We start from the raw sequence: 72,089 nt of genomic DNA, 5'->3' as shown, positions 1-72,089 counted from the left end.
CAGCCTGGCTGCCGCGTTCTGGATGGCCTGCATTTTTATTAACACTCTCTCCTGGGCACCTAGGAACAGAGCATTGCAATAATCTAGGGTGGAGAGAACCAGGGCACTAACCAATGTTTTGGCGGCATTTTCGGGCAGGAAGGGCAGGATTTTCTTAATAAGCCGTAGCTTGTAGAAGGCTGAAGAGGAGATCTGGTTGGCATTGGGGAGGAAGTTCAAACGATCGTCGAACAGAACACCCAGGTTCCTCACCTTATTGACCGGTTCTGGGGGCTGGCCCATGGATGAGGGCCACCATAAGGGGGACCACTCCGGGGAAAGATTGCCAAAGATAACGACCTCTGATTTATCAGAGTTTAATTTCAGGCAATTATGGGCCATCCAGCTCCCAATTGCCTGCATACCCTGATTGAATATATCAATTTCATATTTTTTAAAGATATATAAGCAACGACACCAGCTTCTGGTTTTTAGTCTGGTCCCCACTTTTGATCATATACTGTGAATATATATATTATAATTTTCACAGTCATGATCTCAGAGGAGTTTATGACCCGTCACCACGATGATCAAACTTTTTGACCTCCCGGAGAAAACAAGCTCAGAAAATAATTACCGCTCGAAAGTATTTTGTTATGGATGCTCTCTAAATAGATAACTTTATTTTCCCTTTCTTTTTACTGTAACAATGGTATCATTCGTTATATTGTAATAGATTGTCCTATTGTTACAGAAGAAGTAGAGGAGATTTTTCGGCTCCATCTGTAATACAGCTTAGAAAACATTCCAACGTACTTTATCAGATATTTTTTTCAGGGAGCATATTTTACAAAATTGCAGAATAAAAAATATAGCTTGCATACATACTTTGTTACTTTAAATATTTGATAACCCCTACATTTCGGAATGTTATTTTCTAATTTCTATTCTTCTCATTTGCAGTTCCTATTCACCTTCTCCCTAAAGAATATATAGGACCAGTCTGTATATTATAATTGTACCATCCTATATATTCTTAAGTGAGTATGTGATTTGTTAGCGGACAGTATGCAACCTCTAATCACTACGACAGAACGTTTCTGAATTCTACAGAATACAAATTTGAAAAATAATAATGCATGCATTTCTATGTAATATGAAGTCACTTGTATTTAACTATTTTGTACTTGTTCTCCCGACCTCAGATAATGTAGTGCTGGATTGTTTGTTGTAGCACTTCTATTCTACTTTATCTAAAAATAACTGATGCCCTCCTACATTTTCAAAATTATGGGGCAACACTTTTACAAACTATATCAGAAAAAAGGAGGGCATGGCCACGCTTAACTGATATTTTATGAAATTGCATTTTTAATTGTAATCCCTTTGATATATACAGCATCAGTTTCTGAAGAAAGTTTATTTGTATTTGATAAATAAAAACTGTTTCAAACCTAGACTGAAATTTTTGCTGCGCAACCACACCTCCCCATCAGAAAAGTAAACACCACATTAAAAGTAAATAGTGCTCCTGGGAAGTATACCACCCGTAAACTTGATTAAAAAAACACCGCAAGACACAGTCAATTTTCCGCCTTGATTGGTACACCACACGGCAATTATATAAATGGCCCTTAAAACATATAAAAACAATTTTTACCTTCATAATCCCTGTCCACCACCCTGTCATCACTGTACAGAGTTAATACTGTCCCTAACCTCCCCTCTAGTATTTTCTTTTCCCATACTTTGCAAGTGCGTCACTAAATCATTAACAACAGTGAACCGTTCCCACCCATTAAGGAGCAAACTTGTGCTCGAAACATTTTAGCCAATAAAATGTCCATGTTGTTCCGCAGAGGAGGAAGGAATGACTGCTAAAACTTCCACTTTTAATGCTTCATAGCTAATGAACATTAAGCTTCGTAAGGTCCTGCTTGCAACACATTACCCAATGAAATCTCCCCAATACTCCGCGAAGAAGGAAGAAATCACTGACAACACTTCTACTTTCTACAGTTTTCAGCCAATCAACATTAAGCTTGGTAAAGTCCTCCTTGGAGCACGTCAGCAAATCAGATGTCCCTCCTACTCCACAGAGCGGAAGTGAATGGCTGGAAACACTGTTCCTTTCAATAGTTCGCAACCAACCAACATAAAGCTCAGGAAAGTCCTCCTTACAACCTGTAAGACAATTAGATGTCCTTTCTACCCTCCAGAGCAGAAGACAATTGCAGAAAACACTTCTACTTTCAATAGTTCGCACCCAATGAACATTAAGCTTGTTGTTGGAACACGTTATCCAATTAAACGTTATATTTGTTCCACGCACACATACAGAACACGCCGTCCTACATAATAATACATTTCCTGTAACAAAGTGACTCTATCCATAACAAAAAGGAACACTGCCTAATAAATAAACATTATTCCACATTATATTAAAGAAAAACCGCAATAAGCCGCATTATTTTCACAATATATTTTACACAGCCTACTGCACCCCCTTCCCAACATGAGTGAAGCCCCAGGACTGTGGGGGCCCCAGCGAACCACCGCTCTTATTTTTCTTATATTTACCACTAACTGCTTCTACGACTAATGGTTCCTATGGAAAACCTTTAAAACTCCAGAACAGTAACTTTTTTGATTAGGAACAGCGGGCATATTACCAACAACTAGCGATAATTATCGCTATGTTGGCTTAGCGGGAATATTCCCATCGCCGCCCTTCACCTATTTTTATCATTGAGATACCTTGCTATTATCAAGGTTTATCTCAGAAGCGATAAAAAACGGGCGAAATACGTGAATATCGCTGTCAATAGATCGATATTCAGGCATTACCGTGACAATGCTCTTAGCCATGTTATCCACCTCTCATTGGATAACATGGCTAAGAACTGGTCAGGGCAGGTGTTAGCTTTTGGAGATATTCGCGCTTAGCGCGAATATTTCCAAAACTACGCCTGTGTTGATCATAGGCGATTGCGATTGCAGCGACTGTTTTCAGTAGCTGACATTTTGGCACGCCCACTTTGCATGTCATTAGCAATAATTATCGCTGACATGCAAGGCGGGCCCCAAAATGTCCGCTATCGCCTACAAGCTGTCGCTGACTGGTGTTAGCGACAGCTTGGTAATAGGGCGATAACATTATCACCACTTTAGCGGGAAAAAGTCCTGCTAAAGCGGCCATAATGGCCCTTAGTAATATGCCCCATAGTGTGGTGAACTTCTAACCTCTGTGCTCACTTAAGTGTTTCATGAACTGTTACTATGGTAACAGGCAGAAAGCTGTTTGGGAGTAGGGTTGAAAGGTACTGGCTGTACAGAAACCGTTATATTTACACAGGATCCTCTACATGACAGAAAGTAAAAGCAAAGTAAAACAGGACACTGTGTACCAGATTTACAACCCCCTTGCGCCACTTTTGCGGGACTTTTCACGTCTTAAAAGTAATGCAATAGTAACACAATGAACTTGTAAATCTGCCCCATGTACATTACGAGCAGAATAAGTACACAACTCTTTCAATTCTTTATCGATCACAATTAGACAGTGTTGCTTCACGATTCACAATGCACTTCAAATAAATACTTCCTGCCTATTTAAATGGAAGACGAAATTGTCAAAATTACAAAACTTAGTGGCATATTTACAAAGACGGAGTTAAAATTGTCGTCGCTTTAACGTCTGCAAACTACAACAAAAAAAAACAAAAATGGACTTCAAAATCCTTTGTTATCTTACCGGAAGATTTTCTCAACATTGCTGTTTCCTATTCAAGATTGAGAGCCACCCCCGGGGCTATAAAACAAATGGTTGTGGGGGGCTCCAAGGCCCCCCCTGCAATTTAAAAAGTGTGGGGACCTCAATGTCCCCCCTCAAGCCACCGGGAACCACAACCCACAGGTATTTGTGTATTGTTGGAGTGAGGCTGCGTGGTCCTCCGCCTGGAGCCCTCGACGGCCCTGGGGACCGCCACGCCCCAGGCGACTCCTGCAGTGTCAAAGTTGGTTTGCATTTTGAAAGACACAGCAGTGAAATCTGTTCTCACTTTCAAAATCCAAACCAGATTGCTTTTCCACATGAAAGCTAGCATCTCCCCATGTGGAAAAGCAATGCCAGCTCCCGAAGGACGCGGGGAACCGGATGCGACCGTGGGGGCATTTTGGCTCCCCCACGGTACCCCAACATTGTTTATAAGACCCGGAGGATAGGGTCCCCTGGGATATTAGAAATTACTGATAGGGGCTATTTTTTTTTATGGTAAAATTAGAAGTCGCGCACCCAGCGCTCAGTGCGGCCCCCTAGTGTGCACGAGCTAAATGCACAACTCATAATCTGTAGGGTGCGCGACTCCAGCGCCTTTGCCGCCCAACTTCTACGTGTTTGGGAGCCGGCATTGCTTTTCCACACAGGAAGCTACTAACATGCAGCTCTCCATGTGGAAAAGCAATCTGATTTAGATTTTGAAAGAGAGAACACATTTCCTTGCTATAGAAGGGTGGGATGGACACCCCAGAGCACTGCAGGAACTAGCCCTCCCACAATACATAAAGCCCCAGGGAGTGGTGGTCCCTGGGGCTTTGGAGACCTTGCAGCCCCCAGCCATGTTTTTTTTGTAGCCCCGTTACCCTTGAGTGCTCCAGGAAGGGGGCCATTTAGTCCCCCTCCCACAATACATAAAGCCCAGGGGTGGTGGTCCCCGCGGCTTTGAGGACCTTCGACCCCTCCCCCCACCATTTTTTTCTTTTTAGACCCGGAAGGGTGACGAGCCCTGAGGCTAGGGGGCCCCTCTGGGCCACACATAAAATTTAATAATTTTGCCCCCGGTATTTAACCCCCCCAGGGACTACTTATTATAAAAGACTCTGTTTTATTTTATTTATTTTATGGCACAATCCACGCACCCTACACGCACCTGCCGGGTTTTTATAAAAAAATTAATTGTGGACCCCGGAGGTCCGTCTAGAGGGTAAAATTATTACTACCCTGCCTCCTTTCTTCATTTTGCACACATATTCCACTGACTTCCTCATCCTCTTGACAGCCAATTAGCATTCAGTGCGTGAGCGGAAGGGTGTGCTTATGGTACGATTACACTGCTCGCACACTCCGCAGATCCACTGCGCCCATAGATATATAAATGACTTTAACTGTAATTCTCCCAGGAACCACTAAACAGATTGACACCATATAAGTAAAAGGCACAAGTCTGAACTGAGGAATACCTCTTTGCCAAATTTGGTGTAATTTGGCGCATTATCAGATTCCTTTCATTTCATTTCATTCATTTCATTTCATTTCATTTCATAATTCCGTTCAGCCGTTCGGGCTGTAGCTGTGGCTAAAGGTCCTATGGGAAATTGCATGGGGAAAACACTTTTTGGGACCCCCTTTTTTCTCTGCCCCTGCTTGATTAATCACCCCCAAACTTTCAGGGAAGGAGCGGAACTGAGCTGGCCAAAAGTTTGGAAAATCTCGCTACGATTCATCAATCAACACCAAAGTTATTGGGAATAGAATGTTGCGGATTTCCTATGCATAATAGGTCCAAACTATAACTACCTACTGCCGCCCGCCAGAGGGTCAAATTATATATATATATATATATATATATATATATATATATATATATATATATATATATATATATATATATATATATATATATATATATATATATATATATATATATATATATATATATATATATATATATATATATATATATATATATATATATATATATAGATATATATAGATATATATATATATATATATAAAACTGCGTGGTAAAGGCTTTGTGTGGTAAATGCATTGTGTGGATAAGGATAATTGCCATGTTATACATGCTGTTGCTCATGTTTAACATGTCATGTTTTGGCACAGAGGTCACTTTCTGCAAAGTGGAACCTACTTTGCATGTACAGTCAACCCTCTGCATCCTTCAAATTGCTCTCAAATTGATTGCTTGGACCCCTCCAGTAAAGTGCCATTATTAATCACATACTGCCACCCACCTTACAGAGTTCATGAGGACTATTAAAGCACGTTATGTATCTAGAGAACACCTGCTGCTCCTTCCTCACTGTCTCCAATGCCCATTTCTTCATACCAATAGATGCTATACACACAGCCATGGAAACATGACAGCAGACAACTCGCCGCCTTCCTCGAGACGAACGGATCCCTCGACCCCTCGCAGTCCGGGTTTCGGGCCAACCACAGCACCGAGTCCGCCCTGATCGCAGCCACCGACGACATCAGAGCCCTGATCGACAATGGTGAAACAGCGGCCCTCATCCTCCTGGACGGGGAACATCACTTACAACGCATTTTGTACAACGCACTACCATTACATCGCAACCATTACAACGCATACCATTACAACGCATTGCGCTGGGGGGCGCTCTAGGATAGGGAATATATTTAATTTACTATCCAACACCTTCCCTGCTATCCACGGGGACTGGAGTTGGAATAGTAAATTAAATAATTCACTATCCAGCGCCTAAAAGCATTATGCGTTGTAATGGACTGCGTGGTAAAAACCGCGTTGTAAAGGCATGCGATGTAAAAGCATGCGTTGTAGTGACACCAATCCTCCTGGACCTCTCTGCGGCGTTCGACACTGGCAGCAGCGCCTCAGCAACATCGGAATCCAAGAGAAAGCACTGGAGTGGATCATCTCGTTCCTCGCCGGAAGAACCCAGTGAGTCCGCCTCCCCCCGTTCAGATCCGAGGCCATCGAAGTCATCTGCGGCGTACCACAAGGATCTTCACTCAGCCCAACCCTCTTCAACGTCTACATGAGCCCCCTCGCAGCCATCGCACGCCAACACAACCTCAACATCATCTCCTACGCCGACGACACCCAACTGATCCTCTCCCTCACCAACGACCCCGCCACCGCCAGAGCCAGCCTACACGAAGGGATGATAGACGTCGCCAACTGGATGAAGAACAGCCGCCTGAAACTGAACTCAGACAAAACGGAAGTCCTCATCCTGGGATCATTACCCTCCGCCTGGAACGACTCCTGGTGGCCCCCTGCCCTGGGCACCGCTCCCAAGCCAACGGACAATGCACGCAACCTGGGCTTCATCCTGGACTCCTTCCTCTCGATGACTAGACAAGTCAACGCCGTTTCCTCATCATGCTTCTACACCCTGCGCATGCTCCGCAAGATCTTCAGATGGATCCCCACAGAAACCAGGAAGACCGTTACCCAGGCACTCGTCACCAGCCGACTGGACTTTGAGAACACCCTCTACGCCAGAACCACAGCCAAACTTTGAAAAAGACTCCAACGCATCCAGAACGCCTCCGCACGACTCATCCTGGACATCCTCTGACAAAGCCACATCACCGGACACCTGAGAGACCTGCACTGGCTCCCCGTCAGCAAGAGAATCACGTTCAGACTCCTCACCCACACACACAAGGCTCTCCACGACCTGGGCCCCAAGTACCTCAACGACCGCATGACCTTCTACACGCCCACCCGCCAGCTACGATCGACCAGCCACGCCTTCGCCACCGTGCCACTGCCGGAGGAAGATCCTTCTCCTACCTGGCAGCCAAGACTTGGAACTCCCTCCCCACCCACCTTCGGCGAACCCAAGACCAGCTCTCCTTCAGGAAGCAGCTCAAGACCTGGCTGTTCGAGCAGTAGCATACCCCTCTCCCCCAGCGCCTTGAGACCCTCCCGGGTGAGTAGCGCGCTTTACAAATCCCGTGATTGATTGATTGATTGATTGATTGATTGATGTATATACTGGGAATATACTCCAAACATCATCTACATACATCAGCTACCATTATGTTTCATCAGTAACCTATCCCAAGGAGACTATTTCATTGCTAATGTTCTTCCTAGACACTATGATGTTTCTTTGCACAGCACTTCTGGAAGAAGTGCCTCTCAATAAGTATATTCAAACACAAAATGCAAATAATTCTTTCTCTATGGGTAAATTCAGTTTGTGAGGAAGAACTTATGCACTCGCTACTGAATACATTATCTAATATTCAGACAGATACCCCCACACAATAGTGTAGGGGTATCTTAAGAATATTGGATTACATTTATCTCACTTTCATTACCTTAATATTATCACTTCCATATATGTTAGACATGGTGAATAAAATGAGGCAGCAGGGGGCCCATTTTGTGTTCACTGGTCACTCACAGTGCGATTACATTAAAGCAGGGACTGGCCTCTCAACACCAACACCTCTCCTGAACTAGCCTGATTCATTCACATCTCCATCACACTGCTGCTAAGCTGTTGGTGTGGTGCACCTGGTTGTCGCTGCATGGCAGCATGGGTGAGAGGGAAATTAGAGGGGAAGGAAGGGGGCTAAGGGGTGGAAAATGGTACCTGCAGCGAGTAAATAAAAATGATGACAAGCAGTTTAATTAATTCTTTGGAGCCAAGGGAGAGGGACGCTGTTTTCTGCAGGACCACAAAGCAGAAATCTCTGTGCTCCCCTCTTAAGACCTGTGCCTTTGGCCTCGGCCCGGCTAGTCCATACAAAAGCCAGCCTTGGCTTTAAAGCAACTGAAACCTGTTGAATAAAGAGATAGCTACAAAGTGAGGACAGGTTAGATTTGCTTAAAAAATGCTAGAGTCCCCTCCGATGGTATCTACTTTAGCAGACAAGACAAAAATTCAAACAAACACAATTTGAATAACTCTAATAGGTATGAGGTAATTCACGGACATATTCAAAACATGTAAAAATTCCATGAATGCATCCAGGATATTCTCTAGGATGAATACTCCCACGAAATATAGATAAATAGGATCCCCGGCTCTAGAAATAGATCATTCAGCTGAAACCGTTACATTGGTCATTCTCAGTAAAAGGAAAGCCCAAATATGATTCGTGTGCAGTCACGGACAGAGGGACCCTCCACGTAGAAGTTGAGGCATGACAAAAACAGCCAGAAGAAACCGTAATAATAGTATTGTATGCTATATTATACACAAATTCGACTTTGGGCTTGTCGATGTGCTGTATTTTATTTTTGATGGATGATGCATTGGCCTGGAATTTACTCAACATGAAGAAGACAGAGGAGCACTGGGCTGAGCGCCACATGACGTCCCCGGGCACCAGAGCTGGGGAGACCTTTCTCTGGGGTAAATGAAATGGAGACCGACCCAGTGCTGGACTTGGTGACTTGTCTAAAAGAATGAGCATGAATCAAACCAAACCCTAAGGTAAAATCTTAATGCATTTACCGTTTGTTTGTTTGCTTTCTTGGGCAGCATGTATTGTTTTGTGGTTAAAGTAATGTATTGTCAGAAAGGATGGGCACAGACCCCATCTGGGTGGAAAACGATTAACAATAAAATGTCAAAAGAAAAACTGGTAGGTAGAATTGGGAAGAGCCAGTGGCGTAATAAAAGTTTAATGTGCACTGACGGGCCCGGCTCCGGATTTAGGGGCCTATTACGATTGCGGTTTTTCCGCATCCTCCAGACCGGCGGAAGCCACCACCGGCCCGGAGGATGCGGAAAAACCGCAGCGGACCCACCAAAGACCCACCGCCACATTAGGATGGCTGGTGGGTCCTGGTTTCCGTCCGCAGCTTTTGCGCCGCTGTTGGCTTACAACCGCGGTGGAAAAGCTCTAATATGGTGACGGTGTCTCTCAGACACTGTCAGCCATATTAGGATGGGCTGTTTCAAATGCTTTTCCGTGGTGGGTTTACCGCCGTGGAAAAGCATGTGTAACTTCACTGTGGGAGCCCGTTGCGGGCCCCCTGGGTGAAGGGGGGGTGGGGGTGCACATGGGGGGTACCTATGGTACCCCCTGCATTTGTATGCAGAAATCGACAGGCACCGCACGGTGCCTGCCGCTTTCTGCATATAAATGCAATGTATGCATTTTTACCATTGCGGCGGATGCAGCTTGAAGCCGCACCCGCCGCAATGGTAAAAATAGAGGATGTGACCGCCAGGGTGGCGGTCACATCCTAATTGCACAGGAGGGAACTCCGCAGGCCATGCGAAGGTTCCCTCCTACTCTATGGTGGCGGACGGACTCAGGTCCGTCCGCCATCATAATCGGCCCCTTATTCCAGAGGCTCATTCCTGAGTACCGTGCTGTGGGGGCCCCCTACAGCTCTGGCCCTCTGCACCGTGGGGGTGCGGAGGCCTGTGTTATTCCCCTGGGAAGAGCCCAGGGAACAGAAACTGAACATGAGTGTTAACCCATGGTATAGAGCAAGCGGGCTCTAGAAATAGTGTGATAACAGGGAAGCTAAGCAGTTGTGCTATGATACCAAGCATAGATCCTTCAAGAATGAACTTGTAATGTTTAGGGAAAAAACTGTATATATTGCACGGGGTGTTTGAAGAAGTGGTCCTCAATTTGGGGTAAATAGAATACGTATAGGGGGGATATTTGAGTAGCACATGTGATACCATCAGAAGATGAGGCAATTTCCCCGTTATTCCATAACTTCGAACTGTCTTATTCACATATGCCTGGGTACAATATATGTTCTTCATGTGGAAGAAACATCGCAATCCACTATTGAAATGCCAATGTCATGTTATCTATACTACTATAATAAAGGAAGAACTTTCAGCCTTTGAGGCGGGTAAACTCGGGAACCACAGCGCCAATCCACACACCCGATACACCGTTGGAATTGAGAGGGTGTGTAGATGGTTATAGGCTATATAAATTTTTAAAAAAAACGTTATTTCAAAAATTTACAGTAATACAAAAAAGTAGTCCCTCCGAAGTAGCGCCCGCTGCGACTTGCGTGCTCACGACACGAGCGCGGGGAGGAGAGGCGTCCAGGAGCCAGACGAGAAGCGGCGGACATGGCGCGGGGAGGAGCGGTGACGTGAGGAGCAGCGGACATGCCAGCGGCGGTCAGGTGAAGCGGCGGTTAGGTGAAGCGACGAGGAGTGGTAAACTGAGGAACTGAGGTAAGGGGACCCATGTTGTAGCAGGCGGGGGTCGTGGCAGGCGGGGGACGGCCCGGGCAGGGGCCGAGCGGGGCCGGGCGGGGTCCAGGCTGCTGCAGGGGCAGACGGGGGTCGAGGCGGGCAGAGGACGGGCCGGGCGGGGGCCGGGCTAATAGCTGTGGGCCAGGACTCTCCAGGACGTAGGAGACAGGTGTTAAAAGAACATCTATCTGGTTTAAATCCCCTCAACCACCGTATGTTTATGCCTCCCGGAAGTGAAAGGGAAGCTTACAAATACTGACGCCTACGCATTTTTCAATAGCCCCGACTGCTGCTCTCATGGAAGGTGTGGAGACGCACAGAAATCCTGTTTCTGCGAATATGTTTAAATGCATGTTTGTACGTCTCCGAACTTTGTGGTAGTGGAATTTTGCACATGAACATTCTGTTGTAAACTATATTTTCAACGGGGTGGGCGGGCGGGCGGGGGTCGGGGAAGCCTGATTGCTCCCGGACAAGGTCGGGACGGGCTGCTAATTTTTCAATAAAAAGATATCTTTTTTTTAAAAAGGATGAACTTGTAAGTGAAAGGGACTCTCTGCTCTAGCCACCGACTCTATGGGTGTGAGTGCACAATACTTTCTCCCTCCCTATGCAAGATCATTAAAAGAAACATAACTGAAGGGAACACTCCCATTTTCCTCCCCCCCCCTCCTTCCATGAGATGAGCTGCAGCAATAAGGTCTACAGACCTGTCCCTGTTGCCATTATGAGAGAACTGTAAGGAATAGTGTTAGATGCGGGACAATCTAAACATAGTGAGCCCCCACAAAAAAAGGGACTCTAGCTCATACTATGTACCAACAATACGAAAAATGTTTAAACATTTAAGAGCACGGATGCGATTCACTAACGAGGATGGAAAGAAACCCTTACCTGAACATAGTTACTTTGATATAGAAATATTAGCAAATTTACAAAAAAACGGAAGGATCCTAAAAATAAGATCAATGATGAAGAATGGACTCTCATCATACAATGGCATGAGGAGGTATATGAATATAAGCATGAATTCCAAATTTGAAGTATGAGAGATACTCAAGAAAAATTGTAATATAAAATGTGTCACCTTAAGACTGAGTTAGGGCTTGTTCTACAATTACTCCTCCTTGTCGATGTCTATTGCCCCAGATTACTGACCCACAAGAGACAGAGAGTGAGGACCCAAAGAGGAGGCTCTGTTTGAAATGTTCCCCATGCTAACCAATGGAGCTGAAGCTTCAGCTCCTGATGCACCCAGAACAGAGACGCCCCTGCATTGCTGCTGGCAGCTGGAGCTCAAGGAGGTATCACACAAGCGAGCACTGCAATACAATTTTCTGCTAGTAAAGCGATGATATCAGAGGCTGATTCTAAAACTGTGGATCATTCGAGAATGTGTGCATGTTCCATCCCAGGAAGTAGAGAATGATGGTAACAGCCCCATTATTGCCTTAGAAAGCTTGAGACAGACTTCAGAATGGCATCCTAGGAGGTTTCATCCTGTGGCCCTCTCTCAAATTATACATTGAGAGCCCTTCTTCTTCTCTTGAGGGACTACCATGCAGCCTGTGGTATTATTTTGGCCAGATCCCATGGGATTCTCTTATTGAGTATCAAGAATAAATTCCCTAATATTCAGGAAAATACCACACAGTTCCAAGAAGAATTACAAAGCAGGTTTGAGCTATACAGCCCCAATAGGGCAAACATGTGTCGGTGTTTGTGATTGGTTGTACCAAGTGAGGTGAAAGAAAGACTGGTGGAGAAACCATTAGGGCCTAGTTTTGCCCCTGGAATTAATAGAGCACTGAGCACAGCAAAGGATAAATATGTTGAATGCGATTTTGGATGTGTGCCCATGTAAACTGATTGGACTAAGGTCTTGAATTATAAACACAATAAGGGTTAGATACCAGGTGATTATTTGGACATACTTAAGGATATCTGTGTAAGGGGTTCGGCCATAACCTATCTAATGGAAATGGTTCTGGAAGCTGTAAGTGCTGCCTTCATGCCGGGGTTATACTACATGTTATTTATTTATTTTAGGATTGATAGAGCGCATAGCTGCCACAGCGACGAGGCGTCCCAGCGCTGTTAGTAGTCAGTTACCTCACACTGGGCATATAAATGCTCTACAGCCACAAGAGGGGCCCACTGAGCATTGCACCACCCACCTAGCATGGAACAGAATTCAATGATGAAGCACCCTACTTAGATGGGTGTAGTGTGTGAGGGCTCTTGCATCCTGATATATAATATCCCCAGAACCATTAGAACAAATTACAGGATAGCCCTACATCAATGTAAGAATGGAATTTTTCAGAATGTCACACATTTGGTCATAGGATTACGTGTGTGGGAGGACATGTGATGGACAATATTAACCTCCTGTCTCCTCTCTTTGCTAAAGGGTGTCTTACTTTTGGTTTGCTAGAAGGACTCAATCTATCTCTTCATAAAAATGGCTAACAAATGGCACCAGGCTTCAAGAGATAATGTCACTTGTCCTCTGAATGAAGCCATCTATAAGTTGTCTTACTATTGGTATGTAGTTTGCTGGGAAGGGCAGGCTACTGTAGACAGTGGATTCTGGGCTATGCTGAGATGGAGTTACCTGTCCAAGAGTATGTCTGAAAGAGATACCCCTGAACTCTTACAGAAGTCCAGTGGATCTGAAAAGGCATACTGCAGTACCATGGTGGTGAAAGATGAGTGGTAGCCCCTACTCAGTACTGCAGTATCTTAAAGGAGGGTTGTGCTAGGTACCACAATACCTGCAGCATGAAATGTTTATTTTTGTATTTTTGGCCTGTGGTGGGAGTCCCTCTGGGTTCCTCCTTCACCAACCCTTCAGAAGTGCATGGGGGACAAGATGTCCCACCCGCTGCCACCTTATACTATTTTTCAAAACTTTTTGCAGGATACGGGGGCTGAGTCGCCGAATCCTATAAAGACGGCTGCAACATTTTCTTGATAGTTGGGGCCAGCCAATCAGATCGCTTAGTACCGCGGAATCAGCACTGGTTCTGGTGCCGCGGTAACAAAAATGCTGACTGGAAAAAAAGCTCTCCCAGAAAATAATAGAAGATTTTCAAAAAATATTTGATACTTTGGGACTCCCACTCAAACACAACCCGAGCAACTCTTTAAACATACATTTCTCAAAAACAAGTGAACAAATCACAAAAAGCACACTTTCTGAGCAGTTTGAACTTTTTGCTAACTTTGGTATCAATCTGTTTTTTCCCTCTATTTCTTGGCCCTTGTTTGATGAATAGGCAAAATGCTTTCTATGAATTATGTGGTGTTGCCCTCTCTTGGAGTACTTTTAAGATCTCACAGATCCAAGGTCAAGATACTGGTAAACATCCTAAGCTGGCCTTACTCGACAGACCATCAGAGGGCTTCTACACACTTCACTCAACTGCTGGTAGGCGGACCTCTCATCTCTTATTGGCTGCAAAGCAACCATCCTCTCCCTTACGGGGAAACTTATTCAACCACCCTATGATTTTTGTCTACATGAACTTTGCAATCTCTCGGAACATGAGTAACTGGCCTAAGACCTAACTGACAAATCTAAACTGTTAATTAAATTGTAGAACCCTTGTTATCTCTTACATTAAAAAGCATTGTAGGGGCAGGACGTGTCCTAAAATATTGTGTGCCCAGGGGTTGATCGATCTTTCATTGGTCTGTTGATTTTGCTCCTTTGTGACCGTTGAAGACTAATGACTTACAAAAGTTTTCTCATGTACGGGTGTGGCCCGGTGTGGGAGGTGGGAATTGTTTATTGGTGACTGCATCCCAAAAAAGTTGTAAAGGTTTCATTTTCATTTGTTTTGCTCACAGAAAATCAATAAAAACTATTGAAACTAAACTTTCCATGAAGAAGCCAAGGTGCAAAATGAACAACGCTCTTCGTATGGAAACTCAGACCTAATTATAACTAAAGAGTGGCTACCATATACATATATATACCCTGTATGCATCCAACATACAGAGTTTTTTAGGAGAAAAAACCGATGTTTTAATGGAGTTCAATATGGTCATGAAGGGAAGAGGAGCAAACAACGGCCAATCCTTTCAAAGTCGAGGAAGAGGAAACAGAGGAGGCAGAAACAGGAATACCTCAGCTATGGGAGATCTAGGAAGCCCAGTGGGACGAAGAACAAGGGGCCAACTGAAGGCGAAATAATGGAGAGACAGACTGTCGTGAATCTCTCGAAGAGGAATCTCACCAACTATGAGGTAGAACTTTTATCTCTGGGGTTAAGTTTTTGTCCATCTAGAACCTTTAACTTTACGCAAAGCCGCATAGACCTATTTTTCTTCACGAAAAAACTTAGAATAAGAAAGTGGTTTGCCTGCAAGGTTACTGATAAATCTATAGCACCTAGTGAAAAAGCCAGTAGCATAAGTATGGCGGAGGCAGAATTAGAACACTCACTAAGAATTCTAGCGGAGGAAGTGGAGGACACAAGTTGCCCTTACGAAAGATACAGAACTGAAAGTATAGCCTTAGATATGAGTGCTAATAGTGGCTTTAAGCCAAAGTCAACTTTCCTCCCCCAACTGAAAAATGATGCTATAGATGTGTTTGAGCAGGGTATGTGCAAAGAACTACAACATATTTCTAATAAGAAATTAAAATGCTGGAGCAACATAAATAACCAACAACGGAAAGCCTTGCTTAACTTGAAAAATGACCCCAGCATAGTGATAAAAAAATCAGACAAGGGGGGCAACGTAGTAGTGCAGGCTAAAACTGACTACATAAAGGAAGGACTACGACAGCTTTCAGATGAGACTAAATATTGCAGAAGCAACCGCATGGAATATGAGACATCGATTAGGTTATTCCATACTTTACTCCAAGAGTGGAAAGGGAAGGGACTGATAGAGACAGAAGAGTTCAAATTTCTTGAGTGCAAGTCCCCTAGACTACCAGCCTTATATCTTCTACCGAAGATTCATAAGGACAGAAATAATCCACCAGGGAGGCCAATAGTTTCGTCAATAGGAAGCTGCCTAGAACATGCCTCACAATACGTAGATTTTTTTCTACAGAGTTGGGTACAGAGTTTGCCATCCTTTGTAAAGGATTCAGGAGCTTTTCTAAAGCTCATGGAGACACTGAAATGGGAAGAGAACTACACATTGTTATCACTTGATGTAGTGGGGCTATACACTTGTATCCCACACACACTGGGGCTTTCGGCGTGCAAACATTTCTTATCCAGAAGATCAATTTCTTACCTCTGCCACACACAAATGCTTCTAAAGATAATGGAACTGTGTCTGACCCAAAACTACTTCCTCTTCGATTCTAAAATCTATAGACAGATCCTCGGTACTTCCATGGGGACTTGTTTTGCGCCGAGCTTTGCGGGTCTCTTCATGGGGTACTGGGAAGAGGAAGTGGTATACAGGTCATCGGTGTATAAGAAGAGTGTCATCAAATGGGTCAGATACATCGATGACATTTTTGTGGTTTGGTCAGGCTCAGAGATAGAAGCTAAAAACTTTGTGGAGGAGCTTAACTCCAATGATTTCAATTTAAAATTCACCAGCCAATAGGCAGAGAAAAGTCTAGATTTCCTTGATTTAAGACTAAAGGTGGAAAACAACAGACTAGAAAACACCTTATACAGAAAAACAACAGCAGGAAATAGTCTGCTACACGCACGCAGTTGCCATCAGAGCTCATTAATACAGAGCATTCCAATAGGAGAACTATTAAGAGCGAAAAGGAACTGCAGCACACTTGCAAGCTTTAAGGAAGAAAAAAATATAATGATTGAAAGATTTAGAGCGAGAGGATACACTGAAAAAATAATCAACAGGGCCAAAAGGATCGTGGATGAAAGGAGCAGGGAAAGTCTGCTAAGGGAAAAGGACAAAACATTGGAAGATAATGAAAATCTAAAAACGCGCTTCATCACGACATACAGCAGCCAAGCGTTTATGATTAAACGAGGTTTAAAGAAATGTTGGCCTGTATTGCAAACAGATCCTGAGATTGCAGGATATGTAGAATCATATCCACAGATAACTTTCAAAAAATCGAAGTCCTTAAAGGATGAACTATGTAGTGCTATAATTCCAGTAAAAGAAAAACCAATGGGGATACAAGGATTTTTTCCTTGCAGAAACTGTAAAGCGTGCAAGCATAGCAGAAATTGTATGGAAGTTAAACTCTCACCACGCACAGAACCCTTTGTGATACAAGATCATACATCATGCAATACGGAGTTTGCAGTTTATGCTTTGTTCTGTCCTTGTGACAAGGCCTATATCGGCAGCACGATACACAAAGCAAAAATCAGGATTTTGGAGCATCTAAGGGCCATTAAGAACTGTGATAAGGCTTACCCTATTGCAAGGCATTTTCAAACAGAACATAACCAGAATACAAACTTACTGAGATTCTGTGTGTTAGACATGGTTAAACATGATGATAGAGGGGGAAATAAGATCCAAAAACTACGGAGACTAGAATCCAGGCTGATTATTAAATATCAAACAACAGTACCGATTGGACATAATTGCGATGAGGAATTGGAAACTCATCTAGGCTAAGAACTGATGAATACAGATATAGGAATTTGAGTCCAGGACTGTTAACTGTGAACTTTATGTTTAATAACATGAAACATTGGAGATGTGAGAAGTTGATTTGTAACGAACACAGAGATGACATTTCTGTAGTTATGAGTAATGGCGATATGACCTAACGTAGCATTAAGTAACATTATGTTATGTCACTTTGAATATGCAATCCCAGTGTTTGACCCACTACAGTCTATAGGACAGAAAAATGAGTTTGTTTGTCTCAGACCAGTATAATAACCATAATTGGTTTTTTAATTCATAGGGTGAAGCTGGAATATATGTGGTTAATATAATTTTTGTCTATGTATTTTCATAGATACTAATGAAGAATGGAAGAGGAATGAATTGGAATACATGTCAGCCGAGTATTAAGAGGACGAAAGGAGTGAAAATGGGGACTTGAAACTGACCGCGTGGAAATGATAATTTGTTGCCCAGAAGAACAAAATGTATGCCCACTGGGGCAAAATGATTCTCTATGGTTCAAAAAAACTGAAACCAATCAAAGAGTTGGCAGAATTATACACTATAAAAAATATAGAATATTATTGCAATTATGAGTTTGGTTACAAGAGTATAGAAAAGCAACTGTTATAAAATGAAGGAATCATACATCTGAAGAGGGTATGGATATAAGCCCACTAGGGCAAAATATCTCTATGGCACTTAATGAAAATCTGCCACGAGGGCAAGTAAAGTAGCAAATATACAAAATATGATTTATGCTAAACATTTCATCCTAGTGGAGAATGAAGCATAGAATATGTATATGCAAATGTTATTATTTAGGTCAAGAAGCCCCAAAGATAAATATATAAACTTAAAAGCACTGTCAGGTCTTTACTCGGCATTACCATTAGTATCTTCACATTTTTATTTAATTTTGCAGCGTTAGTCTGCTTTTTATGTTCATGCACTGTAATGTCACATGTCTGTTTAAAACCCTATCGTAAACACAATACTGTCACTCGTGAGCAAGGGAGTTGAGCTCCTGAAACGCGTAGAGTTTATTGCCAGAAACCTGCATTAAAGCGTTTCTTCAAAAGAAAAAGGTGTTCGTGTGTTTTTTGACGGAAAGGAAGTGTCAAAAAGTTTGACTTTATATATATATATGTATATATATATATATATATATATATATATATATATATATATATATTGTCAAAGCAAATGTCCCTTTCTGAAGGAGGAGCGACCATTCAGCTGGTGCCGGTGCCGAGTCAAGGACAAGACTCGTAGTAACCTTTTCAAAGCAATTGAAATAATCACCGCACTCTTCTCGGATTTGGTTAAGCTTATTTAATCCATCACGGAAAAAAAAACTTCCTCACCTACGCGTTTCAAACAGATTACTGTTCTTGCTCACGGTAGTTACAAGTCCGTTTTTATTTTTCACTATATATACCCTCCTACCCATTTGGCAGTTAGGATGCATTATGGGAGGGGTAGTTTTTGGTTGAAACAACCATGTCAGGTTCCTTTTCCAAGTTGACAAGTCATTTTTGGATGACGTTATTGAGGTGTTACTATTGACGGCTAAGTGCCTGATGGCTTGGAGGAATAGGTCACTCCAAGGCAAGCTGAGTGATTAACTCTCTTGCAGCAAAATGTACCAGTGTTGTACATATTGGTGGATAATAGCTAAGTGCTATATCCCAAGGTCATTGGCTTGTGTCTTGTTCCAGGAGCCTGACATTAATTAAAATAAACGCTGTAAATAACAAACTTAAATTTCTCCATATATTCTTAGTTAACCTCTTACATTTCAAAAATCTAAACACTATGTACTCAAAGGAACCAATACGTCTAGTTTCAGTTTCAAATTTACATTTCATATGGCTATTGTTCTTTTACTCAAAACACTTTTCTTTTGAGATAGATATCATAGTCAGTGAAGACTTTCATTGTTACTGTTGGGTGACACCTCAATAACGTCATCCAAAACCGAAGCGCCATCTTGGTCACAGTTATGAACACAAGGAAAATGAAAAGCAAAAAAGGACTTGAGAAAATCAACAAGATCCTAATGTTAAATGAGCGCCATCTTAGAGTGTCAAATCAACCTCTAAAACAATGACTGAACCTAATTAAGCCCTTAGATGGGCACATCTATATGTAATCCATACAGTATATACAATATAAACATATATATTGAGCCAGACCCATTATTATTGGATGAATGGGCAGAACACACCGTTGCCTCCTGTCAGGGGAGCTTGCGGTTTCTGGTGAAATTCGCGTGGAGTGACCGCGACAAAGCGGTTAAGGATATTGAAAAATTGGAAGAAGAATTGAAAGAGGAGTAGGACCAAGTAAGGATTGAAGAGTATCGAGAGCAAATGAAAAAACGCTTGAAACTTTATAAAGATAAGATCAAAGTACGCAAACAAAGTAAATTCGATAGAGACGCAGCCGACTACGCCCAAGGAAGGGTTCTGACATTTGCAAAGAAATTTGAAGCCCCACGCACAAAAAGCCACAGGAACTACGGAGGCACCAGTAACTTCAGAATCGGAGGTGACGAGAACGAACCCTCGGAGGAGGAAGGTGGAGGAGCACTGAGGTCAGGACACCCTTTTCGCGAGGAATTCAAACTGATTCGCCAATCTTGGCGACAAGGGGGGGCGGGCAAGCCCCCGGAAAAATCCGGAAAAGGAAAACAAGGAGGGGGCAGGGGGGCAGGAGAAGGCAACTTCTTACCGCCTGCAACAAGAAGCAGGAAGATTTACAATCAGAAACTGCAATAATGGATGATAATCTCACCATCATCAATTTGACAGAGAAATCGTTTACGAGTACGGAAGAGTCGGTACTCAAGTTGGGGTTGACATTCTGCCCCCAAAGAACTGTGGAATTTACTCAAACACGAATTGACTTATATAAATTCACGCGTAAATTGAAACTTCATAAGTTTTTCAAGACCAAACCACAAACTGGGAGGTTGACAAAACGAGGCAACACGGAAACAGAAACGGATACATTGGCTGTGAAAGATCTCGGGGCAATAATGACCCTCGAGGAGTTAAGAACGGAGAAACAATTGACAACGTTGAGTAGGACACAACAACTTACTGTATCTGGAATAGGACAAGTCGGAGGGTCAACATCTTTCAAACCTGCCTCCAAGTTTCATCCTCAGATGGCTGTGGATGCTATTGATGTATTTGCTGATGCAGTAGTTAAGGATTTAACGAAATTCAGACGCAAACAAAAATACTCGAATCCATCGAACAATAATTTCACTGAGACACAAAAACGAGCGCTGATGACATTATGTGATGACAAAAGTGTTGTCTACAAACCGCCAGATAAAGGCGGCAATATCGTTATCCAGACCAAGTCCAACTATGAGGGAGAAGCTCTCCGCCAACTCAATGACAAGGAAACATATTCTCCGATCTCAGCCAAGGAATATCAACAGAGCATGGTAGAATACCAGGCGTTAACATCGAAATGGCACAACAAAGGGCTACTAGACATGGATGAATACTTATTTTTGAGACGTTTGAACCCCACCATCCCTACATTCTATCACCTACCCAAGGTCCACAAGAATAAGACCATGCCCCCGGGTAGACTGATTGTAGCGTCACAAGGAAGTTTGACAGAGAATTTGTCTATCTACATCGATTTCTTCCTGATACAACATGTGAAGACTCTAAATTCGTATATACGGGACACTATGGACCTATTGGACAAATTGTCTGTATTGAAATGGGAGGAGGGATATTGCATGCTGGTTTTGGATATAACCAGCCTGTACATCGATCGCACATAGGGATGGTCTCTTATCCACAAAGTATTTCCTTGAAAAAAGGCCATTGAAATATACACAGCATAGTGCAATGGTCCTGGAATTTGTAGAATTCTGCTTGTCCAATAACATTTTTCTTTTTGAGAAACAGCTGTATAGACAACTGGCTGGGACAGCGATGGGCACATGCTTCGCCCCCAGCTACGCAAATTTATCCGTTGGCTGGTGGGAGGAGCAGGTGGCCTGGGGGGCCCCCAACAAAGAATGGACAGATCACATTGTAGGATGGTATCATTTCATAGACGATCTTTTGATCATATGGAATGGTCCTCCTGACAGAGCTAGGGAATACATTAAAGTCCTGAACAGGAATGAAATCAATCTGGAATTCTCGGGTGAAGTGAGTACTACATCTGTGAATTATTTAGACATCAATATCTATATAGATGCAGGAGAACTGAATACCCGTCTGTATCGTAAACCTACGGCAGGAAATTCAATGTTGGAGGCCACCAGCTGCCATCCCCCTAATCTTATTAGAAGTATCCCCTATGGGGAACTTCTTAGAATCAACCGTAATTGTTCGGATGAGAGTGAATTCCAGAGTGCTGCCAGAAAGAGCATGCAACGTTTCAGAAACCGTGGTTACAGTGAGGAAATCCTAAATAGTGCTTTTGAAAGAGCCAACAAACTTAAAAGGATAAATCTCCTCAAGACTAAGGATAGAGAAGAACAGGACTCCAAACATGAAGGCAAATTTCGCCTCATAACAACTTATTCTAAGAATGCCATGCACCTAAAAAAGATTCTGAGAAGGAGCTGGCATATACTGCAGACCAATGAGGTTTTAAATACAGATCTACCATTTAATCCGCTGATTACCTTTAGAAAGGCGAGATCTTTAAAAAACGATCTGGTACAGAGTCACTTCGCTATCAAATCTAAATCAGCTTTTGGACCTATGCAAGGTTTTTTCCCTTGTGGAAAATGCAAAGCTTGTAAGATCAGTAAAAGAGTCTTGAGCTATGAAATCCCCATCGCAGGAGTGCGCAGAAAGATCAGAAGTTTCCTAACTTGTACTACTCCCTACAGTGTTTATTGTTTAACCTGCCCGTGTGGGCTGCGTTACGTGGGGAGTACAATTAAGCCCATGAAAATGAGAATACTGGAACACATGCGGGCCATAGCCAAGGGTGATGAGGCATACCCTGTTGCACGTCATTTTGACAAAGTTCATCAACGCAACAGGGATTTATTGAGTTATTTTGGCCTGGATCATGTTCCCAGTAACCCTAGAGGGGGAGATAGATTGCTTAGACTTCGCAGGCTGGAGTGGAGGTATATCATCGATATGCATACGAAACATCCTCTAGGACTGAACAGCAGTGAAGAACTGGCTATACATTTGGGGGAATAAGTATGGACCTTCGGGATGGTTTAGCCATGAGGTCTACATGAGTTTGTTGGGTTCTTAAGGTCTACTGGGTTTAGAACTAGGGGATGGCAACACCCCTGACCATAAGCTATTGTACATACTGTAATTTATGTCTTGACTTATTGTACAAAATGTAAATAGAATTTTTCTTGAATTGTTCTTGCTCTTCTCTAACCTCTTGTTCCTTTCCCCTTATTCTTCTCTTCTTCTCTGTCCTCCCTCTCTCTCCTTTAGTATTAGGATACTTTATTGGTCACTGGTGTACGCAGGGGGAGCAATAGGATATGAGCGTACGCCCATCCAGGGCTTAATGTTGGTTTTTTGCTCTATATATATGTTTATATTGTATATACTGTATGGATTACATATAGATGTGCCCATCTAAGGGCTTAATTAGGTTCAGTCATTGTTTTAGAGGTTGATTTGACAGTCTAAGATGGCCCTCATTTAACATTAGGATCTTGTTGATTTTCTCAAGTCCTTTTTTGCTTTTCATTTTCCTTGTGTTCATAACTGTGACCAAGATGGCGCTTCGGTAAACATGGATGAAGGTTTACTACCGAAACGCGTCTGTTGTTTATGGAGTGTCTGTTTGGTGTTGAAATAAACTAAACCAAACTGTTACCCGCGAGTGCTTTTTTTGCCGTTTAGACATTGTCCCTTGGTACGGATTTGGAGCAGAGATTGGATAAGTGGGTGCACCCCCACTTTGAGGAGCACCCGCCTGTGAGTGCATCGTCCTGGTGTTGTTCAGGAGCAACGATATATATATATATATATATATATATATATATATATATATATATATATATATATATATATATATGTATATATATCCACACGATTCTCGTTCAAACAATCCAGCCGTAGAAAAAACGAGGTCCAGGCCAACTTTGAACAACGCTGTTTATTTGCAGCATGGAGTGTCTGTTTGGTGTTGAAATAAACTAACCCAAACTGTTCCCCGCGAGTGCTTTTTTTGCCGTTTGGACATTGTCCCTTGGTACGGATTTGGAGCAGAGATATATATATATATATATATATATATATATATATATATATATATATATATATATATATATATATATATATATATATATACATATATAATATTCTGTGTAAAACAGGAGCATCTTTAAAATGGGGTGATCGAGTCAAAAGCATTATTGATACAAAATATTACTTAAATTTTTCTAATAAAATCTTGGACTCTGCTATCAAACAAAAAGACATGGTTAAAATGGCAATAGAGCTTTCCACTCCAAGGAGAATCACTCAAGCTATGGCACCACATAAGAATTTTGTAATTTTCTTAATTGATATTTGATAGATAAAATAAAAAAAGAAATTAAGATAGACTCCCCAACATGCACGCCAATACTGAGATGTCTCTAACATCTTTAGAAGGGAACCCCATTACAATATATGCTTTCTCCCAAATTAATGAAGAACTAATCTTCTCACTGATGTTAAAGCTAAAATCTAGTATGCCTTTAGGTCCCTACCCTCCATGTATTTTAAACCTTTTCTTACCTTTCTTACAGATAGTACCAAACTCCTTCAAATAGGCTGTTGTAAGCCTGTTGTTCAAACAATCAAGGTGAAGATCCCCAACTCATGAGAAACTATCATCCAATTTTCCCTTCTGCTTCTCATCTCTAGAACTATGAAAACTCATGTGGCACAGGAACTATGTCATCATCTTCAATTTGACCAATTTCCTTGATACTCTTCAGGTTGGCATTCAGCCAGCCGACCACACTGAATCTGTCATGTAATCTGTACTCACCGATATGTATTGTGCGAGGATGTAGGACAAACTTCAGCTTTGATCCTGTTAGATCTGTCAACAGTATTCAACACTATTGATCATGATTTATTATCCATGCATGTGATAACCACTGGCTTACAAGTTTTGATCCTTGAATGGATTAACTCCTTCCTGGACTATTGTTGTCAAAAGATTCATCTTGGGCCTTTCAAGGTGACATGTGGGATGCCTCACAGCTCTTCCCTACCCCCACCTTTACAACCTACATATTACGCCACTCATAAAGGAACTGAGGGAGAAAGGCTGTAGGTTATAACTACGCTGATGACTCTCTTATCCTATTTCGGCTGGACGGCACTGCAGACACCCAAGGCAAAACACCCAAATCATCAGACTCTTCTCCTGGGAATGGATGGGCAACAATCAACTGAAACTCAATGCAGATAAAACTAAAATAATGGTTCTAAACAATAAAACTTGCATTTGCAGTCAGCTATATTGGCCTTCAGAAATGGTCTCTTAAGAGACCTCTGAATTGAACACAAAAACCAGGGCATCATCATCAAACATTATCAGTTCAAAAGAGTAGGATGCAATTTACCTGTATTTCCCGATTTGCTTCGATCCATTGTATTATTAGCTCAATGAAGATAGCAATCAGGTGGTAAAATGAGTCATGTCCATCTCCAAATACTGATAAATGGCGAATATGCGCAAAGAGAGGCTTAACTCTCAATGTTTATCCAATCTACCTTGCCTTCAAAAATTCTTCCATAAAGTGCCAGCAATCGCTGTTAAACTCCTTGCCAGCATCAAGGTATTGGAGCATAAAACTCTCTTTGCTTTATCTGGGTCTATAAAGTATACATTGTTTAGTACCATGAACATGCTGACTACCTCGCTTAAATAAAGCAAGCTTCATCTGGGAGAATCAACTTGGTCGTTGAGGTATCTAACCTGCTCGCTAAGATTTTGGTGAAAGGTTTAATCCATGTGTTGTTAGGTAAGATGGGTCTGTTTGAAACACATTTCTTGAGTCTTTACTAGTTTCAAGATCATTGACAGCGGAACTTCTGATAATGAGAGGGGGGCAATCCATGAGTCTGTGAAGCCACTGGAGACCTCTGAAGGGTTGTATGTCGTTACAACGCATGCTTTTTCCATGCAAGCCTTTACAACGCAGGTTTTACAACGCAAGTCGTTACAACAACTTGCGTTGGGGGGCGCTGGATAGTGAATAGTTTAACTTACTATTCCAACTCCAGTCCCCGTGGATAGTAGGGAAGGTTTTGGATAGTAAATTAAACTATTCCCTAATCTACAGCGCCCTCCAGCGCAAGTGGTTGTAACGACTTGCGTTGTAATTCCTGCGTTGTAAAGGTACTGCGTGGAAAAAGTTTCGTTGTAAAGGATGTTTCCCCCTCTGAAGCACCAGTAGAAGGCCACCAAAATGCCTCCCGCACCTGGAATTTTATGTAATCATGTAAATGGCCAACTGGTGTATGATTCATCAGGGTGTAGAGTAGCCTATGGCGAGGTGCCTTGTCTGGCTTTCGAGACATCTGTGGGAATGCAGTATTCAAGGGAGTAAGTACACATATTAAGTGCGAGATGGATCACAGAGTGTAAAGATGACTGAATCAGTGTGTAAGAAAGGGCATCCTTGAGATTGTAGGTTGGTTACATATTTCGTAGAGCTTCTTGAAATACTAGCTGGAAGTGTGGCTGCCTATTATAGTTTTAAGAAAGTCACACTGGTAAAAATAGGGGTGTGTGTTAACCGGATATGTTCATCACGTCTATGGGATGCTTTACACTTTGTTTGCCTTTTCTGCAAATGCTGTGAGGGCACAGTTCAGGGTTTTTTTTTATTCTCATTGTCACTAAAGGAAGAATATATTCTTCAAAAAACAAATGAGGTAAGTGGAGAACCTAGGGGGACAAATCGCAGCAGCAACTGAGCCACATCCATAAATGCTTGCATTGCAACTCACATTTTTAACTAAAAATAACTTCAACACTATTGCGTAATTGTATGCAGTTGTTGTGCATTATTGCATTGCAGTAAAAGCATTTACACCTGCCTGGGATTCTTTTGTAGATACCTGTCAGACATCAAATCAGACATTATTGACTGTAAAGGTACATCTTTGCCTGAAAATGAAAATGGCTTTGTGAGTCTGACCCACCTGTAATGTAGAGCATCTACCTCTCTAAATAAAATCTAAACAATGTGAGATTCGTTTTGGCAGATATGCTCTTGTTGTGGTGTGAATGTATCGTATATGTGTTAGAAAATTACAGTGGACACAGCAGCAGGAGTGGTGTACCAGTTCAATTAACATGAACTTTAATGTGCGCGTGCTTTCATTTAAATATTAATTTACAAGTAAGGTGATTTGCAGTAGGAGCCAACTTCATCCCCGGGCGGATATCATGTGTGCTGTGCTTAATTCTTGCACTTGGCGCTTGGGAAGCATCAGACATTCTAAATCAGCATTATTGGACCTGACAGGGGAAGTGGCATGTTTAACAAGCAATAAATTAAGACTTGGAGATATATTGACTAAATACACCTGCATCGGAATGGCACCTCTGCTGTGCTGAATAGATTCCTCCACAATGATGGATTCGAATTCAATAATGATTTTTGTGCCAGACAAAAAATAGAGTGCACTGCAGCAGTTCAGACACATAAATGAGAGAGTGCATCCTTAGAGACCTGATTGAACATACAGTGTTCTTAGTAAAAGAGGAAAATTAAAGGCACGTTATGTGTTTGCTACATAGTCAAGTCGCCCATACTTGAATATGTGAAGTTATTTCCCATATAGTCACATTACCCATGCTTGAAGATGTAAAGTTATTTCACAGATATTCACATAAACCATGCTTGAAAATGTAAAGTTATTTGACATGTAGTCACATAACCCATGCTTGAAGATGTAAAGGTATTTCGCATGTAGTCACATAACCCATGCTTGAAGATGTAAAGTTATTTCACAGATATTCACATAAACCATGCTTGAAAATGTAAAGTTATTTTACATGTAGTCACATAACCCATGCTTGAAGATGTGAAGGTATTTCGCATGTAGTCACATAACCCATGCTTGAAGATGTAAAGGTATTTCGCATGTAGTCACATAACCCATGCTTGAAGATGTAAAGGTATTTCGCATACAGTCATCATCCTTGCTTGAAAATGCAAAGTTATTTCACGGAGCTTAAAATAGCACCTTAACCCTTTATCAAGTATTCTGGTTTCCTGAGTCTTTTAAGAAAGCTCTCAGGCGATTACTCTGGAAAGAAACAGGGCACTCCTGTAGCATACTCGTGTGCCTTAAGTCATACAAAAATGTAAAAGCAGCCAGAAAGGTAGATACATTTATCTTGTAAAAATAATAGTTTAAGGAAGGATTTCTTAGGGATCAGATAAAAAAATCTCTTAAATAAATATCTTGTCCGTCTTTAGCAGAACAGCCTAGATCCTTAACCTGAGCAACAATTGAAGAGAGCTACATACCCTATTGCTAAACTTGTTTATCTTTATACTAGCAGCCCGCCCCGGCCTTGCCCGGGGCAGAAAGGGGCTGGGGGCAGCATCGCAGCAGGAGAGGCGCAGCAGAGCGGCCGCTTCTGCCCACGCTTTGTTTCCCCTGACGTCCCGACTTTGTGTAAAATGCTTTTTTTATCACTCTCTGTTCATGGCCCCCACCTGTCCCCTGCTGCGCACCCGCAACTGCTTGACTTGCCTCATCCACCACTCCTCCCCGCGCTGCTGTGTTTACCGCTCCATTGCTCCTCCATTTCTCGCCGCTCCTGACCGCTTGTCCGCTACCTCATCCGCCGCTCCTCCCCGCGCTGCCACTGCTCCTCCGCTTCTCGCCACTCCTTTCCGCTTGTCCTCCGCAGCTCCTCCCCGCGCTCATGTCCTCAGCTCTTCCTGTTGCTCCTGAACGCCGCTCCTCCCCGCGCTCCCGATGTCATCACGCAGACGTCGCGGCCGGCGCTACTTTCTAGGGACTACTTTATTTTTATTCGTAAATGTTTTAAATAACCTATATTTTTTATTTTTATATCGCCTATGTCCGTCTGCTTGCCCTGAGGTTTTCATAGATGTCTTGGGTATTTAGATTGGTGGTGTACTTTTCGAGTTTACCTGGCTCAAAGGACAGACTTCTCTCTTTATAATAGTAGTGTAGATTGTTTGCATGATATATACTTAGGTGCATACCTCCATATACAGCAGAGAGTAGCTCAGAATACTTTTCCCCCCAACTGTTTGCACCACATTGACTCCACTCCTGCGACTCTCTCTGTTCCAGATCGTCCAAGCTCCTCTTCCCAGAAAATTTTGCAGAGGCCCTAAAACCAATACTCTCACGCGCCATGTTCCTGTTCACAAATACATTCAGCTGATTGGCTCTCACTTCCTTCTTCTGCCTTCCAACCTCCTCCTCCTCCTCCCCTCCTAGACGCCCACTACCCTCATTATTTCTCATTCTTTTTTAATCTGTAAAGTGTTTGGCTATGAGGAGGCTGAATTCCTACAATTCGGAATCGGTGACGTCAGAGTACAGAGTGGGTGACCGTGGCCCCGATTATACTCAGACAGCAGATGCTTCATTAATTAAGCTCAGGATTGTATTTGACAAATTGGCACGTCACCGTAATGGAAGGTTTTACATTGCAATGCCATTAGGGTGACGCTGTTGATGAATGCATCTGTTAGGTAGAGCTCTGTGGGTCCTGAAGGTCAAAGGTTTCACTCCTGGCTGCTCTAATTAGTCTTACTGCTTCCCGGGGACCATGAATAAAGAGGCCTATTGAGTGTCATAGTAGATCTACTATAATATACCAAAAGGCTTCAACACTCACTAAGGGGGGCTTGGGGCTACTTAAGTATATATAAAATAAAAAGACTGAACAGGTGATTAAATCACCCTTGGAGATTCTGAACACTGACCAGGATAGAACACTCCTGGGAAAATATGGAAAGTAGTTCATGCAGGGCACTGCGCCTTCTCTGATTGGTTCATCTCACTTCCTTCAGACGCTAAGTCTACAGTGTGACAGTTGGGGGCAGATTTATGAAGACTGGCGCATCCCTGCAAATCATCAGAGATGCGCAAGATAAGATGCGTCATGCAAGTTTACCCTTGCACCACCACAAATGTCCCGCATTTACAATGCGGCGCATCATGGCGCAAGGATAAACAAATGCGTGAGGCATCTCCATTCGGAAGGGTGGTGCATTGCTGAAGTAGTGTCGCAAGTGCGACTCAACTCCAGCAATTCTCGTGGCCTGCCCATACACAACGTGGTGCGTCAAGCCTTACGCCTGATTCAAGCAAGCGAAAGGTTTTGACGCAGCTGCGTCGGAAAAGTGACTAAGTGAAATCTTGTAGATTTCACTCAGGCAGTTTTCCGATGCATTCCTACGCCGGAATACTCACCCTGCGCCGTAACGCCCACATGTAACCTGATGCAGGTTTCATGTGGCACAGGGCTTTACAACGTGACGCATCTCCCTAGATGCGTCACGTTGTAAATCCGTCGCAGCATGGCGCTAGCTTTACGCCTTCGCTGCATCACAGAAGTGAAGCAACGTCGGCACAAAAGTGGTGCACGGGGCTTGTAAATCTCCCCTTAGATGTCTACAGGTGTATCAAACCTTACAACTAACAAGCATTAGAAATGCAATAGGTCTCGGATTTATTTGAGTTAGAGGAAATGGCATTGTAAATGGCAATGTCTTTTCGCCATGTGTTATGGAGTGTATGTATGTAGTGTGTAATGGAATTATGTGGTTTGGATTGGAGTTGTAGCAATGGTAGCATGCTGCGCTTTAGATGAATATGTTTAAAAGTAAAGTTTGCAATATAGCTATTTGGTACAATAGTTAATTGTGGATTCGTTAACAATTGATGTGTGTAGTGATGGTTGTTGGTGTGCACTGACGGGTGGCGGTGTGTGCCTGGTGAAAGCGTGCGCTAACCGCTGGTGGTGTGTGTATGCCTGGTGTAAGTGTCCACTGATGGTTGGAGGTGTGTGTATGCGCCTGGTGAAAGCGTGCAGTGACGGCTGGTGGTGTGTGTGAGCTTGGTGAAAAGCTGATTACCCTGCATACTCACATACTGATTACCCTGCATATTGAAACACTGCTCACCCTGCACACTCACACACTGCTGGCCCAGGACACCTACGTACTGCTCACCCTGCATACTCACACACTGCTCACCCTGCACACTCACACACTGCTGGCCCTGGACACCCACATACTGATCACCCTGCATACTCACATACTGCTTAGCCTGCACACTCACATACTGCTGGCCCTGGACACCCATATACTGATCACCCTGCATACTCACATACAGATCACTCTGCATAGTCACACTCTGCTCACCCTGCACACTCACACACTGCATGCTTCTATACTGGTGGAACCAGTGCTCCTGTACTGTGTGTTCCGTGCTTCTGTACTGCTGGGACCAGTGCTCATGTACTGCTGGGACCAGTGTTCCTGTACTGGGGGTTCCATGCTTCTGTACTGCGGGGACCTCAGTTCCTGTACTGCTGGGACCAGTGTTCCTGTACTGCTGGGACCAGTGTTCCTGTACTGCTGGGACCAGTGTTCCTGTACTGTGGGTTCTGTGCTTCTGTACTGCTAGGACCAGTGTTCCTGTGCTGCTGGGACCAGTGTTCCTGTACTGCTGGGACCAGTGCTCTTGTACTGCTGGGACCAGTGTTCCTGTACTGTGATTTCCGTGCTTCTGTACTGCTAGGACCAGTGTTCCTGTACTGCTGGGACCAATGCTCCTGTACTGCTGGAACCAGTGCTCCTGTACTGTTCTATGCTTCTGTAATGCTGGGACCAGTGTTCCTGTACTGCTGGGACCAGTGTTCCTGTACTGTGGGTTCTGTGCTTCTGTACTGCTGGGACCAGTGTTCCTGTACTTCTGGGACCAGTGTTCCTGTACTGCTGGGACCAGTGCTCTTGTAATACTGGGACCAGTGTTCCTGTACTGTGATTTCCGTGCTTCTGTACTGCTAGGACCAGTGTTCCTGTACTGCTGGGACCAATGCTCCTGTACTGCTGGAACCAGTGCTCCTGTACTGTTCTATGCTTCTGTAATGCTGGGACCAGTGTTCCTGTACTGCTGGGACCAGTGTTCCTGTACTGTGGGTTCCGTGCTTCTGTACTGCTGGGACCAGTGTTTCTGTACTGTGTGTTCCGTGCTTCTGTACTGCTTGGACCAGTGTTCCTGTACTGTGTGTTCCGCGCTTCTGTACTGCTGGGACCAGTGCTCCTGTACTGCTGTCACTCACACTCTGCACTCACTCACACTCTGCACTCACTCACACTCTGCACTCACACTCTGCACTCTCACTCTGCACTCTCACTCTGCACTCTCACTCTGCACTCTGCACTCTCACTCTGCACTCACTCTCACTCTGCTCACACTCTCACTCTGCTCACACTCTCACTCTGCTCACACTCTCACTCTGCTCACACTCTCACTCTGCACTCACTCTCACTCACTCTCACTCTGCACTCACTCACACTCTGCACTCACTCACACTCTGCACTCACTCACACTCTGCACTCACTCACACTCTGCACACACTCTGCAGTCACACTCACTCTGCATTCACTCTGAAGTCACACTCACTCTGCACTCACACTCACTCTGCACTCACACTCACTCTGCACTCACTCTGCACTCACTCGGCACTCACTCTGCACTCTCTCACTCTGCACTCACTCACTCTGCACTCACTCTCACTCTGCATTCACTCTGCACTCACTCTCTGTACTCTCACTCTGCACTCTCACTCTGCACTCTGCACTCTGCACTCTCACTCTCACTCTGCACTCACTCTGCACTCACTCTGCACTCACTCTGCGCCACTTTCTGTAATCCGGACCCATGTATTGTATACATAATATGGCAGTGCTAGCGTGCGAGCTAAAATCAGCCCTGGGAAATGTTTAGCGTCAGTCCCTTACTGCCGCAGGTGAGCCCAACACAAGAGTAACACCCTCTGCAGGATGTCTGGAGCAAATCTGGAGCTGAATTACGTGACAGCACAGTTTACCAAAAATATTCACAGGATGCAAACACATGTGTCCAATTAAAAAAAGAACATGTCAGAATGCCGCGCTCACAGGTTTCCGGCCTCACCCTGTCGCCCAGTGCTGTGTTAGTTGGAAATGTGAGCAGATCATAGGGACAGAGTGATTGGTTCTGTGGAGCATATCATTGGGACAGAGTGGTTGGATCGGTGGAGCATGTTACTTGGACAGTGATTTGATTGGTTGTGTGGAGCATGTCATTGGGACAGAGTGATTGGTTGTTAGGAGCATGTCATTGGGACAGAGTGATTGGTTGTGTGGAGCATGTCATTGGGACAGAGTGATTGGTTGTTTGGAGCATGTCATTGGGACAGAGTGATTGGATGTTTGGAGCTTGTCATTGGGACAGAGTGATTGGTTGTTTGGAGCATGTCATTGGGACAGAGTGATTGGTTGTTTGGAGCATGTCATTGGGACAGAGTGATTGGATGTTTGGAGCATGTCTTTGGGACAGAGTGATTGGGTCTGTAGGGCAGTTCCGGGAGACAGCGTGGGACTGTGTAGCAGATTCCCTCTTCATACGCTGTGATGGTAGGTGTATAGTCGTGGTGTAATGTGTTTTAATATTACAGACATTGCTCGTGTAATAAATAATCATGGTCCGCCCGCACCTCTGTAATATAAATAAACGTGAGCTGTCTTGCAGCCTGAAATGATCGGGCTGTGGAGGTGTGAGGGTTAATGTGCCCTGCGAATGAGTGCCCCGTCCTCCCGTGGGCACCTCTGGAGCCCCAGCAGTAAATCAGTCGCCTGTCCCGTGAAATAATTCAGCAGGCACGGGTTTAGCCTAACCTAATTGAGGATGTACATTAAGGCTTCATTAATCACCAGCCCACCGACCATTACTCAAGCAATCACTGCGTCAAGGGCTGCCCAGGCGCTGCTCCCAGAGGAGGGGAAATTCTACCTTTGCACAGACCCGGATACAAGTGATTCCTGAGCATGGCGAGCAGGGAGAACGATGGGAGTCACTGGAAAAGAACTGGGCTCGCCCCTTGACTGGCTACCGGACACACCAACATTCAACATAATATGTGCACTTTCCCCCAGGGTTTTCTGCAGGAGGTCGTGCTCGGCCTGCAGCTTGGGGATCAATCTCCGCCCTTCCACGAATGTAGCATGTTTAGAGATTCAAACGTCTGCCTCAGATATATTACAACGTATTTTGCTTCAGAATATAAAAAAATGAGCAGTGGTGCGCGTCCGCAGCCCCGAGCCCTAAAAACTCGAGACTGGTGCACGTGCACACCCAGCATCTGTCTTCAATTACCAAAAAGGGGGTGGGGTCGCACACTACTCACACACCGGCGAAAGTTGCCCCTAAGGACTCTGGTCATTGTAGTAGAGTGTTCGCGATGCATCATCTTTCGATCTTGCTATCTTCGCTGTCTTCGCCATCCCTGGACACGTGTTTCGGGTTTTCAACCCTCGTCAGCAGGGATAGGCAGTGTTCTGGGGTCGCCGATGGCTGCCAATATCTGCCAGGTATAGTACCACTCCGGCGCGTAGGTGCGGGATCCCAGGCTCGTCAGCCCGCTGCTCAAGGGAGCTTTAAGTTACAAAAAGGGGGTGGGGTCGCACACTACTCACACACCGGCGGAAGTTGCCCCTAAGGACTCTGGTCATTGTAGTAGAGTGTTCGCGATGCATCATCTTTCGATCTTGCTATCTTCGCTGTCTTCGCCATCCCTGGACACGTGTTTCGGGTTTTCAACCCTCGTCAGCAGGGATAGGCAGTGTTCTGGGGTCGCCGATGGCTGCCAATATCTGCCAGGTATAGTACCACTCCGGCGCGTAGGTGCGGGATCCCAGGCTCGTCAGCCCGCTGCTCAAGGGAGCTTCAAGTTACAAAAAGGGGGTGGGGTCGCACACTACTCACACACCGGCGGAAGTTGCCCCTAAGGACTCTGGTCATTGTAGTAGAGTGTTCGCGATGCATCATCTTTCGATCTTGCTATCTTCGCTGTCTTCGCCATCCCTGGAAACGTGTTTCGGGTTTTCAACCCTCGTCAGCAGGGATAGGCAGTGTTCTGGGGTCGCCGATGGCTGCCAATATCTGCCAGGTATAGTACCACTCCGGCGCGTAGGTGCGGGATCCCAGGCTCGTCAGCCCGCTGCTCAAGGGAGCTTTAAGTTACAAAAAGGGGGTGGGGTCGCACACTACTCACACACCGGCGGAAGTTGCCCCTAAGGACTCTGGTCATTGTAGTAGAGTGTTCGCGATGCATCATCTTTCGATCTTGCTATCTTCGCTGTCTTCGCCATCCCTGGACACGTGTTTCGGGTTTTCAACCCTCGTCAGCAGGGATTGGCAGTGTTCTGGGGTCGCCGATGGCTGCCAATATCTGCCAGGTATAGTACCACTCCGGCGCGTAGGTGCGGGATCCCAGGCTCGTCAGCCCGCTGCTCAAGGGAGCTTTAAGTTACAAAAAGGGGGTGGGGTCGCACACTACTCACACACCGGAAACCCGAAACACGTGTCCAGGGATGGCGAAGACAGCGAAGATAGCAAGATCGAAAGATGATGCATCGCGAACACTCTACTACAATGGCCAGAGTCCTTAGGGGCAACTTCCGCCGGTGTGTGAGCAGTGTGCGACCCCACCCCCTTTTTGTAACTTAAAGCTCCCTTGAGCAGCGGGCTGACGAGCCTGGGATCCCGCACCTACGCGCCGGAGTTGTACTATACCTGGCAGATATTGGCAGCCATCGGCGACCCCAGAACACTGCCTATCCCTGCTGATGAGGGTTGAAAACCCGAAACACGTGTCCAGGGATGGCGAAGACAGCGAAGATAGCAAGATCGAAAGATGATGCATCGCGAACACTCTACTACAATGGCCAGAGTCCTTAGGGGCAACTTCCGCCGGTGTGTGAGTAGTGTGCGACCCCACCCCCTTTTTGTAACTTAAAGCTCCCTTGAGCAGCGGGCTGACGAGCCTGGGATCCCGCACCTACGCGCCGGAGTGGTACTATACCTGGCAGATATTGGCAGCCATCGGCGACCCCAGAACACTGCCTATCCCTGCTGACGAGGGTTGAAAACCCGAAACACGTGTCCAGGGATGGCGAAGACAGCGAAGATAGCAAGATCGAAAGATGATGCATCGCGAACACTCTACTACAATGGCCAGAGTCCTTAGGGGCAACTTCCGCCGGTGTGTGAGTAGTGTGCGACCCCACCCCCTTTTTGTAACTTAAAGCTCCCTTGAGCAGCGGGCTGACGAGCCTGGGATCCCGCACCTACGCGCCGGAGTGGTACTATACCTGGCAGATATTGGCAGCCATCGGCGACCCCAGAACACTGCCTATCCCTGCTGACGAGGGTTGAAAACTCGAAACACGTGTCCAGGGATGGCGAAGACAGCGAAGATAGCAAGATCGAAAGATGATGCATCGCGAACACTCTACTACAATGGCCAGAGTCCTTAGGGGCAGCTTCCGCCGGTGTGTGAGTAGTGTGCGACCCCACCCCCTTTTTGTAACTTAAAGCTCCCTTGAGCAGCGGGCTGACGAGCCTGGGATCCCGCACCTACGCGCCGGAGTGGTACTATACCTGGCAGATATTGGCAGCCATCGGCGACCCCAGAACACTGCCTATCCCTGCTGACGAGGGTTGAAAACCCGAAACACGTGTCCAGGGATGGCGAAGACAGCGAAGATAGCAAGATCGAAAGATGATGCATCGCGAACACTCTACTACAATGGCCAGAGTCCTTAGGGGCAACTTCCGCCGGTGTGTGAGTAGTGTGCGACCCCACCCCCTTTTTGTAACTTAAAGCTCCCTTGAGCAGCGGGCTGACGAGCCTGGGATCCCGCACCTACGCGCCGGAGTGGTACTATACCTGGCAGATATTGGCAGCCATCGGCGACCCCAGAACACTGCCTATCCCTGTTGACGAGGGTTGAAAACCCGAAACACGTGTCCAGGGATGGCGAAGACAGCGAAGATAGCAAGATCGAAAGATGATGCATCGCGAACACTCTACTACAATGGCCAGAGTCCTTAGGGGCAACTTCCGCCGGTGTGTGAGTAGTGTGCGACCCCACCCCCTTTTTGTAACTTAAAGCTCCCTTGAGCAGCGGGCTGACGAGCCTGGGATTAAGCATGAGCGAATTTTGCGGATCTCGCGTTCGCGAATTTTGCGGATTTGCGGATTCGCAATCCGCAAAATCCGCGAATTCCCGCGAATTTGCGGATTTTTTTTTTTTTTGTGTTCGCCCGTGTTTCTGCCAGTTCGCGAGGGTTTTGTACACTTTCGCAAATTGCGAACTTACCTGTCGGGTCGCAAGTTTCGCGAACTTGTTGTTTCTACGTGTCCAGCCTGTTTGGGACACTCTTCTTCATCACTGCCACTCTCTGTCACCACTGCCACTCTCTGACTACTCATGCCACCCTCTGGCCCACCCATGCCACCCTCTGTTTCATCACCATACCCTCTGGTTGTCCAGTGTACATTATTTTCGGCAAAGCAAAGCACACCTTCCCTGCCTCAAGTGACCTGAATTAATTTGGGGCTGATTCATGTGTCACAGAATATTTTTTTAGCTGGCACCTGCTTCCTTAGTGCGCCCTGATTAGTGATCTTTTGCACTTGCTAAGTGCTTTCATTGTTGCAAAATTAGTTACAACACCTGCCCTGCCCCAACTGACAATAATGAATTAGGGGCTGATTAATGGATTTTAACTTCCAGCCTGGCTCCTGCTTGTCTCCCTTAGCTGTAATTCAGGACCTTTGTGGCATATGTGTAACTATTCTGAGGTTCAGAGCAGGGTCACATACTAGTTTCAACTGGCAACTGAACTCTGGAGGGGCCCCTCAGGAAGCACTCCAGGAAATGGCTACTAATGATGAGCCTGAACTTTTGAACCTGGTAAGTAGTTACTTTCAGTTTTGCTAAAATCGTATTTCTGCAATTTTGCACTTATTCGCGGGGCGCGAACTCACGCGAACAGTGCGAGCAGTGCGAGCAAAATCCGCTGCTCGCGGATTTGCGGATTTTGCGGGAAATTCGCAAATCTCGCGGATTGCGGATTTCCCGAAAATCCGCAAAATCCGCGAGCGGAACGGATTTTCCGCCCACGCCTACCTGGGATCCCGCACCTAAGCGCCGGAGTGGTACTATACCTGGCAGATATTGGCAGCCATCTGCGACCCCAGAACACTGCCTATCCCTGCTGACGAGGGTTGAAAACCCGAAACACGTGTCCAGGGATGGCGAAGACAGCGAAGATAGCAAGATCGAAAGATGATGCATCGCGAACACTCTACTACAATGGCCAGAGTCCTTAGGGGCAACTTCCGCCGGTGTGTGAGTAGTGTGCGACCCCACCCCCTTTTTGTAACTTAAAGCTCCCTTGAGCAGCGGGCTGACGAGCCTGGGATCCCGCACCTACGCGCCGGAGTGGTACTATACCTGGCAGATATTGGCAGCCATCGGCGACCCCAGAACACTGCCTATCCCTGCTGACGAGGGTTGAAAACCCGAAACACGTGTCCAGGGATGGCGAAGACAGCGAAGATAGCAAGATCGAAAGATGATGCATCGCGTACACTCTACTACAATGGCCAGAGTCCTTAGGGGCAACTTCCGCGGGTGTGTGAGTAGTGTGCGACCCCACCCCCTTTTTGTAACTTAAAGCTCCCTTGAGCAGCGGGCTGACGAGCCTGGGATCCCGCACCTACGCGCCGGAGTGGTACTATACCTGGCAGATATTGGCAGCCATCGGCGACCCCAGAACACTGCCTATCCCTGCTGACGAGGGTTGAAAACCCGAAACACGTGTCCAGGGATGGCGAAGACAGCGAAGATAGCAAGATCGAAAGATGATGCATCGCGAACACTCTACTACAATGGCCAGAGTCCTTAGGGGCAACTTCCGCCGGTGTGTGAGTAGTGTGCGACCCCACCCCCTTTTTGTAACTTAAAGCTCCCTTGAGCAGCGGGCTGATGACCCTGGGATCCCGCACCTACGCGCAGGAGTGGTACTATACCTGGCAGATATTGGCAGCCATCGGCGACCCCAGAACACTGCCTATCCCTGCTGACGAGGGTTGAAAACCCGAAACACGTGTCCAGGGATGGCGAAGACAGCGAAGATAGCAAGATCGAAAGATGATGCATCGCGAACACTCCACTACAATGGCCAGAGTCCTTAGGGGCAACTTCCGCCGGTGTGTGAGTAGTGTGCGACCCCACCCCCTTTTTGTAACTTAAAGCTCCCTTGAGCAGCGGGCTGACGAGCCTGGGATCCCGCACCTACGCGCCGGAGTGGTACTATACCTGGCAGATATTGGCAGCCATCGGCGACCCCAGAACACTGCCTATCCCTGCTGACGAGGGTTGAAAACCCAAAACAGGTGTCCAGGGATGGCGAAGACAGCGAAGATAGCAAGATCGAAAGATGATGCATCGCGAACACTCTACTACAATGGCCAGAGTCCTTAGGGGCAACTTCCGCCGGTGTGTGAGTAGTGTGCGACCCCACCCCCTTTTTGTAACTTAAAGCTCCCTTGAGCAGCGGGCTGACGAGCCTGGGATCCCGCACCTTCGCGCCGGAGTGGTACTATACCTGGCAGATATTGGCAGCCATCGGCGACCCCAGAACACTGCCTATCCCTGCTGACGAGGGTTGAAAACCTGAAACACGTGTCCAGGGATGGCGAAGACAGCGAAGATTGCAAGATCGAAAGATGATGCATCGCGAACACTCTACTACAAAGGCCAGAGTCCTTAGGGGCAACTTCCGCCGGTGTGTGAGTAGTGTGCGACCCCACCCCCTTTTTGTAACTTAAAGCTCCCTTGAGCAGCGGGCTGACGAGCCTGGGATCCCGCACCTACGCGCCGGAGTGGTACTATACCTGGCAGATATTGGCAGCCATCGGCGACCCCAGAACACTGCCTATCCCTGCTGACGAGGGTTGAAAACCCGAAACACGTGTCCAGGGATGGCGAAGACAGCGAAGATAGCAAGATCGAAAGATGATGCATCGCGAACACTCTACTACAATGGCCAGAGTCCTTAGGGGCAACTTCCGCCGGTGTGTGAGTAGTGTGCGACCCCACCCCCTTTTTGTAACTTAAAGCTCCCTTGAGCAGCGGGCTGACGAGCCTGGGATCCCGCACCTACGCGCCGGAGTGGTACTATACCTGGCAGATATTGGCAGCCATCGGCGACCCCAGAACACTGCCTATCCCTGCTGACGAGGGTTGAAAACCCGAAACACGTGTCCAGGGATGGCGAAGACAGCAAAGATAGCAAGATTGAAAGATGATGCATCGCGAACACTCTACTACAATGGCCAGAGTCCTTAGGGGCAACTTCCGCCGGTGTGTGAGTAGTGTGCGACCCCACCCCCTTTTTGTAACTTAAAGCTCCCTTGAGCCGCGGGCTGACGAGCCTGGGATCCCGCACCTACGCGCCGGAGTGGTACTATACCTGGCAGATATTGGCAGCCATCGGCGACCCCAGAACACTGCCTATCCCTGCTGACGAGGGTTGAAAACCCGAAACACGTGTCCAGGGATGGCGAAGACAGCGAAGATAGCAAGATCGAAAGATGATGCATCGCGAACACTCTACTACAATGGCCAGAGTCCTTAGGGGCAACTTCCGCCGGTGTGTGAGTAGTGTGCGACCCCACCCCCTTTTTGTAACTTAAAGCTCCCTTGAGCAGCGGACTGACGAGCCTGGGATCCCGCACCTACGCGCCGGAGTGGTACTATACCTGGCAGATATTGGCAGCCATCGGCGACCCCAGAACACTGCCTATCCCTGCTGACGAGGGTTGAAAACCCGAAGCACGTGTCCAGGGATGGCGAAGACAGCGAAGATAGCAAGATCGAAAGATGATGCATCGCGAACACTCTACTACAATGGCCAGAGTCCTTAGGGGCAACTTCTGCCGGTGTGTGAGTAGTGTGCGACCCCACCCCCTTTTTGTAACTTAAAGCTCCCTTGAGCAGCGGGCTGACGAGCCTGGGATCCCGCACCTACGCGCCGGAGTGGTACTATACCTGGCAGATATTGGCAGCCATCGGCGACCCCAGAACACTGCCTATCCCTGCTGACGAGGGTTGAAAACCCGAAACACGTGTCCAGGGATGGCGAAGACAGCGAAGATAGCAAGATCGAAAGATGATGCATCGCGAACACTCTACTACAATGGCCAGAGTCCTTAGGGGCAACTTCCGCCGGTGTGTGAGTAGTGTGCGACCCCACCCCCTTTTTGTAAATTAAAGCTCCCTTGAGCAGCGGGCTGACGAGCCTGGGATCCCGCACCTACGCGCCGGAGTGGTACTATACCTGGCAGATATTGGCAGCCATCGGCGACCCCAGAACACTGCCTATCCCTGCTGACGAGGGTTGAAAACCCGAAACACGTGTCCAGGGATGGCGAAGACAGCGAAGATAACAAGATCGAAAGATGATGCATCGCGAACACTCTACTACAATGGCCAGAGTCCTTAGGGGCAACTTCCGCGGGTGTGTGAGTAGTGTGCGACCCCACCCCCTTTTTGTAACTTAAAGCTCCCTTGAGCAGCAGGCTGACGAGCCTGGGATCCCGCACCTACGCGCCGGAGTGGTACTATACCTGGCAGATATTGGCAGCCATCGGCGATCCCAGAACACTGCCTATCCCTGCTGACGAGGGTTGAAAACCCGAAACACGTGTCCAGGGATGGCGAAGACAGCGAAGATAGCAAGATCGAAAGATGATGCATCGCGAACACTCTACTACAATGGCCAGAGTCCTTAGGGGCAACTTCCGCCGGTGTGTGAGTAGTGTGCGACCCCACCCCCTTTTTGTAACTTAAAGCTCCCTTGAGCAGCGGGCTGACGACCCTGGGATCCCGCACCTACGCGCCGGAGTGGTACTATACCTGGCAGATATTGGCAGCCATCGGCGACCCCAGAACACTGCCTATCCCTGCTGACGAGGGTTGAAAACCCGAAACACGTGTCCAGGGATGGCGAAGACAGCGAAGATAGCAAGATCGAAAGATGATGCATCGCGAACACTCTACTACAATGGCCAGAGTCCTTAGGGGCAACTTCCGCCGGTGTGTGAGTAGTGTGCGACCCCACCCCCTTTTTGTAACTTAAAGCTCCCTTGAGCAGCGGGCTGACGAGCCTGGGATCCCGCACCTACGCGCCGGAGTGGTACTATACCTGGCAGATATTGGCAGCCATCGGCGACCCCAGAACACTGCCTATCCCTGCTGACGAGGGTTGAAAACCCGAAACACGTGTCCAGGGATGGCGAAGACAGCGAAGATAGCAAGATCGAAAGATGATGCATCGCGAACACTCTACTACAATGGCCAGAGTCCTTAGGGGCAACTTCCGCCAGTGTGTGAGTAGTGTGCGACCCCACCCCCTTTTTGTAACTTAAAGCTCCCTTGAGCAGCGGGCTGACGAGCCTGGGATCCCGCACCTTCGCGCGGAGTGGTACTATACCTGGCAGATATTGGCAGCCATCGGCGACCCCAGAACACTGCCTATCCCTGCTGACGAGGGTTGAAAACCTGAAACACGTGTCCAGGGATGGCGAAGACAGCGAAGATAGCAAGATCGAAAGATGATGCATCGCGAACACTCTACTACAATGGCCAGAGTCCTTAGGGGCAACTTCCGCCGGTGTGTGAGTAGTGTGCGACCCCACCCCCTTTTTGTAACTTAAAGCTCCCTTGAGCAGCGGGCTGACGAGCCTGGGATCCCGCACCTACGCGCCGGAGTGGTACTATACCTGGCAGATATTGGCAGCCATCGGCGACCCCAGAACACTGCCTATCCCTGCTGACGAGGGTTGAAAACCCGAAACACGTGTCCAGGGATGGCGAAGACAGAGAAGATAGCAAGATCGAAAGATGATGCATCGCGAACACTCTACTACAATGGCCAGAGTCCTTAGGGGCAACTTCCGCCGGTGTGTGAGTAGTGTGCGACCCCACCCCCTTTTTGTAACTTAAAGCTCCCTTGAGCAGCGGGCTGACGAGCCTGGGATCCCGCACCTACGCGCCGGAGTGGTACTATACCTGGCAGATATTGGCAGCCATCGGCGACCCCAGAACACTGCCTATCCCTGCTGACGAGGGTTGAAAACCCGAAACACGTGTCCAGGGATGGCGAAGACAGCGAAGATAGCAAGATCGAAAGATGATGCATTGCGAACACTCTACTACAATGGCCAGAGTCCTTAGGGGCAACTTCCGCCGGTGTGTGAGTAGTGTGCGACCCCACCCCCTTTTTGTAACTTAAAGCTCCCTTGAGCAGCGGGCTGACGAGCCTGGGATCCCGCACCTACGCGCCGGAGTGGTACTATACCTGGCAGATATTGGCAGCCATCGGCGACCCCAGAACACTGCCTATCCCTGCTGACGAGGGTTGAAAACCCGAACCACGTGTCCAGGGATGGCGAAGACAGCGAAGATAGCAAGATCGAAAGATGATGCATCGCGAACACTCTACTACAATGGCCAGAGTCCTTAGGGGCAACTTCCGCCGGTGTGTGAGTAGTGTGCGACCCCACCCCCTTTTTGTAACTTAAAGCTCCCTTGAGCAGCGGGCTGACGAGCCTGGGATCCCGCACCTACGCGCCGGAGTGATACTATACCTGGCAGATATTGGCAGCCATCGGCGACCCCAGAACACTGCCTATCCCTGCTGACGAGGGTTGAAAACCCGAAACACGTGTCCAGGGATGGCGAAGACAGCGAAGATAGCAAGATCGAAAGATGATGCATCGCGAACACTCTACTACAATGGCCAGAGTCCTTAGGGGCAACTTCCGCCGGTGTGTGAGTAGTGTGCGACCCCACCCCCTTTTTGTAACTTAAAGCTCCCTTGAGCAGCGGGCTGACGAGCCTGGGATCCCGCACCTACGCGCCGGAGTGGTACTATACCTGGCAGATATTGGCAGCCATCGGCGACCCCAGAACACTGCCTATCCCTGCTGACGAGGGTTGAAAACCCGAAACACGTGTCCAGGGATGGCGAAGACAGCGAAGATAGCAAGATCGAAAGATGATGCATCGCGAACACTCTACTACAATGGCCGGAGTCCTTAGGGGCAACTTCCGCCCGTGTGTGAGTAGTGTGCGACCCCACCCCCTTTTTGTAACTTAAAGCTCCCTTGAGCAGCGGGCTGACGAGCCTGGGATCCCGCACCTACGCGCCGGAGTGGTACTATACCTGGCAGATATTGGCAGCCATCGGCGACCCCAGAACACTGCCTATCCCTGCTGACGAGGGTTGAAAACCCGAAACACGTGTCCAGGGATGGCGAAGACAGCGAAGATAGCAAGATCGAAAGATGATGCATCGCGAACACTCTACTACAATGGCCAGAGTCCTTAGGGGCAACTTCCGCCGGTGTGTGAGTAGTGTGCGACCCCACCCCCTTTTTGTAACTTAAAGCTCCCTTGAGCAGCAGGCTGACGAGCCTGGGATCCCGCACCTATGCGCCGGAGTGGTACTATACCTGGCAGATATTGGCAGCCATCGGCGACCCCAGAACACTGCCTATCCCTGCTGACGAGGGTTGAAAACCCGAAACACGTGTCCAGGGATGGCAAAGACAGCGAAGATAGCAAGATCGAAAGATGATGCATCGCGAACACTCTACTACAATGGCCAGAGTCCTTAGGGGCAACTTCCGCCGGTGTGTGAGTAGTGTGCGACCCCACCCCCTTTTTGTAACTTAAAGCTCCCTTGAGCAGCGGGCTGACGAGCCTGGGATCCCGCACCTACGCGCCGGAGTGGTACTATACCTGGCAGATATTGGCAGCCATCGGCGACCCCAGAACACTGCCTATCCCTGCTGACGAGGGTTGAAAACCCGAAACACGTGTCCAGGGATGGCGAAGACAGCGAAGATAGCAAGATCGAAAGATGATGCATCGCGAGCACTCTACTACAATGGCCAGAGTCCTTAGGGGCAACTTCCGCCGGTGTGTGAGTAGTGTGCGACCCCACCCCCTTTTTGTAACTTAAAGCTCCCTTGAGCAGCGTGCTGACGAGCCTGGGATCCCGCACCTACGCGCCGGAGTGGTTCTATACCTGGCAGATATTGGCAGCCATCGGCGACCCCAGAACACTGCCTATCCCTGCTGACGAGGGTTGAAAACCCGAAACACGTGTCCAGGGATGGCGAAGACAGCGAAGATAGCAAGATCGAAAGATGATGCATCGCGAACACTCTACTACAATGGCCAGAGTCCTTAGGGGCAACTTCCGCCGGTGTGTGAGTAGTGTGCGACCCCACCCCCTTTTTGTAACTTAAAGCTCCCTTGAGCAGCGGGCTGACGAGCCTGGGATCCCGCACCTACGCGCCGGAGTGGTACTATACCTGGCAGATATTGGCAGCCATCGGCGACCCCAGAACACTGCCTATCCCTGCTGACGAGGGTTAAAAACCCGAAACACGTGTCCAGGGATGGCGAAGACAGCGAAGATAGCAAGATCGAAAGATGATGCATCGCGAACACTCTACTACAATGGCCAGAGTCCTTAGGGGCAACTTCCGCCGGTGTGTGAGTAGTGTGCGACCCCACCCCATTTTGTAACTTAAAGCTCCCTTGAGCAGCGGGCTGACGAGCCTGGGATCCCGCACCTACACGCCGGAGTGGTACTATACCTGGCAGATATTGGCAGCCATCGGCGACCCCAGAACACTGCCTATCCCTGCTGACGAGGGTTGAAAACCCGAAACACGTGTCCAGGGATGGCGAAGACAGCGAAGATAGCAAGATCGAAAGATGATGCATCGCGAACACTCTACTACAATGGCCAGAGTCCTTAGGGGCAACTTCCGCCGGTGTGTGAGTAGTGTGCGACCCCACCCCCTTTTTGTAACTTAAAGCTCCCTTGAGCAGCGGGCTGACGAGCCTGGGATCCCGCACCTACGCGCCGGAGTGGTACTATACCGGGGAGATATTGGCAGCCATCGGCGACCCCAGAACACTGCCTATCCCTGCTGACGAGGGTTGAAAACCCGAAACACGTGTCCAGGGATGGCGAAGACAGCGAAGATAGCAAGATCGAAAGATGATGCATCGCGAACACTCTACTACAATGGCCAGAGTCCTTAGGGGCAACTTCCGCCGGTGTGTGAGTAGTGTGCGACCCCACCCCCTTTTTGTAACTTAAAGCTCCCTTGAGCAGCGGGCTGACGAGCCTGGGATCCCGCACCTACGCGCCGGAGTGGTACTATACCTGGCAGATATTGGCAGCCATCGGCGACCCCAGAACAATGCCTATCCCTGCTGACGAGGGTTGAAAACCCGAAACTCGTGTCCAGGGATGGCGAAGACAGCGAAGATAGCAAGATCGAAAGATGATGCATCGCGAACACTCTACTACAATGGCCAGAGTCCTTAGGGGCAACTTCCGCCGGTGTGTGAGTAGTGTGCGACCCCACCCCCTTTTTGTAACTTAAAGCTCCCTTGAGCAGCGGGCTGACGAGCCTGGGATCCCGCACCTACGCGCCGGAGTGGTACTATACCTGGCAGATATTGGCAGCCATCGGCGACCCCAGAACACTGCCTATCCCTGCTGACGAGGGTTGAAAACCCGAAACACGTGTCCAGGGATGGCGAAGACAGCGAAGATAGCAAGATCGAAAGATGATGCATCGCGAACACTCTACTACAATGGCCAGAGTCCTTAGGGGCAACTTCCGCCGGTGTCTGAGTAGTGTGCGACCCCACCCCCTTTTTGTAACTTAAAGCTCCCTTGAGCAGCGGGCTGACGAGCCTGGGATCCCGCACCTACGCGCCGGAGTGGTACTATACCTGGCAGATATTGGCAGCCATCGGCGACCCCAGAACACTGCCTATCCCTGCTGACGAGGGTTGAAAACCCGAAACACGTGTCCAGGGATGGCGAAGACAGCGAAGATAGCAAGATCGAAAGATGATGCATCGCGAACACTCTACTACAATGGCCAGAGTCCTTAGGGGCAACTTCCGCCGGTGTGTGAGTAGTGTGCGACCCCACCCCCTTTTTGTAACTTAAAGCTCCCTTGAGCAGCGGGCTGACGAGCCTGGGATCCCGCACCTACGTGCCGGAGTGGTACTATACCTGGCAGATATTGGCAGCCATCGGCGACCCCAGAACACTGCCTATCCCTGCTGACGAGGGTTGAAAACCCGAAACACGTGTCCAGGGATGGCGAAGACAGCGAAGATAGCAAGATCGAAAGATGATGCATCGCGAACACTCTACTACAATGGCCAGAGTCCTTAGGGGCAACTTCCGCCGGTGTGTGAGTAGTGTGCGACCCCACCCCCTTTTTGTAACTTAAAGCTCCCTTGAGCAGCGGGCTGACGAGCCTGGGATCCCGCACCTTCGCGCGGAGTGGTACTATACCTGGCAGATATTGGCAGCCATCGGCGACCCCAGAACACTGCCTATCCCTGCTGACGAGGGTTGAAAACCCGAAACACGTGTCCAGGGATGGCGAAGACAGCGAAGATAGCAAGATCGAAAGATGATGCATCGCGAACACTCTACTACAATGGCCAGAGACCTTAGGGGCAACTTCCGCCGGTGTGTGAGTAGTGTGCGACCCCACCCCCTTTTTGTAACTTAAAGCTCCCTTGAGCAGCGGGCTGACGAGCCTGGGATCCCGCACCTACGCGCTGGAGTGGTACTATACCTGGCAGATATTGGCAGCCATCGGCGACCCCAGAACACTGCCTATCGCTGCTGACGAGGGTTGAAAACCCGAAACACGTGTCCAGGGATGGCGAAGACAGCAAAGATAGCAAGATCTCCTGGATTTCCTGGCACCATACTGCTCAACCCGCGAGGAGCCTGTCGTTCTGGCGCAAGGGAGCCAGCTGCTACAGAACTCGTTGTAGCCCACGCCTCGCCGGACCCGCTTCGCGGGTCCCGCAGCGCGGCTCCGAGCTTCTGCGTGTCTTTTTGTTTAAAGGGCATTTTCCAGACCGGCAGGGCTGCGAGCATTCGCGGGGACTCCGTGGACCAGGAGTCCCTGCGCGCCCTAGGACCAGCTGGGCTGCTCTCCCTGCCGGCCCCGCCCACCCGCTGACTCTTAGGATTGCCTCATTAAGCAGGTACATTCCCCGCTGCGCGGGAGCGCGCGGGAGTGCGCGGGAGGGCGCCGGGAGAAGCCCGGGACAAGGGCGGGACCGTCTGTGGCCGTCCGGGGCCGCTGGAGGCCGGGCTGGGCCAGGTCCTTTTCGTGTTGTTGTATGCTGTGTCTTTGTATCTTCTCACTGTGTATACCCAGTAGTGTTTTAAGTTTGTTTCGCCAAGTTTTGATAGCTTAACCTATCCTCTCTTGATATGAGTCACTCTGCACCCCCCGTTGTGAGTGTCTCTGTTCTTGGCCCTTTAGATACATTTTTTAAGAAATCTACCAAGGAGGTAGATATGGACTTACTCCTTGCAGAGAGAAGAGCTGAGCGTCGACGCTCAATCGAGCAGTTAAAGAAAAATCCACTACCAGCACTGTCAGTTTCAAACAATACCCATGAATTAGCCGTCCAAGGCTTGAGCTCTATTGAGGTCGATGCCACTGATCTTAACCAAACCCCTAGTATATTTAGGTTCCCTGCTATCTCCCCGCCCTGTGCCAGTGCCACCAGTGGAGGTCACCTAGTTTGTCCCCCTATTGATCACTCAAGCTTTGTCGAAACAAACGTCCCCGAGACCCATATCAGGGAATCAGAACTATGCCCCATGTTGCCCAACCTGTCACTGGTTTGTATCGACCCAGGCGAGAGTATACCCGAAACGAGTTCATGTAAAACTAGAATTACGCCCGAAAAGGCCAAGAGGGTTGTGCATTCTCCACCGAGGAAAAAAAGGAGAAAGGGCAGGGTAAAAAGGAAAGGACGAAGCTGTCAGACACCACCACCACCCCTACCCAAATCAATTATTGAGTTAGGGCTCCCACATATTGTAGAGCCATTACAATCAGATACACACGATTTGGTAACCCCTGAGTTAGCTACCATAGGGGTAAATGAGGTGTCCTATGGTATTATAGAGAAGCTCATCAAATCATATATGCTACCCCTGCTGGAGCGTGTTAGGACAATGGGTGAGAAATTGGATCGCCTATTGGCAACCATTGAGCCTATACATTCCTCTAGCCTGGATAAGAATAAGGGCCCATCCAACAAACCCCCCGGATCTTCCCTTGTTGCTGGCAAAATAACTAGTACCACCAGTCAACAAACTAATAATGCTACCAAAGCAGTCTCTACTTCAAATAAAGTTTTGTCTGTGGCTGCTAAACCTTCTAGAACAACTACTACTGTCAAAGCAAACCCTAGTGTGGTAGTCAACAAACCACTTGTTAAGGGAGTAGCGCCGCAGTCAAAGAAAGGGATGGGTAAACCTGCTGCTTCCATTGGTAAAACCAATAAACCCCTACCACTGAAGAAAAATGTAGACCTGCCCCCTGACTCCCTGAATTTTGTTATTGTTATGACAGGGGTGCCACCAGTTGCGGAAGGGGATAGGGAAAACAACGAAAGCTTAAAAAACAAAGTCATCTTTTGGCTGAAAACAAATAGACCCCTTCCACCTAATCTTAATGGGGATATCGTTACGGTCAGAAGATGTCAGTGGGTTGGGGTTCGCCCTAAGGATATAGAGGGGGATATAGTGATCATTAAATTTAGGGACCATAGAGTTGTATCCCATGTTACAGATTGGTATGTGGGAAACAATGAGGGAGGGATCTCCACAAGGAACCTAAGTTATTTCTATCCTGAGACCCTGATCAACCCAACAGATCAACCCCCTGGTAGAAGTAATAAAAACACCAAAAGCCTCCTCAAATGGTCCAATTTTACACCAAGTTTTCATGGACCCCAGTTTAACCCAGAGGCGCAGTATCGTTCCTACATTCAATCTAGTTACAACTGCCCAGTACAAACGCCGGGCTGGGCTAAGTTTTATACCCAGCCCATAGGTCCCCCAGCCGTATTGGATCTGCCATTCTCAAACAAGCCCCCGTATCCTATGGTTCCTACAACACCCGCTTTCATACAGTTACAACAGCCCCCAAGCTTCTACCCAGCAAATCCCTATCCCAATAGGCCTACCCATCCCAAAGAGCTTTGGAACATACCATTGAGAAACTTATACAACCCATTATCAGGGTTGTCGACTAATGATTGACCAGCACTTGAGAAAAGGAATGACGACCCTAACACTTCGAGTGTGGGAGATGACTTGAGTATCCTTTTAAGTAATGTTGAAAGTCCTAAAGACCGACCTCAGCGTGGTGAGGAGGGATGTACAGTTTATTCAAGAGAGCTTGACATACCAGCTCTGCTATCCACCTCACTGCACCCCATGGATGTTTCTATCACGGGCGTACACCCTGAGTCAACTACACAGGCTGGGTCAATAAGCTTGCCAATGGAAGGGTTGATTATAGATGTATCTCTGCCTGTAGAATCCTCTTTCCAGCCCAGAGAACCCCTCCCAATAGACGCAACAGTACTGTGTGACCAAGTTTGTGAAAAGGGTACCACTATGGGATGTTGGAATGTGGCTGGAATTGAATCCTGTATATGCACTCCTGATTGGGCTGATTTCATCCGACAAGGTGATGTTTGGTCTTTTCAGGAGACTTGGGCAACCCTTCCAGTGTATTTTCCAGGCTTCTTGAGCTTTAACAAACCTGCAGTTAGAGGCCAAAGAGGCAGGGCCATGGGGGGCCTCACCACTTGGGTTCGTCAAGTTGCAGGTGTTTCTGTAAAGGAAATTCATATCGATTGCCCAGATATATTGATAATCAGCATGAAAACTAATAGTGGGCTGGACATTCTGCTGTTCAATGTATATGCTAGAGGAATTCTGGGTGGTCGAGTTTCAACCACCCTAACATGTTTGGATGATTTCCTAGGCTCTACTCAAATAACAGGTCATGTGGTTGTAATGGGTGATCTTAATACTTGTTTTGAACCTTTAAGCAGGGAGGATGGGTTATTAACTGAGGCAGAGGACATGATGTGGGGGATTCCACAACTTGAGCTACCCCCGATCACTAAGTGGTCTCAAGCCGCTACATTCATCAAAGGTCTCTGCCTGAACTGGGGGTTGCGTGCCCTAAACGGACGCGTAAGCTCGGATAGGATGGGCAACCCCACATTCTTCAATGGCAGACATAGCAGTCGCATTGATTACATCCTAGTTGCCATCAATCTGTGGCCCATAGTATTGGACATGATAGTTAAGCCACAACCAGAAAGTGACCACGAACCACTCATAGCGGAATTGAAGGACTTTAGTTTTGCTGGGCCGATTGTGCGACAGCCCAACCCCGTACAAGAGGCCATGGTACTAACTAATGATATGAGGCGGGTTCGATGGCCAAAGGTATCTGTTGATGTGAATGCTCGCACAAAGATCAGAACTCTGGTTTCAAATTCTTTAAGGGAAATTGAAAAAGTGTGATAACCTGGATCTGACAATCCCTAAAATTTCTGATATTCATGCCAGCCTGTTTCTGTCCCTAAAGTCACTGTTTGTTAAATTTGTAGCTAACAAGGGTATAGGGAAGGCGAGGAAACCTGCTAATTGGTATAACGAAGCCTGCCGCGAGTCCCATTCGCTTTTGTTTAAGGCATTAAAATCAAAGAACCCAGCCTTAATTAAAACCAGTAGGAAGGCATATAATGAAGTTAAACGGCGGGCTAAAGCCGCATGGGATGATGAGCGCTGGACTCTATTAGCTGAGGCCTGTGGCTACAGGAACCTCCAGCAGTTTTGGCATCTCCTCAGGTGGGGTCAGTCGCAGGATGATCACCCAAGCCCCGCATCTGTTGATCAACAGAAATGGGTGTCCCATTTTGAGGAACAGTTTAGATGTCGTAGTGCCAGGCAAGATCCCATTAGTTGGCCACTAACCTTTGACACTCTTGTGTTTTCGGCCAAAGAGGTTGAAACAGTCCTGAATGCCATCCCTAGGGGTAAAGCGCCTGGTCCGGATTGCATCCCAGCAGACATTTTCCAGCAGGATCAGGATCTATGGGTACCGTATCTATTGCAACTGGTAAATGCGCTGGCCAGGGGTGCCAGGGTACCTGATTCTTGGGCTGGTGCTGAGATCTTGCCCATCTTCAAGAAGGGTGACCGGTCGGTTCCATCGAACTACCGGCCGATCAGTCTTATTGACGCGGTCCAGAAGATCATAACCCGTCTTGTTCTATCAAGGGTTCAGGCCTGGATAGAGGAACACAACATTCTTACTCCCCTTCAAGCTGGGTTTAGACCTCATGTGAGCACCCTGGACCAGGCATTTCGCTTTATGCTACTGCACTGGAAGACGGTCACCTTGGGTAAAGGAAACTTATTCGCGGCCTTCGTAGACCTTAGGTCTGCGTTTGACCTTGTCCCGAGGGCCGGGCTTTGGAACTGCCTATTAGATATGGGCATGCCTCCCATTTTGGTCCGCCTTATAGTGAACCTCCATGCACAGACTTACGCATTTGTAAGATGGGGCAAACCTGGTGAGGTGACAGAGAACTTTCCAGTGGCTAAAGGTGTCAGACAAGGTTGTGTTTTGGCACCTACCTTGTTTTCTCTATATATCAATAGAGTTACCAAGTACTATGACAACTTTTCCACGGATGCTCCAAGTTTGGCTGGCTTGAAAATCCCCCTGCTTATGTTCGCTGACGATACTCTCTTGATTTCACGAACCAGACAGGGCTTGCAGAATGCACTGTCAAGGTTCGAGAGTTTCTGCAGCGAACATGAGTTGGAGGTGAACGTGTCCAAAACCAAATTTATGGTTTTAAGGGGGCACAAACAAGTTAAGGCCAGGGTTTCCATAGGGGATACCCCCCTGGAGCAGACAAAGTACTTCACCTATCTGGGAGTTACCTTTAGTGACACCTTGAGTTGGACCCATCAGATCGAGCTTATGACCATGAAACACCAACAGTTGGGCGGGGCTCTGATCAAGGAACATAAAGGGTCATTCACGAGGCCTATGTCACCGCTCATTAAGATCTATGGAGGAAAGGTTTTATCAGCAGTCCTATATGGTGCGGAGCTCTGGGGTGGAAGTAATTTGGATTCGCTAAAACATGCCCAAAATAAGTTTTTAAGAATGGCTACAGGTCTGCCTCAGTCGACACCATTAATCCCCCTTCTTTACGACCTGGGGTGCCACACGGTGGAGGATCAAGCAAGACTTCGCCCACTAACATTCTGGCGCCGCCTGTGGACGACGCCAGAACTCCATTATTATGCAGAAGCCTGCCTGGAGGTAAAAAATAGCTCTGGCGCCACAAAAATTGGATGGTTTAGAGACCTTAAGGCCACCTTATTTACTTTGGGTTTTGGTGATTTGTGGTCCTCGCCCGAGTCAGCCAATTTCCCATCAAAAAAGGAACTTAAAAAATGTTATTGGGATTGGGTGACTCATAACAGGTACTCAAAAATGAGCTCGAGCAGTCTCACTGGATTGTTTATTGTACATAAGGACACTCCCAAGTTATAAGGGTACTGGGACACTATTACAAAACCTTTGGACCGCAAACTATATTTTCAATTTAGATGCGGTTCACTTCCCATAGGGGACTTCACCAAAAAGTGGGGAACAGATAGATCGGGGTTTTGTCCTAAGTGTCATGGCACTGGGGAAAGCCTGAATCACTTTTTGTACGTGTGCCCACTATACACAGCCCCCAGAGCCAAATGGCTAAAACCGGTATGTAGACACCTAGGCACCAGATCGGCTGTGGAAGCAATGAGATTGTTAAAAACTAACCTGGATCTGCTTATTGTTGTGGGGGTTGCTAAGTTTCTCGGGTGGGCCTGGGTGCTTAGAAGCAGGCTTATTAAAAATAACCAAGTGGTGATTGCCTAAATATCGCGTATTCTATGGATGTAAGGTCGTGCTCGAGCCCCTTTTAAACTTTTGTATAGTTCCATAAGAAGCTGATTAGATGTCAATGATTTAATACTTGTTTTAAATGTTTTATGTGTTTATACTGTATTTTATGTCTTTTATGATGAACTAATCGAATAAAAACTTCTTGAACTTGAACTTGATAGCAAGATCGAAAGATGATGCATCGCGAACACTCTACTACAATGGCCAGAGTCCTTAGGGGCAACTTCCGCCGGTGTGTGAGTAGTGTGCGACCCCACCCCCTTTTTGTAACTTAAAGCTCCCTTGAGCAGCGGGCTGACGAGCCTGGGATCCCGCACCTACGCGCCGGAGTGGTACTATACCTGGCAGATATTGGCAGCCATCGGCGACCCCAGAACACTGCCTATCCCTGCTGACGAGGGTTGAAAACCCGAAACACGTGTCCAGGGATGGGGAAGACAGCGAAGATAGCAAGATCGAAAGATGATGCATCGCGAACACTCTACTACAATGGCCAGAGTCCTTAGGGGCAACTTCCGCCGGTGTGTGAGTAGTGTGCGACCCCACCCCCTTTTTGTAACTTAAAGCTCCCTTGAGCAGCGGGCTGACGAGCCTGGGATCCCGCACCTACGCGCCGGAGTGGTACTATACCTGGCAGATATTGGCAGCCATCGGCGACCCCAGAACACTGCCTATCCCTGCTGACGAGGGTTGAAAACCCGAAACACATGTCCAGGGATGGCGAAGACAGCGAAGATAGCAAGATCGAAAGATGATGCATCGCGAACACTCTACTACAATGGCCAGAGTCCTTAGGGGCAACTTCCGCCGGTGTGTGAGTAGTGTGCGACCCCACCCCCTTTTTGTAACTTAAAGCTCCCTTGAGCAGCGGGCTGACGAGCCTGGGATCCCGCACCTACGCGCCGGAGTGGTACTATACCTGGCAGATATTGGCAGCCATCGGCGACCCCAGAACACTGCCTATCCCTGCTGACGAGGGTTGAAAACCCGAAACACGTGTCCAGGGATGGCGAAGACAGCGAAGATAGCAAGATCGAAAGATGATGCATCGCGAACACTCTACTACAATGGCCAGAGTCCTTAGGGGCAACTTCCGCCGGTGTGTGAGTAGTGTGCGACCCCACCCCCTTTTTGTAACTTAAAGCTCCCTTGAGCAGCGGGCTGACGAGCCTGGGATCCCGCACCTACGCGCCGGAGTGGTACTATACCTGGCAGATATTGGCAGCCATCGGCGACCCCAGAACACTGCCTATCCCTGCTGACGAGGGTTGAAAACCCGAAACACGTGTCCAGGGATGGCGAAGACAGCGAAGATAGCAAGATCGAAAGATGATGCATCGCGAACACTCTACTACAATGGCCAGAGTCCTTAGGGGCAACTTCCGCCGGTGTGTGAGTAGTGTGCGACCCCACCCCCTTTTTGTAACTTAAAGCTCCCTTGAGCAGCGGGCTGACGAGCCTGGGATCCCTCACCTACACCCTGGAGTGGTACTATACCTGGCAGATATTGGCAGCCATCGGCGACCCCAGAACACTGCCTATCCCTGCTGACGAGGGTTGAAAACCCGAAACACGTGTCCAGGGATGGCGAAGACAGCGAAGATAGCAAGATCGAAAGATGATGCATCGCGAACACTCTACTACAATGGCCAGAGTCCTTAGGGGCAACTTCCGCCGGTGTGTGAGTAGTGTGCGACCCCACCCCCTTTTTGTAACTTAAAGCTCCCTTGAGCAGCGGGCTGACGAGCCTGGGATCCCGCACCTACGCGCCGGAGTGGTACTATACCTGGCAGATATTGGCAGCCATCGGCGACCCCAGAACACTGCCTATCCCTGCTGACGAGGGTTGAAAACCCGAAACACGTGTCCAGGGATGGCGAAGACAGCGAAGATAGCAAGATCGAAAGATGATGCATCGCCAACACTCTACTACAATGGCCAGAGTCCTTAGGGGCAACTTCCGCCGGTGTGTGAGTAGTGTGCGACCCCACCCCCTTTTTGTAACTTAAAGCTCCCTTGAGCAGCGGGCTGACGAGCCTGGGATCCCGCACCTATGCGCCGGAGTGGTACTATACCTGGCAGATATTGGCAGCCATCGGCGACCCCAGAACACTGCCTATCCCTGCTGACGAGGGTTGAAAACCCGAAACACGTGTCCAGGGATGGCGAAGACAGCGAACATAGCAAGATCGAAAGATGATGCATCGCGAACACTCTACTACAATGGCCAGAGTCCTTAGGGGCAACTTCCGCCGGTGTGTGAGTAGTGTGCGACCCCACCCCCTTTTTGTAACTTAAAGCTCCCTTGAGCAGCGGGCTGACGAGCCTGGGATCCCGCACCTACGCGCCCGAGTGGTACTATACCTGGCAGATATTGGCAGCCATCGGCGACCCCAGAACACTGCCTATCCCTGCTGACGAGGGTTGAAAACCCGAAACACGTGTCCAGGGATGGCGAAGACAGCGAAGATAGCAAGATCGAAAGATGATGCATTGCGAACACTCTACTACAATGGCCAGAGTCCTTAGGGGCAACTTCCGCCGGTGTGTGAGTAGTGTGCGACCCCACCCCCTTTTTGTAACTTAAAGCTCCCTTGAGCAGCGGGCTGACGAGCCTGGGATCCCGCACCTATGCGCCGGAGTGGTACTATACCTGGCAGATATTGGCAGCCATCGGCGACCCCAGAACACTGCCTATCCCTGCTGACGAGGGTTGAAAACCCGAAACACGTGTCCAGGGATGGCAAAGACAGCGAAGATAGCAAGATCGAAAGATGATGCATCGCGAACACTCTACTACAATGGCCAGAGTCCTTAGGGGCAACTTCCGCCGGTGTGTGAGTAGTGTGCGACCCCACCCCCTTTTTGTAACTTAAAGCTCCCTTGAGCAGCGGGCTGACGAGCCTGGGATCCCCCACCTACGCGCCGGAGTGGTACTATACCTGGCAGATATTGGCAGCCATCGGCGACCCCAGAACACTGCCTATCCCTGCTGACGAGGGTTGAAAACCCGAAACACGTGTCCAGGGATGGCGAAGACAGCGAAGATAGCAAGATCGAAAGATGATGCATCGCGAACACTCTACTACAATGGCCAGAGTCCTTAGGGGCAACTTACGCCGGTGTGTGAGTAGTGTGCGACCCCACCCCCTTTTTGTAACTTAAAGCTCCCTTGAGCAGCGGGCTGACGAGCCTGGGATCCCGCACCTACGCGCCGGAGTGGTACTATACCTGGCAGATATTGGCAGCCATCGGCGACACCAGAACACTGCCTATCCCTGCTGACGAGGGTTGAAAACCCGAAACACGTGTCCAGGGATGGCGAAGACAGCAAAGATAGCAAGATCGAAAGATGATGCATCGCGAACACTCTACTACAATGGCCAGAGTCCTTAGGGGCAACTTCCGCCGGTGTGTGAGTAGTGTGCGACCCCACCCCCTTTTTGTAACTTAAAGCTCCCTTGAGCAGCGGGCTGACGAGCCTGGGATCCCGCACCTACACGCCGGAGTGGTACTATACCTGGCAGATATTGGCAGCCATCGGCGACCCCAGAACACTGCCTATCCCTGCTGACGAGGGTTGAAAACCCGAAACACGTGTCCAGGGATGGCGAAGACAGCGAAGATAGCAAGATCGAAAGATGATGCATCGCGAACACTCTACTACAATGGCCAGAGTCCTTAGGGGCAACTTCCGCCGGTGTGTGAGTAGTGTGCGACCCCACCCCCTTTTTGTAACTTAAAGCTCCCTTGAGCAGCGGGCTGACGAGCCTGGGATCCCGCACCTACGCGCCGGAGTGGTACTATACCTGGCAGATATTGGCAGCCATCGGCGTCCCCAGAACACTGCCTATCCCTGCTGACGAGGGTTGAAAACCCGAAACACGTGTCCAGGGATGGCGAAGACAGCGAAGATAGCAAGATCGAAAGATGATGCATCGCGAACACTCTACTACAATGGCCAGAGTCCTTAGGGGCAACTTCCGCCGGTGTGTGAGTAGTGTGCGACCCCACCCCCTTTTTGTAACTTAAAGCTCCCTTGAGCAGCGGGCTGACGAGCCTGGGATCCCGCACCTACGCGCCGGAGTGGTACTATACCTGGCAGATATTGGCAGCCATCGGCGACCCCAGAACACTGCCTATCCCTGCTGACGAGGGTTGAAAACCCGAAACACGTGTCCAGGGATGGCGAAGACAGCGAAGATAGCAAGATCGAAAGATGATGCATCGCGAACACTCTACTACAATGGCCAGAGTCCTTAGGAGCAACTTCCGCCGGTGTGTGAGTAGTGTGCGACCCCACCCCCTTTTTGTAACTTAAAGCTCCCTTGAGCAGCGGGCTGACGAGCCTGGGATCCCGCACCTACGCGCCGGAGTGGTACTATACCTGGCAGATATTGGCAGCCATCGGCGACCCCAGAACACTGCCTATCCCTGCTGACGAGGGTTGAAAACCCGAAACACGTGTCCAGGGATGGCGAAGACAGCGAAGATAGCAAGATCGAAAGATGATGCATCGCGAACACTCTACTACAATGGCCAGAGTCCTTAGGGGCAACTTCCGCCGGTGTGTGAGTAGTGTGCGACCCCACCCCCTTTTTGTAACTTAAAGCTCCCTTGAGCAGCGGGCTGACGAGCCTGGGATCCCGCACCTACGCGCCGGAGTGGTACTATACCTGGCAGATATTGGCAGCCATCGGCGACCCCAGAACACTGCCTATCCCTGCTGACGAGGGTTGAAAACCCAAAACACGTGTCCAGGGATGGCGAAGACAGCGAAGATAGCAAGATCGAAAGATGATGCATCGCGAACACTCTACTACAATGGCCAGAGTCCTTAGGGGCAACTTCCGCCGGTGTGTGAGTAGTGTGCGACCCCACCCCCTTTTTGTAACTTAAAGCTCCCTTGAGCAGCGGGCTGACGAGCCTGGGATCCCGCACCTACGCGCCGGAGTGGTACTATACCTGGCAGATATTGGCAGCCATCGGCGACCCAGAACACTGCCTATCCCTGCTGACGAGGGTTGAAAACCCGAAACACGTGTCCAGGGATGGCGAAGACAGCGAAGATAGCAAGATCGAAAGATGATGCATCGCGAACACTCTACTACAATGGCCAGAGTCCTTAGGGGCAACTTCCGCCGGTGTGTGAGTAGTGTGCGACCCCACCCCCTTTTTGTAACTTAAAGCTCCCTTGAGCAGCGGGCTGACGAGCCTGGGATCCCGCACCTACGCGCCGGAGTGGTACTATACCTGGCAGATATTGGCAGCCATCGGCGACCTCAGAACACTGCCTATCCCTGCTGACGAGGGTTGAAAACCCGAAACACGTGTCCAGGGATGGCGAAGACAGCGAAGATAGCAAGATCGAAAGATGATGCATCGCGAACACTCTACTACAATGGCCAGAGTCCTTAGGGGCAACTTCCGCCGGTGTCTGAGTAGTGTGCGACCCCACCCCCTTTTTGTAACTTAAAGCTCCCTTGAGCAGCGGGCTGACGAGCCTGGGATCCAGCACCTACGCGCCGGAGTGGTACTATACCTGGCAGATATTGGCAGCCATCGGCGACCCCAGAACACTGCCTATCCCTGCTGACGAGGGTTGAAAACCCGAAACACGTGTCCAGGGATGGCGAAGACAGCGAAGATAGCAAGATCGAAAGATGATGCATCGCGAACACTCTACTACAATGGCCAGAGTCCTTAGGGGCAACTTCCGCCGGTGTGTGAGTAGTGTGCGACCCCACCCCCTTTTTGTAACTTAAAGCTCCCTTGAGCAGCGGGCTGACGAGCCTGGGATCCCGCACCTACGCGCCGGAGTGGTACTATACCTGGCAGATATTGGCAGCCATCGGCGACCCCAGAACACTGCCTATCCCTGCTGACGAGGGTTGAAAACCCGGAACACGTGTCCAGGGATGGCGAAGACAGCGAAGATAGCAAGATCGAAAGATGATGCATCGCGAACACTCTACTACAATGGCCAGAGTCCTTAGGGGCAACTTACGCCGGTGTGTGAGTAGTGTGCGACCCCACCCCCTTTTTGTAACTTAAAGCTCCCTTGAGCAGCGGGCTGACGAGCCTGGGATCCCGCACCTACGCGCCGGAGTGGTACTATACCTGGCAGATATTGGCAGCCATCGGCGACCCCAGAACACTGCCTATCCCTGCTGACGAGGGTTGAAAACCCGAAACACGTGTCCAGGGATGGCGAAGACAGCAAAGATAGCAAGATCGAAAGATGATGCATCGCGAACACTCTACTACAATGGCCAGAGTCCTTAGGGGCAACTTCCGCCGGTGTGTGAGTAGTGTGCGACCCCACCCCCTTTTTGTAACTTAAAGCTCCCTTGAGCAGCGGGCTGACGAGCCTGGGATCCCGCACCTACACGCCGGAGTGGTACTATACCTGGCAGATATTGGCAGCCATCGGCGACCCCAGAACACTGCCTATCCCTGCTGACGAGGGTTGAAAACCCGAAACACGTGTCCAGGGATGGCGAAGACAGCGAAGATAGCAAGATCGAAAGATGATGCATCGCGAACACTCTACTACAATGGCCAGAGTCCTTAGGGGCAACTTCCGCCGGTGTGTGAGTAGTGTGCGACCCCACCCCCTTTTTGTAACTTAAAGCTCCCTTGAGCAGCGGGCTGACGAGCCTGGGATCCCGCACCTACGCGCCGGAGTGGTACTATACCTGGCAGATATTGGCAGCCATCGGCGTCCCCAGAACACTGCCTATCCCTGCTGACGAGGGTTGAAAACCCGAAACACGTGTCCAGGGATGGCGAAGACAGCGAAGATAGCAAGATCGAAAGATGATGCATCGCGAACACTCTACTACAATGGCCAGAGTCCTTAGGAGCAACTTCCGCCGGTGTGTGAGTAGTGTGCGACCCCACCCCCTTTTTGTAACTTAAAGCTCCCTTGAGCAGCGGGCTGACGAGCCTGGGATCCCGCACCTACGCGCCGGAGTGGTACTATACCTGGCAGATATTGGCAGCCATCGGCGACCCCAGAACACTGCCTATCCCTGCTGACGAGGGTTGAAAACCCGAAACACGTGTCCAGGGATGGCGAAGACAGCGAAGATAGCAAGATCGAAAGATGATGCATCGCGAACACTCTACTACAATGGCCAGAGTCCTTAGGGGCAACTTCCGCCGGTGTGTGAGTAGTGTGCGACCCCACCCCCTTTTTGTAACTTAAAGCTCCCTTGAGCAGCGGGCTGACGAGCCTGGGATCCCGCACCTACGCGCCGGAGTGGTACTATACCTGGCAGATATTGGCAGCCATCGGCGACCCCAGAACACTGCCTATCCCTGCTGACGAGGGTTGAAAACCCAAAACACGTGTCCAGGGATGGCGAAGACAGCGAAGATAGCAAGATCGAAAGATGATGCATCGCGAACACTCTACTACAATGGCCAGAGTCCTTAGGGGCAACTTCCGCCGGTGTGTGAGTAGTGTGCGACCCCACCCCCTTTTTGTAACTTAAAGCTCCCTTGAGCAGCGGGCTGACGAGCCTGGGATCCCGCACCTACGCGCCGGAGTGGTACTATACCTGGCAGATATTGGCAGCCATCGGCGACCCAGAACACTGCCTATCCCTGCTGACGAGGGTTGAAAACCCGAAACACGTGTCCAGGGATGGCGAAGACAGCGAAGATAGCAAGATCGAAAGATGATGCATCGCGAACACTCTACTACAATGGCCAGAGTCCTTAGGGGCAACTTCCGCCGGTGTGTGAGTAGTGTGCGACCCCACCCCCTTTTTGTAACTTAAAGCTCCCTTGAGCAGCGGGCTGACGAGCCTGGGATCCCGCACCTACGCGCCGGAGTGGTACTATACCTGGCAGATATTGGCAGCCATCGGCGACCTCAGAACACTGCCTATCCCTGCTGACGAGGGTTGAAAACCCGAAACACGTGTCCAGGGATGGCGAAGACAGCGAAGATAGCAAGATCGAAAGATGATGCATCGCGAACACTCTACTACAATGGCCAGAGTCCTTAGGGGCAACTTCCGCCGGTGTCTGAGTAGTGTGCGACCCCACCCCCTTTTTGTAACTTAAAGCTCCCTTGAGCAGCGGGCTGACGAGCCTGGGATCCAGCACCTACGCGCCGGAGTGGTACTATACCTGGCAGATATTGGCAGCCATCGGCGACCCCAGAACACTGCCTATCCCTGCTGACGAGGGTTGAAAACCCGAAACACGTGTCCAGGGATGGCGAAGACAGCGAAGATAGCAAGATCGAAAGATGATGCATCGCGAACACTCTACTACAATGGCCAGAGTCCTTAGGGGCAACTTCCGCCGGTGTGTGAGTAGTGTGCGACCCCACCCCCTTTTTGTAACTTAAAGCTCCCTTGAGCAGCGGGCTGACGAGCCTGGGATCCCGCACCTACGCGCCGGAGTGGTACTATACCTGGCAGATATTGGCAGCCATCGGCGACCCCAGAACACTGCCTATCCCTGCTGACGAGGGTTGAAAACCCGGAACACGTGTCCAGGGATGGCGAAGACAGCGAAGATAGCAAGATCGAAAGATGATGCATCGCGAACACTCTACTACAATGGCCAGAGTCCTTAGGGGCAACTTACGCCGGTGTGTGAGTAGTGTGCGACCCCACCCCCTTTTTGTAACTTAAAGCTCCCTTGAGCAGCGGGCTGACGAGCCTGGGATCCCGCACCTACGCGCCGGAGTGGTACTATACCTGGCAGATATTGGCAGCCATCGGCGACCCCAGAACACTGCCTATCCCTGCTGACGAGGGTTGAAAACCCGAAACACGTGTCCAGGGATGGCGAAGACAGCAAAGATAGCAAGATCGAAAGATGATGCATCGCGAACACTCTACTACAATGGCCAGAGTCCTTAGGGGCAACTTCCGCCGGTGTGTGAGTAGTGTGCGACCCCACCCCCTTTTTGTAACTTAAAGCTCCCTTGAGCAGCGGGCTGACGAGCCTGGGATCCCGCACCTACACGCCGGAGTGGTACTATACCTGGCAGATATTGGCAGCCATCGGCGACCCCAGAACACTGCCTATCCCTGCTGACGAGGGTTGAAAACCCGAAACACGTGTCCAGGGATGGCGAAGACAGCGAAGATAGCAAGATCGAAAGATGATGCATCGCGAACACTCTACTACAATGGCCAGAGTCCTTAGGGGCAACTTCCGCCGGTGTGTGAGTAGTGTGCGACCCCACCCCCTTTTTGTAACTTAAAGCTCCCTTGAGCAGCGGGCTGACGAGCCTGGGATCCCGCACCTACGCGCCGGAGTGGTACTATACCTGGCAGATATTGGCAGCCATCGGCGTCCCCAGAACACTGCCTATCCCTGCTGACGAGGGTTGAAAACCCGAAACACGTGTCCAGGGATGGCGAAGACAGCGAAGATAGCAAGATCGAAAGATGATGCATCGCGAACACTCTACTACAATGGCCAGAGTCCTTAGGGGCAACTTCCGCCGGTGTGTGAGTAGTGTGCGACCCCACCCCCTTTTTGTAACTTAAAGCTCCCTTGAGCAGCGGGCTGACGAGCCTGGGATCCCGCACCTACGCGCCGGAGTGGTACTATACCTGGCAGATATTGGCAGCCATCGGCGACCCCAGAACACTGCCTATCCCTGCTGACGAGGGTTGAAAACCCGAAACACGTGTCCAGGGATGGCGAAGACAGCGAAGATAGCAAGATCGAAAGATGATGCATCGCGAACACTCTACTACAATGGCCAGAGTCCTTAGGAGCAACTTCCGCCGGTGTGTGAGTAGTGTGCGACCCCACCCCCTTTTTGTAACTTAAAGCTCCCTTGAGCAGCGGGCTGACGAGCCTGGGATCCCGCACCTACGCGCCGGAGTGGTACTATACCTGGCAGATATTGGCAGCCATCGGCGACCCCAGAACACTGCCTATCCCTGCTGACGAGGGTTGAAAACCCGAAACACGTGTCCAGGGATGGCGACGACAGCGAAGATAGCAAGATCGAAAGATGATGCATCGCGAACACTCTACTACAATGGCCAGAGTCCTTAGGGGCAACTTCCGCCGGTGTGTGAGTAGTGTGCGACCCCACCCCCTTTTTGTAACTTAAAGCTCCCTTGAGCAGCGGGCTGACGAGCCTGGGATCCCGCACCTACGCGCCGGAGTGGTACTATACCTGGCAGATTTTGGCAGCCATCGGCGACCCCAGAACACTGCCTATCCCTGCTGACGAGGGTTGAAAACCCAAAACACGTGTCCAGGGATGGCGAAGACAGCGAAGATAGCAAGATCGAAAGATGATGCATCGCGAACACTCTACTACAATGGCCAGAGTCCTTAGGGGCAACTTCCGCCGGTGTGTGAGTAGTGTGCGACCCCACCCCCTTTTTGTAACTTAAAGCTCCCTTGAGCAGCGGGCTGACGAGCCTGGGATCCCGCACCTACGCGCCGGAGTGGTACTATACCTGGCAGATATTGGCAGCCATCGGCGACCCAGAACACTGCCTATCCCTGCTGACGAGGGTTGAAAACCCGAAACACGTGTCCAGGGATGGCGAAGACAGCGAAGATAGCAAGATCGAAAGATGATGCATCGCGAACACTCTACTACAATGGCCAGAGTCCTTAGGGGCAACTTCCGCCGGTGTGTGAGTAGTGTGCGACCCCACCCCCTTTTTGTAACTTAAAGCTCCCTTTAGCAGCGGGCTGACGAGCCTGGGATCCCGCACCTACGCGCCGGAGTGGTACTATACCTGGCAGATATTGGCAGCCATCGGCGACCTCAGAACACTGCCTATCCCTGCTGACGAGGGTTGAAAACCCGAAACACGTGTCCAGGGATGGCGAAGACAGCGAAGATAGCAAGATCGAAAGATGATGCATCGCGAACACTCTACTACAATGGCCAGAGTCCTTAGGGGCAACTTCCGCCGGTGTCTGAGTAGTGTGCGACCCCACCCCCTTTTTGTAACTTAAAGCTCCCTTGACCAGCGGGCTGACGAGCCTGGGATCCCGCACCTACGCGCCGGAGTGGTACTATACCTGGCAGATATTGGCAGCCATCGGCGACCCCAGAACACTGCCTATCCCTGCTGACGAGGGTTGAAAACCCGAAACACGTGTCCAGGGATGGCGAAGACAGCGAAGATAGCAAGATCGAAAGATGATGCATCGCGAACACTCTACTACAATGGCCAGAGTCCTTAGGGGCAACTTCCGCCGGTGTGTGAGTAGTGTGCGACCCCACCCCCTTTTTGTAACTTAAAGCTCCCTTGAGCAGCGGGCTGACGAGCCTGGGATCCCGCACCTACGCGCCGGAGTGGTACTATACCTGGCAGATATTGGCAGCCATCGGCGACCCCAGAACACTGCCTATCCCTGCTGACGAGGGTTGAAAACCCGGAACACGTGTCCAGGGATGGCGAAGACAGCGAAGATAGCAAGATCGAAAGATGATGCATCGCGAACACTCTACTACAATGGCCAGAGTCCTTAGGGGCAACTTCCGCCGCTGTGTGAGTAGTGTGCGACCCCACCCCCTTTTTGTAACTTAAAGCTCCCTTGAGCAGCGGGCTGACGAGCCTGGGATCCCGCACCTACGCGCCGGAGTGGTACTATACCTGGCAGATATTGGCAGCCATCGGCGACCCCAGAACACTGCCTATCCCTGCTGACGAGGGTTGAAAACCCGAAACACGTGTCCAGGGATGGCGAAGACAGTGAAGATAGCAAGATCGAAAGATGATGCATCGCGAACACTCTACTACAATGGCCAGAGTCCTTTGGGGCAACTTCCGCCGGTGTGTGAGTAGTGTGCGACCCCACCCCCTTTTTGTAACTTAAAGCTCCCTTGAGCAGCGGGCTGACGAGCCTGGGATCCCGCACCTACGCGCCGGAGTGGTACTATACCTGGCAGATATTGGCAGCCATCGGCGACCCCAGAACACTGCCTATCCCTGCTGACGAGGGTTGAAAACCCGAAACACGTGTCCAGGGATGGCGAAGACAGCGAAGATAGCAAGATCTCCTGGATTTCCTGGCACCATACTGCTCAACCCGCGAGGAGCCTGTTGTTCTGGCGCAAGGGAGCCAGCTGCTACAGAACTCGTTGTAGCCCACGCCTCGCCGGACCCGCTTCGCGGGTCCCGCAGCGCGGCTCCGAGCTTCTGCGTGTCTTTTTGTTTAAAGGGCATTTTCCAGACCGGCAGGGCTGCGAGAATTCGCGGGGACTCCGTGGACCAGGAGTCCCTGCGCGCCCTAGGACCAGCTGGGCTGCTCTCCCTGCCGGCCCCGCCCACCCGCTGACTGCTGATAAGCCTATCTCACCGGCACATCAGAGGATTTCCTGGCACCATACTGCTCAACCCGTGAGGAGCCTGTTGTTCTGGCGCAAGGGAGCCAGCTGCTACAGAACTCGTTGTAGCCCACGCCTCGCCGGACCCGCTTCGCGGGTCCCGCAGCGGGGCTCCGAGCTTCTGCGTGTCTTTTTGTTTAAAGGGCATTTTCCAGACCGGCAGGGCTGCGAGCATTCGCGGGGACTCCGTGGACCAGGAGTCCCTGCGCGCCCTAGGACCAGCTGGGCTGCTCTCCCTGCCGGCCCCGCCCACCCGCTGACTCTTAGGATTGCCTCATTAAGCAGGTACATTCCCCGCTGCGCGGGAGCGCGCGGGAGTGCGCGGGAGGGCGCCGGGAGAAGCCCGGGACAAGGGCGGGACCGTCTGTGGCCGTCCGGGGCCGCTGGAGGCCGGGCTGGGCCAGGTCCTTTTCGTGTTGTTGTATGCTGTGTCTTTGTATCTTCTCACTGTGTATACCCAGTAGTGTTTTAAGTTTGTTTCGCCAAGTTTTGATAGCTTAACCTATCCTCCCTTGATATGAGTCACTCTGCACCATCCGTTGTGAGTGTCTCTGTTCTTGGCCCTTTAGATACATTTTTTAAGAAATCTACCAAGGAGGTAGATATGGACTTACTCCTTGCAGAGAGAAGAGCTGAGCGTCGACGCTCAATCGAGCAGTTAAAGAAAAATCCACTACCAGCACTGTCAGTTTCAAACAATACCCATGAATTAGCCGTCCAAGGCTTGAGCTCTATTGAGGTCGATGCCACTGATCTTAACCAAACCCCTAGTATATTTAGGTTCCCTGCTATCTCCCCGCCCTGTGCCAGTGCCACCAGTGGAGGTCACCTAGTTTGTCCCCCTATTGATCACTCAAGCTTTGTCGAAACAAACGTCCCGAGACCCATATCAGGGAATCAGAACTATGCCCCATGTTGCCCAACCTGTCACTGGTTTGTATCGACCCAGGCGAGAGTATACCCGAAACGAGTTCATGTAAAACTAGAATTACGCCCGAAAAGGCCAAGAGGGTTGTGCATTCTCCACCGAGGAAAAAAAGGAGAAAGGGCGGGGTAAAAAGGAAAGGACGAAGCTGTCAGACACCACCACCACCCCTACCCAAATCAATTATTGAGTTAGGGCTCCCACATATTGTAGAGCCATTACAATCAGATACACACGATTTGGTAACCCCTGAGTTAGCTACCATAGGGGTAAATGAGGTGTCCTATGGTATTATAGAGAAGCTCATCAAATCATATATGCTACCCCTGCTGGAGCGTGTTAGGACAATGGGTGAGAAATTGGATCGCCTATTGGCAACCATTGAGCCTATACATTCCTCTAGCCTGGATAAGAATAAGGGCCCATCCAACAAACCCCCCGGATCTTCCCTTGTTGCTGGCAAAATAACTAGTACCACCAGTCAACAAACTAATAATGCTACCAAAGCAGTCTCTACTTCAAATAAAGTTTTGTCTGTGGCTGCTAAACCTTCTAGAACAACTACTACTGTCAAAGCAAACCCTAGTGTGGTAGTCAACAAACCACTTGTTAAGGGAGTAGCGCCGCAGTCAAAGAAAGGGATGGGTAAACCTGCTGCTTCCATTGGTAAAACCAATAAACCCCTACCACTGAAGAAAAATGTAGACCTGCCCCCTGACTCCCTGAATTTTGTTATTGTTATGACAGGGGTGCCACCAGTTGCGGAAGGGGATAGGGAAAACAACGAAAGCTTAAAAAACAAAGTCATCTTTTGGCTGAAAACAAATAGACCCCTTCCTCCTAATCTTAATGGGGATATCGTTACGGTCAGAAGATGTCAGTGGGTTGGGGTTCGCCCTAAGGATATAGAGGGGGATATAGTGATCATTAACTTTAGGGACCATAGAGTTGTATCCCATCTTACAGATTGGTATGTGGGAAACAATGAGGGAGGGATCTCCACAAGGAACCTAAGTTATTTCTATCCTGAGACCCTGATCAACCCAACAGATCAACTCCTGGTAGAAGTAATAAAAACACCAAAAGCCTCCTCAAATGGTCCAATTTTACACCAAGTTTTCATGGACCCCAGTTTAACCCAGAGGCGCAGTATCGTTCCTACATTCAATCTAGTTACAACTGCCCAGTACAAACGCCGGGCTGGGCTAAGTTTTATACCCAGCCCATAGGTCCCCCAGCCGTATTGGATCTGCCATTCTCAAACAAGCCCCCGTATCCTATGGTTCCTACAACACCCGCTTTCATACAGTTACAACAGCCCCCAAGCTTCTACCCAGCAAATCCCTATCCCAATAGGCCTACCCATCCCAAAGAGCTTTGGAACATACCATTGAGAAACTTATACGACCCATTATCAGGGTTGTCGACTAATGATTGACCAGCACTTGAGAAAAGGAATGACGACCCTAACACTTCGAGTGTGGGAGATGACTTGAGTATCCTTTTAAGTAATGTTGAAAGTCCTAAAGACCGACCTCAGCGTGGTGAGGAGGGATGTACAGTTTATTCAAGAGAGCTTGACATACCAGCTCTGCTATCCACCTCACTGCACCCCATGGATGTTTCTATCACGGGCGTACACCCTGAGTCAACTACACAGGCTGGGTCAATAAGCTTGCCAATGGAAGGGTTGATTATAGATGTATCTCTGCCTGTAGAATCCTCTTTCCAGCCCAGAGAACCCCTCCCAATAGACGCAACAGTACTGTGTGACCAAGTTTGTGAAAAGGGTACCACTATGGGATGTTGGAATGTGGCTGGAATTGAATCCTGTATATGCACTCCTGATTGGGCTGATTTCATCCGACAAGGTGATGTTTGGTCTTTTCAGGAGACTTGGGCAACCCTTCCAGTGTATTTTCCAGGCTTCTTGAGCTTTAACAAACCTGCAGTTAGAGGCCAAAGAGGCAGGGCCATGGGGGGCCTCACCACTTGGGTTCGTCAAGTTGCAGGTGTTTCTGTAAAGGAAATTCATATCGATTGCCCAGATATATTGATAATCAGCATGAAAACTAATAGTGGGCTGGACATTCTGCTGTTCAATGTATATGCTAGAGGAATTCTGGGTGGTCGAGTTTCAACCACCCTAACATGTTTGGATGATTTCCTAGGCTCTACTCAAATAACAGGTCATGTGGTTGTAATGGGTGATCTTAATACTTGTTTTGAACCTTTAAGCAGGGAGGATGGGTTATTAACTGAGGCAGAGGACATGATGTGGGGGATTCCACAACTTGAGCTACCCCCGATCACTAAGTGGTCTCAAGCCGCTACATTCATCAAAGGTCTCTGCCTGAACTGGGGGTTGCGTGCCCTAAACGGACGCGTAAGCTCGGATAGGATGGGCAACCCCACATTCTTCAATGGCAGACATAGCAGTCGCATTGATTACATCCTAGTTGCCATCAATCTGTGGCCCATAGTATTGGACATGATAGTTAAGCCACGACCAGAAAGTGACCACGAACCACTCATAGCGGAATTGAAGGACTTTAGTTTTGCTGGGCCGATTGTGCGACAGCCCAACCCCGTACAAGAGGCCATGGTACTAACTAATGATATGAGGCGGGTTCGATGGCCAAAGGTATCTGTTGATGTGAATGCTCGCACAAAGATCAGAACTCTGGTTTCAAATTCTTTAAGGGAAATTGAAAAGTGTGATAACCTGGATCTGACAATCCCTAAAATTTCTGATATTCATGCCAGCCTGTTTCTGTCCCTAAAGTCACTGTTTGTTAAATTTGTAGCTAACAAGGGTATAGGGAAGGCGAGGAAACCTGCTAATTGGTATAACGAAGCCTGCCGCGAGTCCCATTCGCTTTTGTTTAAGGCATTAAAATCAAAGAACCCAGCCTTAATTAAAACCAGTAGGAAGGCATATAATGAAGTTAAATGGCGGGCTAAAGCCGCATGGGATGATGAGCGCTGGACTCTATTAGCTGAGGCCTGTGGCTCCAGGAACCTCCAGCAGTTTTGGCATCTCCTCAGGTGGGGTCAGTCGCAGGATGATCGCCCAAGCCCCGCATCTGTTGATCAACAGAAATGGGTGTCCCATTTTGAGGAACAGTTTAGATGTCGTAGTGCCAGGCAAGATCCCATTAGTTGGCCACTAACCTTTGACACTCTTGTGTTTTCGGCCAAAGAGGTTGAAACAGTCCTGAATGCCATCCCTAGGGGTAAAGCGCCTGGTCCGGATTGCATCCCAGCAGACATTTTCCAGCAGGATCAGGATCTATGGGTACCGTATCTATTGCAACTGGTAAATGCGCTGGCCAGGGGTGCCAGGGTACCTGATTCTTGGGCTGGTGCTGAGATCTTGCCCATCTTCAAGAAGGGTGACCGGTCGGTTCCATCGAACTACCGGCCGATCAGTCTTATTGACGCGGTCCAGAAGATCATAACCCGTCTTGTTCTATCAAGGGTTCAGGCCTGGATAGAGGAACACAACATTCTTACTCCCCTTCAAGCTGGGCTTAGACCTCATGTGAGCACCCTGGACCAGGCATTTCGCTTTATGCTACTGCACTGGAAGACGGTCACCTTGGGTAAAGGAAACTTATTCGCGGCCTTCGTAGACCTTACGTCTGCGTTTGACCTTGTCCCGAGGGCCGGGCTTTGGAACTGCCTATTAGATATGGGCATGCCTCCCATTTTGGTCCGCCTTATAGTGAACCTCCATGCACAGACATACGCATTTGTAAGATGGGGCAAACCTGGTGAGGTGACAGAGAACTTTCCAGTGGCTAAAGGTGTCAGACAAGGTTGTGTTTTGGCACCTACCTTGTTTTCTCTATATATCAATAGAGTTACCAAGTACTATGACAACTTTTCCACGGATGCTCCAAGTTTGGCTGGCTTGAAAATCCCCCTGCTCATGTTCGCTGACGATACTCTCTTGATTTCACGAACCAGACAGGGCTTGCAGAATGCACTGTCAAGGTTCGAGAGTTTCTGCAGCGAACATGAGTTGGAGGTGAACGTATCCAAAACCTAATTTATGGTTTTAAGGGGGCACAAACAAGTTAAGGCCAGGGTTTCCATAGGGGATACCCCCCTGGAGCAGACAAAGTACTTCACCTATCTGGGAGTTACCTTTAGTGACACCTTGAGTTGGACCCATCAGATCGAGCTTATGACCATGAAACACCAATAGTTGGGCGGGGCTCTGATCAAGGAACATAAAGGGTCATTCACGAGGCCTATGTCGCCGCTCATTAAGATCTATGGAGGAAAGGTTTTATCAGCAGTCCTATATGGTGCGGAGCTCTGGGGTGGAAGTAATTTGGATTCGCTAAAACATGCCCAAAATAAGTTTTTAAGAATGGCTACAGGTCTGCCTCAGTCGACACCATTAATCCCCCTTCTTTACGACCTGGGGTGCCACACGGTGGAGGATCAAGCAAGACTTCGCCCACTAACATTCTGGCGCCGCCTGTGGACGACGCCAGAATTATTATGCAGAAGCCTGCCTGGAGGTAAAAAATAGCTCTGGCGCCACAAAAATTGGATGGTTTAGAGACCTTAAGGCCACCTTATTTACTTTGGGTTTTGGCGATTTGTGGTCCTCGCCCGAGTCAGCCAATTTCCCATCAAAAAAGGAACTTAAAAAATGTTATTGGGATTGGGTGACTCATAACAGGTACTCAAAAATGAGCTCGAGCAGTCTCACTGGATTGTTTATTGTACATAAGGACACTCCCAAGTTATAAGGGTACTGGGACACTATTACAAAACCTTTGGACCGCAAACTATATTTTCAATTTAGATGCGGTTCACTTCCCATAGGGGACTTCACCAAAAAGTGGGGAACAGATAGATCGGGGTTTTGTCCTAAGTGTCATGGCACTGGGGAAAGCCTGAATCACTTTTTGTACGTGTGCCCACTATACACAGCCCCCAGAGCCAAATGGCTAAAACCGGTATGTAGACACCTAGGCACCAGATCGGCTGTGGAAGCAATGAGATTGTTAAAAACTAACCTGGATCTGCTTATTGTTGTGGGGGTTGCTAAGTTTCTCGGGTGGGCCTGGGTGCTTAGAAGCAGGCTTATTAAAAATAACCAAGTGGTGAGTGCCTAAATATCGCGTATTCTATGGATGTAAGGTCGTGCTCGACCCCCTTTTAAACTTTTGTATAGTTCCATAAGAAGCTGATTAGATGTCAATGATTTAATACTTG

Source organism: Lissotriton vulgaris, chromosome 8 (assembly GCF_964263255.1).
Source record: "Lissotriton vulgaris chromosome 8, aLisVul1.2, whole genome shotgun sequence".
NCBI classification, from domain to species: domain Eukaryota; kingdom Metazoa; phylum Chordata; class Amphibia; order Caudata; family Salamandridae; genus Lissotriton; species Lissotriton vulgaris.
Note: the sequence above shows the minus strand (reverse complement) of the source record.